Below are 58,959 nucleotides of genomic sequence, written 5' to 3'. Positions count from 1 at the left end.
ACACAGCAGATCTCACAGGTCTACACGGTCCTGCTAATCCCTTGTATAATGTGACATTTGTTCTGCACAATTCAATAATGGAGAAATAGTTTGAAGCGCCAGTCGTCTTTGTAAGGAGTCCATCATTATCTCACATTATGAACAGGCAGTATTTGCCGATTCTACCTCACAAAACTCTATTACTTTTAAAATTAAATCAAAAGTTTAAATTTTTTTTTTTTATTAAATCAAAAGCTTTAATTCACCTGTAGCCATTATTTTGTTGATTTGGATGTATGCTTGAGCTCACTGTGATGCTAAATTAAATCTTTTTGGTATTTTGCCTAAACAGACATCACAATTTTATCTGAAGAACAATTATCCCATAAAGTTTACCACCGTGATGTTCTTTGGGGTTAATGCTCTTTTGGCAATTTTCTATGTTGCTTTTGTGTCAAATTGGCATTTTAGGATTTTGACCCCAGGAGCGTAAAAAAATTCATATACTTGTGCATCTCAGAAATTCAAATTTTGCATAAAAGTGCAACATTTCTTGCTAGTCAAGTCAGAAGGTGAAATGGTCATTTTATAGAGCTTCGTCACAAGCAGAGCACATCCTGACAGTCTCTAATATTTTCAGGTCTAAAGTTCAAATAAAATCATTAAAGATTTTTATTTTTCCACCAGCTGCATATCTATGAGGAAGTATAAATCCTCAGCCCTTGAGCAATTGCGAAAGAAACCCCCCCCCCCAAACAAAACACTGATAATTCAGCTGTAGGAAAGTGTAAAATAAACAAGTTAACACTTGACAAAGCAACTAAACAGGACTGTGAAAAGATCAAATGTAAATGTGAAATCAAACTGGGTTGATCTTGTCTGTAACTGATGGTAAATCTATGTTTGTGAAAAGGTTGAAGTGAATTGAAAATGTCAAAGTGAGTGGGCATATTGCTGCAAGTTTTTGTTGAGTAAAACATTTAAACTCATTAAAATGACGGGTTGAAAACACAACAAAAGTCTGCATGAGAAGAAAACGCTGCGAAACAAAAATGCATCTGTTTACATATTTGCATCTGTTGAGTGTGAGGAGTTCTGCAACGGGGATTTGTCAACCTTGAAATTGAAACCCTAAATGGCGTCGGCTTGTCTCGTTAGCGTTGACCTGGGCACGTCCAAAAACAGAAACCCAAAGTGAGCAGAAAACAAAGTGATAATGATAACGGGTCACATGAACGCGGAGCCCTGACGCGATTAATCCAAGTGTTTATGTGGAGACACATTAACAGTGACAGCAGCAGGCTGCTGTTTGGACTCAGCTGTGATGGAGGGACAAAGCTGTGGCCCGTGGTTCATTGGCTGAGACATTACTGGGCCATTTCTGTCTGAGGCAGCGTGATGCCTCGTCACCTGACACTAGGCTGCTTTGACGTCTGAAGCACCTCAGCTGAGGAGTTCTGAAGACCTCACGCCTACATGCCATCAGTTTCCTTTACAGATGGGTTTTTGAGGACTTCTCGCCATCGCTGTGCTGTTGCACCTTCATATGAGCTAGAAGTTATTAAGCCCTAAATATTAGATTCATACAGATTTATATATAAAAAAAAAAGCTTTCAGGGAGTTTTGTGAATGAATGATCCAGTGTACCTAAAGTGCGGCACGTCTGAGGAGATTTTGTTAACGTGCCTCTTCTGTGTGGTGATAAACAAGTAATAATAAGTGTTCACGCTGCATTAGATTGAAGGATATCACCAGATGCTTCTGTAATTTGCCCCGCAGTGAGAAAAATACTACATGATGCGGTCATACGTTACATGATCAATAATAACGTTATTGTGCACATACCTTGTGGCCACAACTCGCATATGAAGCCTCAGACTTGAGTCTCTTGCTGTTGTTTCAGGTAAAGTGGAAAAAAGTAGGAGGAGGGTGTTCAAATTCCTTTGCTTTATAATCCTATTTTACCTTACCTACCTTTACTTTTAAACCTTAGAGGCCTTAAAACATTTAATGGGTAATTTTTTGGTTTCTTGTGCTAAATAAAAAATAAAAAAAAACACACACACACAAAAAACAAGCTTAACTATTACAACAAATTGAGCATATTTTAGAAGACATCCCTGCATTCCAAAAAATACTGAAAAACGAATGAAAACCTCTTTAAATGTATTTCTGTCATTTTACAGTATCTAACTTATAATCTGCAGATCATTCCCTCACTAAATCATCTTCTTTTTTGCAGATTGAAAGACGGCTGAGTTGAAAACAATCCTGATCATTTGTACATGGTCAGAACAACAGAACAACATAAAAGGTCAGAAAAAAAGGACTTTGGGGACAGCTGGCGATGTTCTTAATATTGATTAACTGCAGTGGACCACTGGGAGAAACTGCAAATGACTAAAGTGGGCTGTAAGGCTCTTTAAGTGGTGTGTTTGCTTTAAACATCAACCTGTAACTGTCTGCAGCGTGCCTGTCGCTTGGTGCTTCCAGGTATTGTACGTCTGTTTCCTTTCCTAATGAATCATAAATCACAGGATCTATTGTTCTGTTTTATGAGACCATGAATTATCTTCGTGTTGTTGTGCGCCGCGGCGCAGCATGACCATCGTCCTGTGCTTCGACATGTGTCTATAAACACAATGCAATGTCCAGAAAGTCTCAGGAGGAATCAGTTTCATGTCTCCTCCTCTTCTTCCTCCTCCGACCCCGAGGAATGAAAGACGTTTCTTGTGAGAACAAACCTTTAATTGTCTGGCCTGTCGACGTTTAAGGGAAGTGATGCGTTATATTATATCATCACTCTCCCCAGCGTCCCCTGACTGACCCCAGAATCAAGGATTCAGCTAAATACACCTATTGTTGCCCACATTTTAATCTTAACCTTTCATTCATCTGATGAAATATGTGTTTGACTCCTCACTCACTGCCTGTGTGGGACGTCACTGATCTGGACTGACGCGTGCCCCCAGCACTCGTCCGTTTTTAAAGACTCTGGAAAATGAAGTTCATCCACTGAGCTGTGTAAACTGTACCCAGGTCCTGCTGCTCTGTCTCCTTTGTTTTTACCTCTTTGCATCAGCACAGGAGGGTGAGGCTGAAGGGAGACTGCAACGGTGACAGCACTGACTAAATTACCCTTCACCCCATCAGGGTGCAGGTTTGGGTCACTTGATATCGACAGGCCTTTGCTGAGCTCTTGAGTAGCTGGAGGAAAGAGGCAACATCTTGTCTTTTTTTTTTTTGTGATGATGTTATTGATCTAAATGCTTTACATGCATCTGCAATTTATGCAAAAGTATTCACATCCCTCGAATATTTCTGTGCTTTGTCATGTCACAGCCATGAAATATTAAATGTATTTTATTGAGATTTTATGTGACAGTCCAACACAAAATGGAGTTAGGAAAATTATAGAAGTGACATATTAAATATGTTCCACTTTCACGTGAAATCTATTTAATAATAATCAAGGACATTTTTTCCTCTCTTTTTTAACGCAGAATATAAATTCAAGTATCTTTCAAAGCTTAACTTATAGTCAACCTTTATTCAAACGAGATTTAATTAAGTTCAAGCTTGATTCGAACATGATTCAAACTTAAAGCGAGGTTACAGTTACTACAAAACTCTGTAAGGCTTTCTACAGATGCTTATAAAACTAAAATTTAATGTAATCCCCCCTCCCCCCCAAAAAAAATAAGAATTCACCATCCAATGTCTGTAAGTGCCTTCTAACTAATGCTTTTGGTATTTATTTTTTTGCCCAGAAGCTGTGCTTCTTTTGCAATTAGCCAAAGAAAATAAAAGTTCACAATTCTGTACATTTCAAAGCTCCAGGGAGGGAAAGCGCGCAATCTTAGACAAGCGACTGTTTGGTGGACCTTATTGATTCAGAGGCAGAGGCAGAGATCAATGAAAAGAAACAGACTGAGACAAAGAGTGGCATTTAAGGGTGGAAAGAGCTGACATTTTCTCCATCACTGTCACAGCAGCAGCCATAAAGCAGCCACGAGTATTAAAACATTTCTCATCTGCGCGGGAGTATTGGCAGCAGAAATTGTTTTCTCCGCGGTGTGATACTCGGGCTGAACTCCCAGTAGAGTCCCTGGGGACTGCAGATTGGTGCCTGTGACATATCGGCACCAGCATTTACACACACCTGCCACTCATTCCCAAACAGCCCAGGAGCAGGGCTGCGGAGGGCAGATAGCAGGCGAGGGGGCCGTCGCTTGGACTGCCGTCAAGGTGGGTAGGTGTGGTGGAATTCATCACTGATAAAACGCTAATGTTCGCAGGCCACAAAGAGTGCTTCTATTAGTCAGCAATGCCCTCCGTGCTTCATGCTGGGCTGTGCATACTTAATGAGCCTGAGTGCATATGTGTGACTGATGTGTCTTATCTGTGTCCATGCATGCTTATGTTTACCCAGCAACATTAGCGTTGAGCACAGGCATGTGTATGAAATATAATGCATGTTTGTGCACTAACCAGATTGTGTGTCTTGTCCTTCGAGTGCACTCCCAGAGTCTTGAACTCTGAGTGACACGGGTACAGCAGGGTCATATGTCTATTTGTGGGATAAATGATATTATGCTACACTAAGGGAATTACACAGAGGATGTCCCTTGGAGTCACCAGGCACTGCAATCAGTCATAGTTACTTTGTGCGTCTCTTAAGCCCTTCTATCTGTACACATCCGCTGGTCTGGAACGGGTGTTAAATGGATCCTAGACCACATCCCATCATTATGAGCTTATAATTTCAGCCTTATGAGTGGGGAAGAGGGAGGGAGAAAATCAAAAGGAAGGAACCACTAAAAGAGTACATTTATTTTCTTTCTCATCCTGGCAAAATCTCACAACTCCCTTTTCATTCTTATTTTTTTCCTTTTGTCCTACCTGTTTTCACCCCTCTCGTGCATTTTCTTCCTAAAACCTGCGCCGTCTCCCTGCTTTCCAGCTCTTTTTCAGCCCCCCTTCCTTCTCCCTTGTCGTTCTGCCTCCCCCCGCCCCCCGCCTCCCTCGATCTCCCTTGGTGGCATTCGAGAGCAGTAAAGCAGGAAGCGGGAGAGCAAACAGCAGGTGAACCCACTCTAATACTCAGCTGTGCCATCTGCTGCGGTCACATGACTGAGCTGCAAAACCCCGTTCTAACACCATGATTCCCCATCATACCTGACATATCCATCAATCATGACCAAAGAGCAGTGGAGAATGGAGAAAAGTAAGAATGAATGGAAATCAACAGAGAAACACTTTAGAACCAAAACATTTGTCATTTTTGATTTGCGCTTTTAATGTTTGATCTTTTTCAGCTTAATATGTAACGTCTTTAAGTCTGACTAATTTTATTAAAATCTAAAAAATTAAAGGTGTAGTTGGTAGCAATGAGACAGTAGTGGAATTGAATCTGAGCCTGGGGTCTTGTTTCCGTGGTTTCTCTCCAAAAACCTGACTGTTAGGCTAACTTGTCTCTTACTATGAGCCTATAAAACTAAGATGACTATTTTGAGCTTGACCCTTCATATTAATGTTACAGACTCTTATTTTGGAGGATGAAGGGAAGTAGTTTTTGAGTTGCCTTGTATTGACAACAACTAGCCCTGCTGGCCGGACAATGGGGCAGAAAGAACAGTTGAAATTACCATCATTTTTAAGTCATTTATGTGGCAGCATTTTAAGTACTTCACAGAATAAGATATGGAGAAAGACGGGACAGAAATAAAACCATAAGCACTGTGAGCAGTGGCGGTTTCTGATATCGGCGGCATCTAATCATGCTGAACTGAAAATTAAGAATAAAAAAAAAAAAATACTGAGTTCCTGCATACTGACGCATGTTTTTTCAGTTCCAAAAACATTTCCTCCATACTTCTACATGATCTCTACTATACTTTTATTTGTATCCACTATAAAAACGATGTATCAAACAAAAAAAAAAAAAAAAAAAACATCTAAAAAGGATACTCATCTCTTTTGTGTGATTTTTCCAGGAATAATTGCGCAGTTTTTATTCTTTTGATACAACATGTGCATATATGTGCAGTTGACAGTGCCTCAAGCCTCCCAGGTATTTTCTAACTCTTGCCCCCAGCGAGACTCCAGACAGGAGGTCCAGGTATCGGGCTCTGTCCTCCACTGCAATGCTGTTGTTTATACACAGTGGAGTTTTTTTTACGCAGAACACTTTATTTTACATTCCCATGTTTTACAATCAAAAACATAATGTACAAAAATGACCTTTCTGTATTGACATTTGAGATTATATGACTCACAGTAAGAGAGAGATTGGAAAATATCAACCTTTGCAGAGTGTGTCAAAGAAAAAAAACACAATTGCTCCTTGGCAAGAAAGAAATAAAAATGAGAATCATACAAATACAATTAAAAAAAATTAATCGCACAGATCCATTATTCATATGAGACAAATATGAAATTGTTCATCTCTGGTGAAACCCTACAGCTGCTGTCATTTCCTATTTTGTGGAGAGACCTGCAGTAGGAGATGAAATGACAACTGTCCCTTCAGCTATGAGAGACAAAGAGGAAGAAACTGCATGAGCAGAAATGCAAATTCTGTGTAAGGAAACAGTCCATCTAATTCAGTAAGATATTCTTTTTCTGCTCTCTGAAACGGACTGTTCCAGCGGGTTAGCTGCAATAGCATTTCCCCTTTTCGTTCCCTTCTTAGATTAGGAGGGAAATTAGACATGCACACACACCTAAAAACAAGGACAATTTCAGAGAGACCAGGTAACATAGTCTTTTTTTGCACTGTGGGAGGAATCTGGACTGTTCTATAGAGAACGCATGCATGCAGAGGGAGAACATGCAAACTCCATACAGAAAGATGGCAGGTGGGATTTGAACCCAGGACCTTCTTGCTCCAAGGAGACAATGCTGCCAATTGCACCACTGTGCAGACCCTCTTTCATATGGTTTGTAAAACATAATAAGTAGGACAAAAAGTATATTTTCTCGCAATAAAGTGAAGCTGAAATACAAATCCTTCTATGCTTAAGTGATCTGACTTCTTGCCTTTCAACACTGAGACATCAGCAACAAACATTTTGACAAGGAGAGTCCTTAATTCACCAAACAAAAGAACTAATTAAAGGAAAAACCAACAAACGTCCTCTGATTCAATCCAAAAGTCTTGATTGGCTGTGAAGAACACATTCAATTACAGCAACAACGGCCACAGGAAATGATTTCAGTCAAAGCTGTCCCTACCACAATTAGGCTGTGTTAATTATGTATTTCATTAAGTAAGTGGATTAGAAGCAGTGCTGATGAAATCATAACAGGGTTTGCTGGAGGCCAAACTGCAGAGAACTGCCAGGAAACGACTGATATCTTTCCTTCTGACTTCCACTTTTCGGTTATACCCTGAAATAACCCTATAAATACTTAACACCTTTACCGGCCTATCTAGGTTGTCTTCATAGGCACACAGTCACTGAGTCACCCTATCTGCATACCATTTCTGTGCATGATTATATTGTGTAATTGTGCCATAGATACTGTTGACATCTGCATGGTGTTTGTAAGTCCTCCGGAAACGATGAGGTCTCTCGGTTTCGTCTGAGCCAGTTCATTACCATTCAGGTGCAAAAAGGAGATAAAGCAAAATGCAGATTGTTCTGTCTGTCTCTCCCTCTTCTACACTCACGCTCTCTCTCGCTCACTCTCGTGCTCTCTTTCATTCGGTCTCTCTCCCGTTTTCTGTGTTCTCTGATGTTTTATTTGATATCCCACAATAAAGCCTCTCTTTGAACTGCCATCAATTGTGTATGGATTTTTCCTCTGAGGAGAAACAGAGAGCTGTCTGAAAGGGCTCCAGTCCCGCAGGCTGCCTTCATATTGATGCAGAGGAGTATTGCCATCCTCATTGCTGGATCAATCACTCACGTCAATGCTGTTTTATGGCTGGGGCCACTTCACAGAGAGACGCCTGACAACATCACCACAGAGGTTTGCAAACCGATACAGCTCTGATAGTCAAGGAGAACGGGAGGGGGTGGCGGTGGAGGGATGTGAGCGGCATTTGGGGATGAATTTGGAATCTGTAGCTGTCACACACATGCACTCACACATATCTCTCCTCAACAGCTGTGGGAGCCTCTGGTTTATTGCATGGTGTGGCTAAGTCAAACAGAAAGCATTGAGAAGATCGTGGGATGCTGTCAAAAGCGTGATGAGATTTGGGTCACCTTGTGGATGCAAAGTCTCTGTTCTATCTCCCCGCGCTAACCTGTCATCCAGGTGTTTATGTTTTTTGGATGGAGCTGAGCTAGCTTGCTTCTTTGTACCCCATTACATTTGGTACGCTGAGTTAAGTGGTTATTCCTGTCTTTCTGACTGAAATGTTATGAATTTCAGATGTTAGGCAAACAAAACGTCCTGAAGTTCACAGTTTTGCCACATTGTCAAAGCTTTACTTAGCTGTTTGCTAGCAACGCAATAAGATTTGGTGGCATGTTCAAAACCCAGCTAACCAGTGGCACCGCTACTCAGAGGGTAAAAAGTTACCTTTACTCAGCTACATTTACTTGAGTAACTTTTTGGAAACAAGACAGAGTTTCACAAGTAAATTTACTGTGCCATGCTTTTTACTGCTACCGTAATTTACGGATTATTGAACGTAGCCGAATATATGTCACTCCATCTAACTCTGAAAAGAAATAAAACATACATATATATATAGGCTGCACTTGTCTGTAAGCTGCAGGTGTCCATGTCGTAACATGATATATTTACACATATTTTCAACTTTTAATGAAACATGTGCACAAAGAATATATCTAATTGTCAAATGGAAATATTTTACACTATTCTGACAAATATACATTATTTATATGTATTGATTTGTGATGAATAAAATATATTAGTTCCCTTTGCCTGGTTTTGCTATTTTTTATAATGTTACACACTTTTCTCTTAATCAAATTGAATGTCATGATCAGTTACTTGGAACTTACCAAATTCTTTTTTCCTTTTACTTGAGTAGCTTTCTGCAACTAAATGCCTTCATAAGTCAGCTAATTATTGAAAAAGTCTGGTCTTATTTTAATTTGAGATGTTTATGCGAGAACGTGCCAACACATGATCCTTCCTGTAAACTGACAGGCTTGGCAAGGAAAGCATTAATCAGAGAATCAGCCAAAAGCCCGTGGAAACTCTGGAGGAGCTGCAGAGGTTCACAGCGCAGGTGGAAGAAACTGTTGTCTGGACAGTTAAATATCAGGCATTGTACAACTCTAAGAGCTGCAGAGTTGTAAACTCTGAGAGGTAAGAAGAACACCACTGCTGTAAAAAATCCACTAGAAGTCTGCAAGCTGTTAAACAGACACGGCAAACATATGGAAGGAAGCGTTATGGTCAGTAAAGACTGGAGTTTAAGTTTGTGACCTAAAGGAGGTGATGAGCAGTGAAATAAGAAGGTGGTCAGAGCTGAAGGTGAGGCAGATGAAGCCAAAATTAAGGCAAGGCTGGAAGAAAACTTGAGACCTTGGCAGAAGACTGTTTTCCAGCTGTTTACATTACAGCATATTAGTGTGTGAAGACGGTCTGTTCAAAGTGCAGACCACAATAAATAATAACAAAAATAAGAATTTAACATTGATCTTCACAGATGCTTGTAATCCAATCTGACAAAAATAATAATAATAATAATAATAATAATAATAATAATAATAATAATAATAATAATAATAATAAATAGCAAAGAAGGATGGGCAAAAAAATTAAAGTTTGTTCTCAAAGTCTTGATTCAGGAAAATAATACCACACATCTGAGATATTTATATATATACATAAAAAAAAGATTTCAAGGCCTTTTTTTTCCACTTCATAAATATAAATTATTCTGTAATCTGTCACTTCAAATCTGAGAAAACGGACCAAATTCGTAGTTATTACTTTGCAGAGTGTGGTAAAGTTGAAGTGGTAAACGGTTCTTTTTTTTCCTGTTGTCCAGTCAGATAAAGTGCTGGAGTCTGGGAGATGTAGATCCATTTAACAGGCATCTTCCTCTGCACTGTGACTGAAGTTTAGCTCTGGCTCCCGACGGTCCGATTCCAGCTTGACCTGCTCTGTTCTCAGCCACCGAAGCCGGGCCGTCGAGGTGGAGCAGAACACGCCAGCGTCCCTCCACAACCATCAGTCAGAGCTTTCACTCTGAACTCTGTATGACCTTCCCCTCAACTTTGAAAGAAATAGTTGGCTACATTTTAAAGAGACAGGAGCTGTTTTATTTATTTTTTCCTTCTGAATGAAGATAAGTAAAAGAGTTCCTCCTTCACTGCCTTAAAACTATTTGAACTGACAATTAGAAGCAGCAGGAGACGGGTGAGAGGGACTGTGTGGAAAAGAAGTGAAAATCTTTATGTTTGGTGAATGGCCCTTTAATTCGCTCTCCTGACAGAAGGCAACGGCAGCCTGGAGGAGGGTCAGGACACCAGTTGGCATGAATAGACACATTTTTGTCTCGTCTCCAACTTTCTCTGCTCTGTGCCTCCCTGACTGTAACATCTCATTTTTTTCCCCCCAAGCTGGAAGTCTCAACAGCCATTCTCTTGTCACTGGGAGGAGGCAGGCAGCTCTCCGTCTCCTCACTCACAGATGAATAGAAAACATTGTGCCAAAAGCTTCAAATTCGCCAAGCTGTTTTCGATTGCATATGAAACACAGAATCTGAGAACATGTTTGAGAATGACAGACTGATTGGCTGTGGTCATTTCAGGCTGTGTGGGCCTCATTTTTCCCCCGTGTTTCATCAGTGGGTGCATTCATCCATTCAGGATAGATTGAAGCAGTAGCCTTTAATAAAGTCACTAGGCTTGAAAATATATGAATAAAATGACATCCACTGCCTTGGATGGATCAAATTGACTTATCCTGGTAATAGCCCAAGGATAATGTGTGCGTGTACGCGAGCAGGAGGGTGTGTGTCTGAGTGGAAAGACAGGAGAAGGAGAAAACAGCAGAACCAGAGATGGATATAGTGGTGGGACACACGGGCAAGAAAGAATATCAGAGAAATAAAACAAACGCGACCTGAGGGGACAAAATTAAATGAAAACCTGCAGCTGGACACATGACTTTGAATCTTATTTGTATTGGTAAAACTGACCCTTTTGTTGTTATAAACCGCTATAAGGGATGCCAGGAAGAAGAAAAACAAAGCCATTAAAGTGGATAAAACGGAAGACAGAGAGTGACAAACTTGATCCTAACAAAATTAAAGGGTTAGTCAACACAAAACATGAAAATTATGAGTCCTATTTCTCCAATTCTGCAGCAATTTGATCGCACTGAGCCACAGAGGGCTCCCAAATCCAATGATGTAGCTGAGGAGGCGTAAAGAGCTGAACAAAAGGAGCCATGATGACAAAGACAGTTTCACATTTCAGTCAATTACAAGAAATAAACACTCTCAATCTCCTTTCTTGGCCCTTATATTTTTCCATCCACCATTTTACTTGTTTTCTTTTCTACAAATGGGTGTCTGTCGATGGCTCGGACAGAATGGTCATGAGCCATAATAATGACAATCACAAGCGAAGGCTGTACAAGGAGACACACGTCTGTTCTTTGCTCTTCAAACGTCCGGCTTAAACTCCTGCTATGTGTGAATAAAGACGACAGGAAGTGGCAGTTTGGCAGCTCCAACCAGGAGTGTCACTCTCAATTGCGTCCCCTGCCAGCTTCAGACACATCGCACAGCCAAAGAGGTCACGGGTTCGACTCCTCTTTCTCCCTCTCTTTCCTTTTCTACCCACTTTCGTCATTGTTTTTGCAGGACTTTCCATTTCAATGCCACCTATATGCAAAGCTCAACCGTCAAGGAGAAGACAGCACGACGTACGGAAAGTGCGAGCGAGAGTGACGGTGGCACATTTTTTGAACGCTCCAATAAAACATGAGGCTTGTCTTGTCAGATTATCCTGACAACCTGTGTCAGAATCTCTGCCATGTCTTCTTGAAACAGAGTAGCAGATGTCCTGAGCTTGCCTTCTTCCTGTGGACAGATCTGTCAAGATCTGCTCATGAAGGGCACTAAAGACAGAACAGATGGAAAATCGAGGAGTCTGAGTTTTAGCCTTTTCACCGATCGGAATGCGAACTGTAATGACATGGGGGAAAAGTAACTTCTAACTTTGAATTGAAATTCAAATTGAAGCAATGAAGAAAATAGCTAAACTTCTTGTTTTTTTTTTAAATATCAGGTTGTGCCTAGAGGATGTCCAAAACATCTGTTTTGGGAATACTCTCCCAGCTTCTCCTAGCTCTCCACACTTGGTCATATTATATCCACAGATTTGTGTATCTACTGAGATTTTATGTAATAGACCAAGATAAAATAGTGCGATATTGTCTAGTGAAAAGGAAAAGTGGAATCCATGACATAAACATCCGTGGAAATGATCCCAGTTAGTAAAGACATGGTTTCATTGAATCCCTGGGTTATGTTAAAACTATAGCCAAACCATCTGAGCAAAAGGAAAAGAAACTTGTGTCTCACCCCATGTGGACTCTGTGTGAATGACAGCAAACACACCTGGGCACCTTATTAATATATTGCTGCAACCCATCGACCTCAGATTGCAAAAATGCAATAAAATTTGTTCAGTCATAACTATCAAACAAATAAGTTTTGTTTTCGACATGGTGTGGATTCCCTTTATAATACCGCCGCCGCCGCTCTGGACAGCTGCCCACATTAAAAAGCGTCACTGGTCAGAGACACGATATTGTACCTCTGGGCTGCATATTTAGTAACATCGTCCTGGTGCAAGGTGAACTCCCACTCTAGTTTTAAGTGTTGAATAACCTTAAATATGCTTTCTTCCAGGATTCTTAACTGTGTTTAGACATGCTGGGTTTGTTCTCTGACTTTCTAGTGTTTTCTCAGTTTTGCGCCTCTTCTTGCCACTTTTCAGTAAAGACCAGGTTCGTGGAGTGCATGAATAATTTGGCAGATGCACAGCGGTCACGTGAGCCGTGGATCTCTTCAGCTCCTCCAGAGTTATCATGGTGTTCTTGACCACTTTTTTTGATTCATGCTCTCCTTTGCCCTCATTTTGGCAGGTTTTCCATCGTGCAATCGTTCCATTTTTGTGACTGATCAGAGCTCTGTGAGATTCAAAACTTACTGTAGTTTAATGATCTAAATGGCGAAATGAGCACTGAAGCTGTCTTTTCTAACTAGATGAACACTGGAAGCAATCGGTTGCATTTAGGAGAGTCAGTGTAAAGGCAGCTGAAAACAAATGTACATTACACTTTTCATTTTTTAGTTGTAATTTTTATTCAAAACTCTGTTTCTTTATGATTTCACTTCCCAGTTATGTACTATTTAATGTTGGTCTACCACATAAAATCCCAGTAAAATACATTGAAATTCATGGCTGAATGGGTAAATCTCAGTAAACTGTGAAATGCATTCCAATGAAGCTTGTTTAAAAGTCCCTTTTAAAAACAACAACTTTTAAACAGGCATCAAACATAGTTTTCACTAAGCTAATATCTCTGTGATCATTTTTTTTTTATTTTCTTTTTTGGTCTGATGTTATATTCTAATCTCCTGAGTGTGATTTTATTAGTTTTCAGTGGAAAATCATAATAATTGACAGAAGGGATATCTGAGAAACATCAGTTTCTGTGTAGTTAATGTATATGACGTGCATGAATGAACCAAGTTGTTAAAATAAATGAACTTTTCAACGACATTCTAACTTACTGAAATAAACCTGCATAGTGAGAAAACTGTGAAAAAGTTCAACAAATCAAATAACTGCCTTGATTTAAATGCTCTCGAGGAAGCGTACGATGCCAACAGAATCATGCATTTTATTTGTAAAAGATATTAAAAACTCCAGTCAAGCAATGAGCCTATTCCCCTTTTGTTATTTCTTATTTTGATCAAAATCACAAGTTAAAAAAACTATTCAGTTGTATCAAATCTTTGCTTGAAAAGACACTGTTACCCACTCCCTCTGCACACAAGTGCTGCTCCTGCTTCTTGCTCCAATATTCTTAGATTTGCCTGCAGAAAGGGCCCAACTGATTGAATTGACTCAAAAGTGTCGGAGTGGTATCGTCAGAAAGATGTATGTTTAATATTTTTAAGTAGCGAACAAAAGAGTTTCATTAGCTCTTTTTTAATCTCCTTTAGCAGAAGACTTGATAGCGTTTTAAAAACAGAAACTGTATTTGCGGCTGCCTCTTTCAGTGTGACACTCAGTAATCCCCCTAATTACAAACCGCGTACGTAAGCATGAAGCTCATGTTATCAAAACAAGCAGCCTGTGAGAATCTGTCTGTATTTGATTGTCTTTTTTCCCCGGTTTTTCTAAAATTACCAAGCGCTGTGTTCCAGTCAGATTCGCCAGACAAAGTTATTAGGTTCATTAATAATAAGATGTTTGAAAAGTGTAAGAAGAATCTATTGATCTAAGTACTCAATGTGCTTTTTCTTGATTTATTTTCTTTCCCTAGGGAGAGTGTGATGAAGCAGAGTATGTTGCATTAAAAATTATCCGACATGCTGGAATTTTCAACTTGACTAAGAGCAAACGGGAAAATCCCAAAATGAGTCAATTTTACAAGTCAACATCGGATCAACTCCAAATCAAACATGCTCACTTTGTATACAAGGTGTATTTACGTAATTGGCATAAACTGCTAAGGCATAGACTGTTTGCTAGCCTCTCATTAAGTTAAATATGAGGAATTTCTGATAACCACTAATGAAACACATTTAAAAAAATAAGAGGCCAAAGAAAAAAAATAATAATGCAGAAAAGTGAACTTAACAAAAAAAATTATATTTAATACCTGTCCAAATTTTACTTCAAAAAATGCTTATAATCTGGCAAACTCATCAGAATGCACGTTCTAATTTATTAAACACGACTCTTTATTATATCGCCTTCCTAAAAATAGTTATTTAATTAGCATTTCATAAGATATGGTGAGAAACATTTTCGATCCGTAGAGAAATGATTCGGATTTTGACTCGGGTTCAAATTGTCCAGTAGCTTCCCACTAATTTAACGTGATCAGAGCTCTCTCAAACATGAGCTCTGTGAAACGACAATGGGGATTAATTTTGTCAGGCTTGTAATCGCGCCTTATTGATGTGTTTCCTGTAAAATGGCACATTGGAAAGAGCAGTTTCAGCCACGGGGCAACTCTGTTTCATATGGAAGTTGCAGATGGACATTTGATGTTAACCTCCTGATCACACTCTTTCATATCATCAGGCAAGTAGGCACACACACACACACACACACACACACACACACACATGCATACTTGCACAGGTGAAGCTCCTTATGCTGATTTATTGAAGGTTAATTTAATCACTCTTGTAATACCTGACCGGAGGGTGTTTTTACCCGTGAAAACCCCAAGTTGCAGGTAAATTTAAAAAAAAAAGAAGAAGAAGAAGGAAGGGAGATCATGACAACAAATCAAAAAGTGATTTTATGAAGGTGGCATCAGAAACAGGCCAATCCATCAGAAGGGTGGCAGACTGTGGACGTGTTGCCACGCGTGGTGCCAGGCGAGGTGCCAGGCGGTCCAAGGCTCATCGTCCATGCCAGAGCCCTGAGGCTGTGTGTCCCCGTCACAAGGACAGAGAGGTCGTTAGGACCAACTGCACTAAATCACATACCTCCTCCCACCCACTGCCACAGCCAACAAAGCAGGTTGATGCAGAAATTCTGGGGGAGGCAAAGCCGCTACTGGTGGAATCCACTGGTTTGTTGCAAGTAATGCAAATCTTACCCTTTTATTCCAATTGATGCAATGATCTATGATGTTGTTATGACACTTCCACTGCTTTAGCTAGCGCCCCATTGTCAACAAGGCTTTACACAGAGTGAATGATTCCCCCTAAATGCATTTTAGAGTTTTGCACAAATACATTTTCAGTGCTAAGTAAACAATGCGGCCCATTATCTAGATATATTGGTTATGCATTTTTGTGCTTGGTGGCATGGATGTGCAAGAGAGTGAAGGAGAGATGGAAAGACAAAGAAGCAGAGAGAGAGAGAGGGAGAGAGAGAGAGAGAGAGAGAGAGTGGAGCACTCCTTCCCCAAAAGACATCAGTTCTGTAAACAGCGTTGGCACATTTTCCATTCTGTCAGCATTTTTCTTTAAGTGCCGAACAGATAGCTAAAGGTACCACTTAATGTGATGGGAGACAGGATCTAATGGATTGATACACAGGTTTTGACATGCTATTTGAGCATGGAGCTCGCTATAATTGGTCGTGTCATTGTGCATTAAACTAACAATATATAGAATACTGCCCTGAGACGAGTGTCTTTAGCAAATCTGTCAGATATCACACCAAAATACCTCTGACAGTCAGCTCAGGAAGCTGCAGAACGCCGCAGCACAGAACTATGAGAACGTGCACCCATGGAGAGATTTCACATCAACTAAAACCTCTTTGTCTTTTTACTTTGCAGTCTCTCTCTTCACCTTCTACACTCCAAAAACTACGCCGGTGTTCTTGACAATAAAAAATGTTTTCTGGTTTTTGTATGAAACTATATTTTCCGTGACACTAAAAAAAACAACTCTTGCAACATTTTTCCACAGGTCAGTAACCGTTGTAGTTTTTTGAAAGATGGATGCAGCTCCTGCCAAACATCAGCTGTAGAGGTCAGTGGTACAAGGTGAAGCTAACTTGGCTCAAACGAGGAAGTCTGACGACTTGTCAGAAGATACAAAGTCACTTCTGGGGGCGACTTCAGTAGTCATCTCTTGTTTTGTCTAAAATATTGCCACAAAACGTTATGAATTAGACACAAAGCTCTTTTTTAAGCAATAATTTGGGTCTTTATCAGATATGATGACGTTAAACCCCAGGAAGGAAAATTGAATTTAAAATTATTACATTTTGATTCATTGTAGCTTCATTGTAGCTTCCTAGCTTCTTATTACCTTTTGCTTTCCACAAAAGGAATACTTATATATTTGTATTGTGTCTTTATAATGCATTATATTTTCTTGTTCAAAATCCTAAAAGAAGAAATAAAAAAGTTGTTTAAGGCAAACAACATGTGCTACATTAAAAACTAGATATGACCGCAAACTAGAATAGTTTATATCAAAACATACTCATGTTCAAAATGGTCCAGAAACAATCAAGGCATACATCCGGTTCCGAATCTCCAGCAAGGCTTAAATATTGACTGAACTGTTTTGCAAAGAAGATTGGTCAAAACCTTTGTTCACTGGATTTGCAAAGCTTGAACAGGCCCCAAGAGACTTACAGCAAATAGAGGCTCTACTAAAAAGAGTAAAAATATAGAAAAGACACTTTTTTCAGACTTTTATTACTCAAGCATTTTGTTAACTATGTATGCTTTGCTGTTCACTTCACGACAGCAGGCGACCTTGTGATGATCTGTCAGACAAAATGTCACTAAAATGTGTGGAAGTTTGTGGCGCTAATGTGGCCTAGAGTGAAAGAAATACATTTGCAGGGCCCTCTAAAAGCAGGAAAAAGGCCTCTGGGAATCTGACCTTTTGTAGACACTTGTTTGTTACACGGTGATCTAAAGCCGTGTACACAAGCACACCAAGACAGAAGAGATATATGTCAACCTGCTCTAAAAAGAATCCACCACTATTTTGGCAGCCATTTTGTTTTCCTAAGTAGATCGTCGCTCCTCCTCGGTTGTCTGTCTGTCGGCGCTGTCATCCGCTGCCTTGTGATTGGTCTGATGGGCTTGATGCTCATCACTCTGTCAGCCTAGGCTTGCCTTTCATTAGTCTGGGCCCCCTCTATCCGCCACACTCGCACAAATCACATTGACATCCAAACTCCTCAGATCCACAGAGCAATTTAACCGATATTCATTAGAGAGATGACAAGAGCTGATGGGAGATGTGTGGAATGGAGGAGTGGGGGACTCATTGTCCTCCTATCCTATCCCTGTCCTGTCCGCCTCCTTTCATCCCCTCTCACTGCTTACTTTGTTTTGGGAGCATTGAGGCGAATCAGCGTTTATGACTATCCACCCTTCAAGGATAGTCAAGACAAAAGAACAACCGATAACAGATCTAATATCCCCTTTATTATCACTGGAAAATACAGTTGAGAGGAGGTTTGTGGGGTTTTTTTTTTTTTCATGCTAAATAATTGGCTACAGCACATTTGCAGCTTCTGCATTGCTCTCCAGCAGCCACTATAATGCTCATTCAAGCAGAAGTCCAATCATTTAGCCTTCTCCCTCCAGCCCCTCATTAACCCCCAAAGTGTCAACTATCTCATTAATGCCTCCAACTATCCTCACCCCAAGTCCATCACTAAGCCTAAAGCATTATCAACACACAGAGTGTTGAAAAAGAAAAAAAATTGATCAGTCTGCGAGATAATTTTCCATTTGCAAGAAGTCTGTAAGCACTGGAAACTCACAAGATATTCAATAAGGCTGCTCAGCCTTTTTCATTTGCATTATCAATGGCTACCGGCTTGAATCTCATCTTTCAATTAGCATCCTTTGTTAAAGGCTTTATTCTGCTTGTCAGATGTGAGTCATCACTGGGTTCTCCCACAACGTTTCACCAATGTATCCTAAACGTCGGAGGGCCGGGAGCAAGTCTGAGGCGGTAATGAGTTTGTGTGAGAAGACGGGGTCAGGACACAGTGTGTGTGTGTTAATTAATCTGTTCCCGGGTGGGAGGAACTGAAGCGAGATGATGAGATTTAAGAGAGTAAATGGGTGTGCTGCACTCGAGCTGTCCTCCGTTGAGTGAGTGAGCGGGGTTAGAGGCTGGGCAAATGGCCGTCACCATAGTAACCAGATAACTTCCCCGGCCTCAAGTCGCTCAGTCAGTCAGTCATGACAAGCGGAGCCTGGGAAGATCAAACAGAAAGAACATGGTGTCCCCAGGCGTCTTCAAATGAGACAGAGGTGGATGGTCACAGATTCAAGATGCAGATGTGCGTGCGCCCGCGCGCGTTTGTTTGTCCCTTCTTCGCGCCTTCTGAAAAACTGTTTTAAAACTCCTCATTACATGGCACCGAGCCTGAATTGTGACTACTCTGATGGCATCAACACCTGCCAGTAATGTCGTTAGATCCAAAAGCCTGCATTGAGGGAATAGCACCTGTCTTTGCATCCTGCACCACTGTCAGCTCGTCTCAGCGCGCATATATAGGATCCACTTTATTTTTTCCAAGGGACAGTCGTGGAGTCCAGGTGTGTGCCAGATCTGCTGTCTGTGCCCAGGGCTCCTGATGGCTTCCAAGCCCCCGTGGTAATCAGCCCACTCTGCCTGCTGTTGGAGCCCGCCTGCCTCCTCCTCCTCCTCCAGTGGCTCGTTTCAGAAACATCTGGTGGTTTACATGCAGCACACACCACCTGCCAGACGCCTTGCAGGCAGTGGCACCACTTGCACCTCTAGAGTCTGCCCCGCTATAACGACAACACAGATATCACCAGGAATACGGAAAGGACTGTGGCTCTACGCGCTGTGGCGTATTTTTGAGCTCCTTCACTGCACATCTGCAGATGTAACCTTGGGATGCAAAAGGTCATCTAAATCCCATCGTGGCTTTGTGTGGCAATGAAGAAAAATTAGATTCATTTTGAATACAAGGCCTTGCAAACGCATTCCCACCACTTACAACCACAAACCTCAACGTGTTATATTGAGATGTGAACGGGTCAAAACAAAGTAGGACTGCATTGTGAACTGGAAGTAAACTGTGCATGGTTTTCAAAGAAAAAGTAAAAGGTTTTCTACCTCAACTGTGATCAGCTTAAATGAACTCGCTAAAAGAAGAAGAAGAAAAAAAAAAGAGAAACAGCATGATGCAGCCACCGCCATGTTTTGCTGCACTCATGGTGTGTTCAGTTTGATGTGTGGTGTTAAATTTTCTGCAAAACATTTCTTGAGTGGAGGTTGTTTAGACATGAGATGTGACTACTGAAGGCGACTTATTGCACTGGGTTTTATGTGAGGGAACCAGACTGGCAAAAAAAAAAAAAATGCAAGCCACATTTTTAATTTTTTATTTGTAAAAATGCTGAAGGATTGATTATGTATTTCCCTTTCATAATCATGCACTATTTGAGTTTCTCTATCACATCCCAATAAAACAAATTGAAGTTTATGGCTGTAACATGAAATAAATGTGGATAATCTTTATTCTTTTGATAGGCACTGCAATGCATCGTATTTTCATAACTAGGTTGCAACTGTTAATAATTGCACTGCTCTAAAACTTGAATTGTTAATTAAAAGTAGTATGCAATTTAACCTGGTTAATAAGCATGAAACAAACATTTTTTTCAGCAGTTAATTCAGTTTAATAATAGAAGCACAAGGCATCAACATATCTGTATTGTGTCTTTTTATATCAAATAACATTTATAAAACTATTGTGCAAAACAGTGTCCTTTTAATCTTCAAAGGCTCTGCACCAGTGGATAGTCATAGTCCTCTTAAATTAGGAAATATAACAAGTATGCATAATTTAAACAGCAAATTGTAAGCTTACACAATATATGTACATTTTTACACAGACCTGGATTTTAAGTGCTCCCTACTCAGTAATGATGAATAAGGCAGATTTTACAATCAGCAAATATAATTGATAACAATACAAAAGTGATGATTCTGCTGTTTGGCAGATCCTTTTAAGGAGCTTAACCCAGGAATTTGGCTGCTTTAAGGTGTTAAAAATGCTTAATCTGAAAGGGAACTTTTAACTTTTGACAAGACAGGACTGTACAAATGTAACAGTAAAACATGCAGTCTACCACCAGGTCAAATTCTTACTTCCAAAATACAAAATAAATACATTATGTTTTATAGGTTTCAAGTCAACTGCTTTTCTTTTTGTTGCGTTCTTACACATTTATGAAGGTGAACGCAGACAGAGGAAGCCATATATCTTTGAGCTACAGTATACTTTGATGTGAAATAAATGTCTTGAAATATAAAGAAATGTTTGTAGGCCAAACTAAGGTAAACACATTGTGCTAACCTTTTTAAACACTAGTTAATGGTGTCTTCATGTGTTATCCAACATTTTGGAGATTCTTTTTAAGTGTTTTGTTTTTAGCAGTCTTTTTACATACATTTTCCAGTATGTCTAGTGCTACAAGTAATTTAGTGTTTCTCTAGTTCACAAACATATAGCAGATGGTCCTCTGGAGACTTTCCATGGCTCTTGCTGAGGTGAAGCTTGATGGCGTGCTTAGTGGCGAACTTACGGACACAGAGCTGGCAGCTGAACACAGCTCCATTACTGCTGCAGTCATCGGGAGATTGTGGCAAAAGGAAGGAATCCAGGGGCGCTACTTTCTCAGTGAGAGTGTTTGTGTCCCTTGCAGTCTGTTTGGGAGATAGCTTGGCCAGATCCCTGACTCTGAAGCCCAGATGGGCTTCCAGGTGGCCCACGTACGCTGTTGGGGTCCGGATCTGAGAGGCACAGTCACTACAAAAGAATATCGGCTGACCAGAGTCAAGGTTCTTGAGGAACTTGGTTCTGCCCGTTCTCCTCAGTTGGTACTTGACGTTAGCCAACCAGTGACTGATGGTGGTCATTGAGAGACCTGTGAAGCGAGATATGTGCATTCTTTCCTGCGGGTTGAGATCATTGATTATATACTTCCCCTCTGAAGTCTGCCTCAGGCTGGAGGCAAACTGGGCCTGCAGGAGAAGGAGGTGCTGCGGGTTCCAGTTGGAGTGACGACCCTTACGTTTGTGGCCATGCAGAGACGCATCGTCCTCATCTTGTGTAGTGCCTACGACCTCGATTTTTTCGGTTGCACGGGACCGCGAAGGAGGCTTTGTGACAGGGTGAGATTGCGTCAGGTTTCTAAGCATGTCTGAGATATCTGACAATGCATTCTCGTGCAGAGGGCTGCTGGACGTGTAGGGAGACACAACTGTTAGCTTCGCAGGAGTAACAAGCGAGATGGGGGAGACAGAGGAGCCGGTAGAGGAGGGTGTTAAGGGGCCTGATCCCAGAGAACCTCCTTTATCATTTTTACCTTTAGTGAGGTCAATAGGCTGGTCATCACTGGGCTGGCAAAAACTATTATCGACAACACTTTCTGGTTTTTTGGTCTGCAACGGGGAAGCAGCCACTGCGGCCTTCTCAGTCATGCTCTGGCTGAGCCTGGAAAGCAGGCTAAGGGGATCTTGATTTGGCAAAGAGGGTTTGGCTGCTTTCCCCAAATGAATGTTCATTACGGACTGAAGAGCACTTAGTGGGTTGACAAAGGGCTGTTCGGGAGGAGTGTGACCGGTGATAATGGCGGTGCTGCATCTTAGTGTGGAAGCAAGGGGAGATTTAATTGCTGAGTCCCTCTTGGGTTCTGTTGCTGGGGATGCCCTGTCACTATGGCTCCCCCTGTCACTATTGGCTGGAGTAACTTCCCTCCATTCTCGAGGTGAGTCAGCCTCTCCTCCCTTGTGTGATTCTCCAGCCTCGCTGCTACAAGGGGACAGCTGGTTCTCCCTCTTTGGAGACAACTGCTTCACCCTTTGCTCCACCTTTGCTACTTTTTCTGTCACCTTTTTCACTAAATCTTCCATTGCTTGAAAGTTGTTGGTGGGAAAGGGGGAAGAGTGACTTAGTGGAGGGGAAATAAGAGGCTGGTTTTTAGCATAAGATGACAAAGCCCCATCCCCTCCGTTGAACAAGAACTTCATCTGTGAATTCTTTTCTATGTTGCCCTGCTGAAGCTTAAGGGCACTGGGGAACTGGTAGGCTGCATGTATGCTAGGGTAGCCACCCCAGCTTGGATTCCCGCTCTGTGCCTTATTGATCGCTGAAGTCACAGTGTTTTCCAGTGATTTTAGGATATCGATACCTCCTTTAGGGCTCTCCTTCAGATCATCCTCTGTAAGATAATTATACTTTGAAATGCCATATTTTTCCTCTCCCTCAGTGTCTTCCTCTTTCCCAACAGTAGCCATGACTTGCTTTTCATTTATATCAGTCTCTGGTTTGGTGCACTCCTCCTCAACCTCCTCTTTCTTGATCTCTTTCAGAGGAGGGGAGGTGGCTGGAGTTGTGTTGGTTGGAACAGGTGGAGGAGAGAAGGTGGAGGGTGCAAGTGGAACGGACTGGACCTTTTGATCAGTAGGTGTGGTGACCCGCCCAGGACTAGGGGAGGTGGCCTCAGGAACTGCTTTAATTCTCTTACCGACCGAGCTGGACACCCTCAGGTAATGTCCAGTCACCATCATGTGAGTCCTCAGCTCTTGGAGTGTGTTATAAGAGCTGCCACACTCCATGCATTTGAGGATCTGGAGTTTATTAGACTCAAACTGCCAAGAATAGCTGGCACCGTTCTGGTGGCTGTATCGGTGGTTAGAATTAGCATAAGGGCTGGAGGACGGTTTCTGTGAGGGTTCACTCTGATCTGCTTTGGCTTTGGGGGTTCCTTCTCTCGATCGTGAAGAGGTGAGGTCCAAACCCACAAGTCCCCTTTTCTTAGAGGACATGATTTTGGCTGCCACTGGGGCCACTGGCTCCTTCAGAGGCACTTTCTGGTAGTGTTTGGTCTTAATCATATGGACACTGAGATCTTGGAGTGATTCAAAGGAATGGCCGCAATACATACATTTCAAAACCTTCTGGGCATCCTCTTTTCCTTCCATCTCCAGCAGGGACCTCTTACGGGGTTTGGACCAGCGCTTTGAACCGCTCCCTGTTTTGTCCTGGTTGTCGTCTCGGTAGTGGCCTGTGTCGTTCATGTGAACGGTCAGCTCCACCAAAGTGTCATAAGCTGCACTACAGCCCTTACAGCGAAACTTGCTAGCCCCAGTGAAGATGGAGCCAAACAGCTTTGGATTTTGCCTGTGAAGCTGGACTGTACTAAAGAGGCTCGGCTCAGAAGGAGCAGGGTGACGGCTCTGAGGAGGGTGTTGTTGTAGGGTCTTTGCTACTGCAGACTGATGCCAGTCAAAGCTGCTGCTGCTGCAGCTGCTGCTGCTGCTAGTGCTGTTGCTGCGGGCTGGCTTCTCTGTCGAAGCCACGGACTGTGTCTGAAGTTGTGTGGAGTTCAAGTTCAGTGGTGACCACAAAGGGCTGGTCAGGAAACTTGAGTAGATAGCCTTCATTTGTTCTAATGTATCCATGCCTATGGGAGGCGTTTTGGCATTGGGGTTCAAAGATGCTGGGACCAAGTTGGATTCTGCTTTTCTGGATGGACTCTCAAAGTCTGAGAGGCGATCACTGGCTTCACTTGCATGTGACTCACTGTCCATCTCTTGTCCTGAGAGCTCTGTGGCCTCAGCTGATTCCTGGTCACATGCCTGCTCCTTGGCAGTCCCTACACTTTGCTCCACAAATTCCTCTTTCATGGGAAGGTCATCATCCTGCGGTACTGACGGCTGTTCTCCTGCTTCGGCTTCCTCCACAATCTGCTCTGCCAGCTCCTCGGGAGAGTAAGCTGCAAGGAGAATGGAGACAAAGGGAGAAGGAATAAGATGAGTTAAATTGCAGGGAGAGTACATGCTATGTTAGAATAACTGGAGAAAAAGTTTCCCTGCAATGTGTGCCCGAGGACTCCCAGGGATAAATGAGCCATCTGTGTGGGAGCCTTTAAAGCTGAGCTGAGAAATTACAGTCATCCCATTTCACCTCATCAACCGTTGAGGTGTTATTTTCCTCTAGGCGAGCCTGTATTTATATACTACCCCAGCCACATGGAACTTATGCCTCCCCTCTTTACACTCCTTCTATTGGAGGAAAACAAAAAAAGAAATATCTTGGCAAAAACATAATGCACCATTTTATTTATCTCAGGGCACAACAGCTTGAAATGAAAACTAAATCTGAAATTAATGAAGCCCAATCTCACTGTGGCATTCTCCTCTGGGGTAATAAATGAGTTGGATCAACCTCCATCTGTCAGTTAATATGTCTGACGCCTCTTCATCTGCCTTCTCTCTGATTACACACAAATGCAGACTGACGCCCGCATGAACACAGTCAAAAAGGATTTTTCTAAAAAAAAAAAAGTCGAAGCGAGAGGGATGTCAAAATTTTTGTCGATTACATTTTGATAGGTTAACTAGATAACCCACTGTGTTAAGCGGACTGAAGTCATACAGTACAGGTTTTTTAAAATAAAAGGATGAAATTTGAAAAATGAAAAAATAAATTTAGATTTCAAGCAAGAAGTCAGCAGGCCTGGTACTTTGATGTTTTAAAAAGTTACGATTTCAAAAAGAGTAAGATTTTCCACCATAGAGTTCACATGACTTAAAGTCCTTTTTAATTAGGTGCCATAAATATGTAGCTTTGCATCTACTCAAAGTCACAATAATACATTTTTAGAGTGCTATCATTATAACTGTAAGAACACAATATTTTGTAACAGTATGAAAACTTGAGGGTTTTCATAAAATTAGACCATTTTATTGTCTGTTTTAGGATTTTAGATAGATACCAGGTTAAAGAGAAATGCTAATATAGTTTTTTTCATACCGTGAAGATATTACACAGGAGTTGAGAAAAAGGATTGTTGACCTGAAAATAAGCGGCTTGTCAGTTTGCATGTCAATGACCAGTGCGCTCACGAGGAGAGATAAGTGTGCGCATGTGTCCGCAAATAAGCGCACCTCATACAAACAAACACGCACAGATTCCCGTGTTTCCCGTGGCGACAGGTCTACGCGTCTAACGCCAACTCAGCCACTACTCGCCCCCGAGGCCCCTCTACCTCATTTCCTGACAGTCTCACTCAGAAAACCGCTCAAGTTGGGAAAAAAAAACAAATAATCTGAAAATAGTGGATGGCCTGTGGACAGGTCTGAGGCCGTTTGGACAATATTGTAAACTAAGACAAATGCTAGGGAGGGGGAAAAAAAAACCCTGGATATGGACTCAGATGGTTTGATCAGCTACACAGTTGAGCTTAAACAGGCGCACACACACACAAACACAAATACACTATGTGACTAAATCTTTCATGCCCTCCCCTCCACCCCCACACACATTTCCAGTCTAAACAAAAATGTCATAGCTGAAATAACTCTCATTTCCAGTGCTAACAGCCAATCTCAAGGCAGCCATGCGGCTGGCGCTGGTCTGATTTGGACCCCGGGGGCACAGTCAGCAGGCAGCCCCACCGTGAGGCCAGCCTAATGGAGACCTGGCAGGTGCGACCCACTCTCCGTCCTCCCGGAGATTTGGTTTGTCACTGGGTATCCATTACCTGCCATTCTCCGCTGATAGGCCCCGACAGCCCTGATCAAAAGATGTCGTCGGGCCCCAGTCCGCTTGGCAGTCAGTGGCATGTCGTTTGTAAAAAGGGCCAAGCAGGGTGTAAATAAAATGACATGATCACTTCCCCGGCCCCTCATGTTCTGGACACAATTATGATAATGCGGACGTGGAGAGAAGGGGAAGAAGGGGAGGGGTGGAAGAACGGAGAAGGGGTGAAGAGGTAAACTGCTCGCGCTCAGAGAAACGTACAAGGGATATGTCTCCCTGCAAATAGAGTTCAGCTGCCGCCCTCATTGCTCTCACTTTACTTTTCCTTCTAATGTTTATAAAAACAAAATTGAGGAAGGTTGGGTTGTTGTGTCCTCAAAAGCTGGTCACAAATGTCAGCTAGCATTAAAATAGCTTGGTATATTGCTAGACATTTGATTTATTTGAACAAAAGTTGAAAAGAAACTTTTTTTTTTTTTTACTGGAATCTTTTTGACCCAAGAAAGGCGCATTATATAAACCTTCAATCCCAACTGCAATATTAGTGAATGCAATATCACAATCTCAATGGACGACTTGGAATATTTGGTAAGTTATTAAACAGAAATTGTCATGGATTCACAATCTGTATATCTGGTTAGTTGGGTGGACTTAAACAACTCTTAATTCCCACACCTGATGTATATTTTTAGACACTAAAGCTCATGTAGTGGAGTAGGGATCTTGTGCAAGGATAGATTGTAAACAGCATCATAGCCGTTTTCAGCAATAATATCACAATCATAAACTTTTCTAACATACTTGATCATGACCACTAACTAGCTAGTCAGAAACTCAGTTCCAGGTCTGTGTAAATGGCATATACAAGTGCCAAATGGTCATGTTGAAAACACCCTTTGGTGTGGATATTGTTACATAGTGAAGAGCTCACAAACTGACCTATTTACAGTTTCAGTGAGGTTGTTAAAACCAACGAGTTTTAAGGAGAGGAAGCACTAAGATGTTAGAAACTATTTTAAACAAAAATCTTTTTTTTTCCTACAAAATGCATGTAGCCCACTGAAATGTGAGGAACAAGAGAGCGAGAAAAAACTAGACCAGATTACAGGTTCATCTGAGCAGAATTCAGCAAAGTTGGCCTGCATTGTCTTTTTAAGCTTTCAATCTTTGTCTGCTTTGAAACACGGTGGATCTGAATAATGTGAAAATTTTCTTGAAAACTCAGCACTGGAGCAAGAGTCTATCGTTTTGAGGGAACACACTCTGAAACTGCCGTTTTGCTAATGCTAATAGTGCTAAACACAGCTTAAAATGTGTTTTTGTTTTAAAATAATAGAATTGTGTTTTAGGACCAGACAAAGCATTATACAAACCCCAGACTGAAAATACGCGCAAGGTTAAATCGTGATGAGTGCATTTCTGAATTTCATTATCATATTCCACGTGAAACCTTGTAGGCACATTCTGAAACCACTTTAACTTCCATCTTTGTGTGGAAATTGTTTTAAATTTAAAGACAATAGGGTTATTGAAGAGCGGGCAGCACTGAAGGTAGGGAGAGAGAGAAGTCCAAAAAGACCAGCAATAAAAACCTTTAGAGTCAAACCGTGCTCCCAGGCAATTTAAAATGCAAAACAAAAACCATTATGTCTGAGCACTATCTGTTAATTTAATCCCCAATGACTGATAATCCATCACACAGGGCGACAACCACATCCAATTATTCTCCCTGCCTTGACTGACAACAGAGGTGATTTATCAAGCTAATAAAAGGTGATGGGAATATAGAGGCTCTCTTAGAATAAATTATGAATATTCTGAATACAACAATACTCTTGGTTGCAGCCCATAAGTGATATCTAAGCATATGGGGCAAGCCGCTTTCAGAATCTTCCTGGTGGTTGTTTATATGTGTGGGTGTGAGAAAGGGAAAAAAAGAAAGCAAGAATGTGTGGCGGGTTCTTGTAATGATAAACTGAGCTGATGCCATGGTGGTGGGGGATAGGGGTGGGGTAGTGGTGGCAAGAATCATTAGGTTCACTGAATGATTCCTTTGGGGTGGGGTGGGGTAAGAATGGTAGGAGGTGCACTTTCATGCAATCAACATCTCCGTCGCCGCTCGCAGAAAAAAGAAAAGGCAACAACAAATTCACGCGAAACACAAAAGCTGCGGGAAAATGGAAGTCTCGTGTTCAGAGGCACACGGCTCAACCTCAAATACATGCCAAGTAATTATAAACAAAGTTAGTCAGTTATATCACCCCCCGCCCCCACTTCCATACACATTCACACACAAACTCACTCGAACATGCACGTAGATGCAAGTGATGAGGAAAGACAGTGACATCTTGGCATGCAGGAAGCATTCCTGTGGAGTATCATTTTCATAAACATAAGGGCCGCAGACGAGGAGGGAGAGATCATCTGATAGAAATACTGCAGTGCTGCTCTGACGACCAGGAACAACAGAGAGGGCAGGGGGTGGGGGTGATTAGGCAGGAAGGTGCTGTGGCTGTCCCTGACATGGAGGCTTTCAGCGTCTGTCTCCTTCTCTCTGTCATATTGGGATTTCGCTTCAAGGGTTGCTGGAAGTCTTAAACTCTGCCGTTGCTGTGTCTTAAACCGGTCCTTGTGTGATTAAAGAAAATCCCACATGGCATCTTGGAGAAGAAATCTGCACACTTGTGATGCATCTCATCCTCGTAAAAGAAAAAAAAAATCCAAAACACACATCTGCAAACTTTTAACTTTCCAAAACAAATTAATACTATATTTACCACACCATCACTAAATATCCTTTTTTCCCTTTATTTTTTGAAAATCGTCTTGATGACCAAGAGGAATGTTCCACAGCTGGGGAAACAGTCTGGGGAGGCAGATCACACCCTACAGAAGCAGGGTAAACAGGATGTGTCCATAAGAAACTGTACCTGCATCTGACCCTCGTAGCTAAATGATTGCTTGGTCAAAAACACAACCTTGCCTGAGGCAACATAAATAACAAAAAGGGTTGTCCTTTGTGCGATAGATACAATCTTTCATTTTTACAGCTTTTTCCTCCCTAAGAAAGGTTTGGCTGGTTCGAGCAACATATTTATTAAAAAAAAAAAAAAAAGTGCTTAAAATAGCTGTACTACATATAAAAGCAGCACTTGTTATGAATATACCAATGTCTTTAAAAAAAAAACATAAAATAATATTTTCAATTAATAAACTGATGAGGTACACAGAGAAATCAGCTAAGTGCAGAACCTGTTGGTTTAAAATGTAATCAGACCTGACGATGACAACTCAAAAAAAGTGATACTTTCTGAATCGGTGAACACACCACATGAAGGACGTACCATCTCATAATAATAACACTTTTCAGTCTGTGTGTATGTGTGTGCTACTATTGTGAAAAAATGGCTCACGCATTGCTTTCTTTTGTTATCAACGAGAAGATTAAAAGTTAAGTCAAAGAAAGCATTAAAGTGCGAGAAGCAATTGAAAAGGAAACTGCATTCTGATTAATTTAATTCAGGCAGCGAGAAAGTAAGAGGGAACAAGACTTTTAGCAGATAACAGGATAACAGGAAGGCTGAATACAGTACAATACAGCTGCTCTGTTTAATTTTTTAGTGCTTATGAAACCTGCTGCGAATACATTTATGAAGATATAGACATGAAGACTACTGTTTTAGCCACACTACCATTTCTAGAATGGACATTTTTAACATCTTAAGGGACAGCACTAAGATGTTAAAAATGTCCATTCCATCATCCCTTGATCTATGTCTTAAAAAATGTGTGAACTTTGTGTTGCCTCTGCTTCTTTAAGTAATGACCAATAATGGAAAGAGATAAAGAATAACAATATTTTGGAGCAACCTTAGTTTCTAAAAGCAATTGGAATTGGCTGAAATTAGTATTCCTGGGTCGAAGCTTTAGAAACATTGGCGATCAGAAATGAGTCTTAGAAAGTACAAAAGTACTATTTTTACAAACAGAGCACAATGTTACTGTACAAGTAATGTCAGTCGGTTGCATAAGTGTACGTTTCTGGAGTCTAGACAGAAAACTGGGAGTAGTCCCACTAGGTGTTCCCTTTGAGCTGACATTAGAAGAACAGCAGCAACAATAAAACCAAACACCTAGCAAGAAAAAAATAACACGTCTTCTGGATGATGTGAAGCTATTTTAAAGGGGATATGGTTTATTATTGCTTGTCATCAAAAGAAAAGAAGAAATTAGCTTCTTTTGGGATATTTATTCATTTGTCGATCAGTACTCTCAAAAGACTAACTCTGAAAGAAGTACCATAACTAAAACTACCACAGCATGACATATCTGTCTTGACATGCGTACAATATTTCAGCTGGACGTTGAATGCCTTGAACCAACACCAGTCCTCTGTGGGGGGCCCTTACTGGCAGGAAATGGCTCAGGAACATTACAGGACAGGAAGCCACCTCACTCTCAATCAAATGAAAAACAAAAAGAAATCTGCTTTGTAGTTTCTTCTCAAGTTTCTTAGCTGTCTAAAACTCTTTAAATAGATTAGAAAAATTTAGTCTAAAACAACCCCATTCTGTCAAAACAGGAGCAGATCAGTAACATACCTAAAATGCCTTTCCCTTGTACACATGTGTCAAAGTAACACACTCAATCAAACTTAGGTCTCTCCTTCTTTTCCCTTTGATCCCTTCAAGCTGGCTTTAAGTCCCACGAGAAAAACTGTAACAGGTGATCTGTGGCCACTTTAAAAATTAATATGTTCTGACATAAGTCGCTTTTTTAGAGATGACCAGGAGAACGGCGCCCCTCTCCTTTTTATAGGTTCTCAGCTCATAACTCTGCGACAGTATTCAGCTTTTACATGCAGTGTTGTTCCAGGCAATCATGGATGTCTTTGTCGGGTTTTATTTGTGTGCATTCCCTACCCCCTGATGGCACTGTGAATACATTGTGTCCGCCAATTGTAGTGCAGGATGTGTGATATGGGAGATGGGAAAAACAGAGAGATCATTCTGGCCCCAGGCGAAGCTTAGGGCTGAACCTTGTCAGTGCGCATAGTGAGAAGAGAGAGAGAGAGAGAGCGAACAAGCGAATGGATTCAACCCTCAGCTGGTTGTTGTGTTATGGCTGGACCTCAAAGCTGCCAGCTGCACACACAGACCCCCACGACCTGAAAATGTATCCAGTTTATCTGACAGGAGACAAGTCACGAACACATATAGGCCTCCTGGTACTTACTCCAACACAGAGGAGGAGGAGGTCACGGAACGCATCCGGCCCCAGTTTGAAGCAGCCACAATAAGTGATAAAATATAATGGAAACAAACACAAAATCTGCACAACCTTCTTCCACAGGTGCACAAACAAGGCCATCGATATAGCGACTAAAAGAGAAGGCAACATATTGCTGTGATACTCTATCTTTGACAAAAATGTGTTCCGTCTTGCCGCCTCTCTCTTTGTGCGCTTTTCCCAAGCATTTCTAGGTCAAATCTCTGTGAGGTTTCAAACCGGTATGCATTTTTATTTAATTTTTATAATGTAGCTTATTAGAAATGATAACTGACAAAAAAATCTGATCTGATATAAACAGAGAGAGTTAAGACTATTTCATAAAGATATATAGAGAAAGAGATTTAGATAGATCTTAGCCATCTCTTTTCAAATACACAAACTATCTTAAAACACCCGCAATCACTGGAAAACAAATCATTCCGAGTTTGATCAGTTTATATATATTTCAGTATTCACACTTGACCCAATCTAAGGTGATTGGATTGCATTGTTTAAATGCACACCACAGGGGCGATACATGTTTCAATAACTACCCAAGAAAATGAGCAGTCCAAGTGCACCAGCACTTCTAGCTGTGATGTGTAAAATTTGTAGAAAAGTAAGGAGGAGATTCCTAAGTAAGAGCATACCAGGTAAGCTTTGATGAGTACCACAGGACCTGCATGATTTTTTGGGATTTTTATTTAATGCATGTACAAGATTCCTGCCTCGGGCAAATGATTCAGAGTGCAACCTGAACCAGGATGCGGACACTAATGGTAAAAATCCTAACAAATTGTAAAGCATTAACGTAAACACCTTGAAAAATTAAGCTGGCAAACTTGAATGTTTCCTTGTAGCTCAAATTACACTGCATGCAATGAAAAGGCTGTGGGAAAAGTAAAGCCTGTGGGTTTGCTCCATCAGCAGTTGTGATGTTTAGCTTGTTTTGCCACCAACAGTGTTTTATCGTTTAAACTAGGCTTGTTTAAAACCGGCCTGATCTCCTCCTGCCTGTGCTCTAAGCCGAGAGCAGGAAGTTGTAAAACTGTCTGAAGCAAAACTGTTACAACAGGACACACAGGAATCAGACTCACATTACCGTTGTTCTGATATGGAGTCAGACAAGACGCACAAAGAAAATATCTATGACTACAATTTAAACTAACAAGGGAAAAAAAAAATCTTTTCCCGTCCTGCCAGACGTCCAATAGAGCTTATTGGAAGAAATTAAAGAGACCTCTATAAGTCAGTTGTTGTTCATCGTGTAAAGTGTCTAAGACATTGTCAAACTTTAATACTTGTACAATAAAAGAATCTCAGTTAAATTGTTCAAGGAAAACTAAACGAATTCCAAAAACAACAGATTTCTAAACACATCAAAATTAAGAAAAGAAAAAAAACAGGCTAGGCTTTTAAAAACATTAATTAAAAAGGTTAAAACTGGATATGAAATCATGGTCTATAGTCTATAGCTGATGAGTTTCTGCAAGTGTCCAAATCCAAAAAGGTTCTGAGGGGAGTTCGGCTTTGCAGATGACCGGCTTCTTCTGCTAAAAAAAAAATAAAAAAACCTGGAAGTTAAATGAGCGCTACGTTCAAAGCTGGATCTTGGGCCAACAAAAGGTCGTGAGAGGAGAGAATAAACTTGGGTTGAGGAGCAGGACAACTAAATCCCTCCTACAACACACAGCTGCTGCCATGATCGCCTAGCAACGAGGAGGTGATGGACGCAAGCTGAAGATGGATGGTCACCATAAATCACTGTAGTGTGTGGGAGGAGGACAACGTAGAAGGCAGAGAAAGGGAACAAGGAGAGGACAAAAAACAAAACATTCTTTTCCTTCACTTTTCTTTCAGAACAGCGGAGCTAACCTTGCCTTGACCTTTTAACTGTACTTTCAAATCAAATATCTTTCTGAATCGGACGGTTCTTGGGATTTTTCTAGAAAAAACTACATGGAAACGTACAGATAATTGTGTCACTTCCACTGGATGTTTATAAAAATGTACACCTGCAAAAATACCCTTTACTTCTCCATTAGACACAACAATGGATCATGTGCCGGTTATCAAGGTATCCTAAGATTTAAAAAAAAAGTTTAATAATCACTAGATATTAATTTTATTGAGATGCTGACGCAAAGAGAATTTTTTTTTGCCGTTGTGCAGAGTGTAGAGTAATGCTGGGTAATGTACCACCATCCCTAACCTATTGATGTGCACTGCTTTATTAGTACAACGTAATTCATTTTGAATCAGCTTAGTCATTTTAAGTTCTTTTAGTTTTAGACTAATTTCAGTCTAAAACCAAAGTTTATCAATCGGCTACAGATATCTGGGTTAAAATTGATATATGGCCTAAAAGTGATTTTGAACACTGTTTTTACATGTTTATTAAAAGTGTAAACATATACCTGTTTTAACCAAGAATGACATGGCCTCTGATTTACTGACATCTGTACTCGTAGACCTAGACCAGCATACTTCATGATGCGTCGAACTTGAATTTTCTCTTCGTTTTGAGCAGTCTGGTGTCATTGCTGTCATATTCCTTCGTCAATCCGAGTCAAACAAAGCCCTCTTACAGTTCTGGGTTATGGTTACTGGGTTTATTCTAGACCAAATAAAAAGGTCTACACCAGTCAGACTTAACATTGACTCTTGTCTAAATCAGGTCCTTTTTGTAGCCTCAAGACTGAAAGAAGGTCTAGTCCTCGGTGTGACTGTAATAATCAATTGTTCAACAACAGCAGGAATGATTGTTGTTTATCAACCCACGAGAATCCAATACCAGCCAACGCCAGATTTGACCAACTTTTTAAAAGATGATTATAATGACCGCCTATCTTTCATAAAGCAACCCCTCAGGCAAAGCAATCTGGGTAGTGTAGTTGCGGGATAAACATCCCTGGGCTATCTGATTATGGCTTACTGCTGCGGCACTGGTGTCTAGTAACACTCAGAGAGCGCTCAGCCATCCATCACACAGTGAGTGTCTGTCTCAGGCTTTCCACCCTGCTTCTTCTCGTCCTGGCTCTCCAGTTACAGCCATACACGGCCGGCCTAAATAATATTCTTCATGATAAATGGCGCTATAAGCCTGGTATCCATCATTAATCTGATTTTTAAAGAAGCATCCATCTTGGAGAGAGCCTGTTAGGGCCACGGGAGAGCAGAGCAGCCCGGGTTCATTTAAAGGCCAGGCTGCTGCATGAGTGATACCTGTCAGCCCTATTCATCAGGGAGCAGTGCACACACATTAAACATTGACGCCATATGGCCTCATGTGCGCACACACACACGCACACACACACACGCGCACACACACGCATATCTGCGGTACTTCTCTCCGTGTGTGTCTTTTGTACATATATTATGAGTAAACAACACTTTCACATTTGTCGGACTTGTACACCGACAAAACATATTTCTCCCCTTTATTGAGACATCTTGTGACGTGTCATGGAAGAACATTCTGTCACTCATCAAGACGCAGCTCAGTGTAACTCAATCCTTCCTGTCATCTGAAAAAAATCTCCCCCTCCCAAACACTCCTCCTCGAGGGTTTCAGGAGAACTCACTCTTTCCTGGAAAATCACTCACGCGCATACAAACAAAAGTTTATCTCTCACTTTCCCAACTCTACACCTCACTCTCCGTTCCTTAACTTTTAGGACTGTTTTTTGTTTTTTTTTTGGTTTCTTTCAGTCCAATCCCTGTCTTGTTTTTCCTCTTTCTTTCTCTCCCTCCTTGCCCCCTATCCACCTCCATTCTGTGTGTATCTGGTAAAGCCTGTTTGATAAATGACACACGTCACCGTGTCAGAAGCGAAGGGTGGGTCAGTGATAAATGACTCTGTTGAAAAGGAAATCGGCTCTCTGGCATGGCCGGCCTATTCTCCTCGTGGATTGGGTTTCAGGACCCCTAAAGAACGGAGCAGCTCAGGTTCCCCGAAAAAAAAAAAAAAAGCACACATCCCACCAGCTCTCTCACTTCTTAGAGGAAAAAGGTGGGTGGGTGGGTTGGTGGGGCTGTGGGGATCCAGCCTGTCCCAATTGTCGCCACAGTGCAGCTGCATCCATCACAAGAGCGGTGGGACTATTTTTACAAAGCCTCCGAGTCGGTGCCAAGACAGCAGTCTCTGCTGAAAACCTCAGCTGAAAGCACACTGAAAGCTGAAAGGGAAGAGCGACTGGCTAACAGTTTTCTATTTGTGACACTACTACACCACTTACACTCCTCTCTGAGAGCCCAACCCTACGGCTTGACATCTGCCAAGTGTGTGTTAAAAAGGAGAGAAGGCCCATTTTACCGCCCCCACTCCCCCACCACCACTGCCTCCTCCTCTTCCTCTTCCCCCTCCCCCCCTCGTGCCCTTCTTCTTTTTTTCTGCTAAAGTCTCTCTTTCAGTCACTTGCTGGCAGGGTGGCACTGTTATCATTACACAGGCAGGATTTATGGAGTAGAGGCCCGCAGTTAAAAACAAAAAAAGGCATCTGTCAATACCTGTGGGAAACACTTCGTCAGCCATCCTCCTCCTTTCACTGGTGCTCACAGCCTCATTAGGTATGCACTTATCAGACACATAGATCACAGACGTGACTTAACTTCAACGGAATCCGTCTGCAGGACCTTTCATTAGCAACAAGGCCTGCAAGGCCAAACCACTTGCCTCGCTCTAACACCTGCAAACAAGCAGAGGCAAATTGTTGTTGGAGTTCTCAGACGGTACTGGTGCAACATGTCAACCAGCAATTATGTCCAAACTGTGGCTCCCCTGCTGCTTCCGTAAGGACACGCTTTTCACACTTAAGCAGGAAGGCAGACACATATGAAAGAGGAATAACAGTTTTCACCTGCTTTGTGACCCAGACACAACATGTATGCAGGCATCTGTAACACGGGTTGTAAAGGTTTGCATCATCACTAGTGCCAGATATGTGCGAGCCGGTTAGCGGTTCTAATGAAGTTTTGAAAAGTTCCCGTCTCCAGAAAAAGCAGAAATAGAGTAACGCAGGGTTGCCCCACTCCCACCTATTACTCAGCTGGTTGATAGAAGATTCTTGCTTTGATAGAAGGCGAATTTAGCTGTGCATAAACATGTTCCAGTTATGGAAAAAAAAAAAAAAACACACAAAATCATGATGTGTAAACTAACTGTAAGAATGCCAGACATCACTCTTTAATTAGTCAGCACTGTTTTAACATTTCAACTTGAAAGACATGAGTGGTATGTCTGGTACATGCTCATCCAATAAACAGGATAATCTGAGCTTGGGTTTATTTTATGAAGAACTTGAAAAGCTACATTTTCTGGAAAAAACCCCCCCAAAAAAACCCACTTGAACTATAGTAACATTAGTGGTGATTATTTTATGTATTTGTTAAAGTTTATGAATCAAAACATATTTTTTTTACAAATTACATTGTTGCATCATTTTAAATAATTAATGCTACATTATTGTAGCCACTGTAGGAATATGACTGCTTATAAACCACAAAATACAATTTTATGTTATTTTTAAAAGAATATGTTTTTGGCTCTAGTTGCCTTTATTGTACACTTAATGCAGCAAACGGCCCAAAAGCAGGACACATGGTGTGTGCACTCAACCAACTGAGCCATCCATCGCCCTACTTTACATGTAACGGTAAATGTAGGTTATTGTATCATTTAGCGTTAACGTGAAAAAGAATGACATTAATACATTTTACTAAAAAATAATTAATAGTGTTTGTGACTCCTACTTTTGCTGCTTGAGAAAAAAATAGACTGTTGGCTACATGAGTTACCGTAAATGCTGATAGATTTGAAAACATGACTGAATGCCGGCCGCATGGTGAAACAGTCTGTTGCACACTTGGTTTGCAGCAAGAAGGTCCTGGATTCAAAACCCGACCGAGGGTCTTCCTGCATGCAACTGGTTGACGATTCATTGGAACAACACAAGTTCTCCACGCGTGTGTGTGGGTTCGCTGTATTCTGTCTTCCTCTCAGTGTCTGTTAGGTTAATTTACAGTCAATCTGCCATAGGTGTGTCACTTAGGTGTGACTGTATTTGTGCTTGGTTGTTGGGTGCTGTGTTGCCCTGTGATGGACCGGCGACTTGCCCAAGGTATACTTCTTGCCCAATGACAACTACAGATAGACCCCATCCTCTATGACCCTACACAGACAAGCTGGAATAGAAAATGGATGGCTGGATAATTGAACACAATTATTGTGGGCAGCTAAGTGGTGCCGTTATACTAATTGAAGTAACAAATGTACTAAAGCCACACATTTTACAGTAGGCAGGTCTTGGTTTTAGAGCAGTACCTGCATTTGTGAGGCTCTGACGGTGTCAAGTGATATTACTTTAATAGTCGTTGCATAAAACACAGCAATGTCTCATAATAACATTTTAATACTACATATCACATCCCTTCCATAAAATTGTAGTATTCTTACCTAGGATTATAAAATTGTAAGGATGTCATAAGTGCCCATGCCTGGTGTTAACACTGCATATCAGGCTGTCACAAACTAACCGGGCATGTGCTGTTCTTATGTTGCACTAGTGACGCGCTAAGACAAACAGATGGAGTGACAGAAAACTTAAAGCCCACAGGTTTCACAGGATTAAGGCCAGACTCCAACAGATACACTACAGTCATGATGCCTTTCATGGATAGAACCAAATCACACACACACACATGCACACACCTACACACACACGAACACAGACCCCCGCGAAATGAGTATAAGTGCCAATTTAGATGCACACTCACATCTACAGCTATAAAGGACGGGTGCCAATCTGCCCGCTGCATCCCTGACCATGAAGAAACAGGAAACTGTTGTGGGATGTTAACAATTTTCAAAATCACAGAAACAAAGCTTTTGAAGCTTCTGATAGAAAATGAGGCGGGTTATAATACAGAGCTATTTGTAAACATACCCAGTTAAGACAGTGTGTAAAGAACATTAACAAACTATCTGGCAGTTTCCACTTAAATTCAAAGTGAGTTGCAGAAAAGTGTTTCAGCGTAGAAATATACATTTTTTTCTGCATGGTAGGTTTTTATCACAACCAAGCCTCACACTTTAAACATTAGCATGAATAAACCATTTTTATAGCTGTAAGTATGAATGGACTAAAAGTTACAAGTTTAAAACGTCATGACATCATAACCTCTATGATCCACTATCGTACTGCAGCTATTGTGTAACGTCATTTTAATGTCATATCAGAGAAATTGGCTGTAGTTTTCTCTGACTATCTGAAGCATAAAGTAAAGCATTGTTGTGCCTCTTCACCTGTTGCTGGGCACTGGCAGTCAGCTGGCTGGAAAAACAGCCTAACACTTTTCCCTCCCCTTCAAAAATGATTGATTTAGTGCCCAAATATTCACAGGAAAAAAAGAAACTTAACTCATAAGGCACTGTGTAAAAATCACAACAGACACTATACAAGCAGCCTGACTACTTATGCAGCAAATGTTAACGTGTCACATTTGTGTTACTCTAGAGAGCAGGAAAAACTCCTTAATTTAAATGCTATTTGTAGTCTTTGCATTAAAATTACAAAAAAAATGAATGTTATAAATTCTGATGGTATTTTCTCAGTCATATACATATATACACACACACACACACACACACGGTTTATTAAACTAAATCATCCGAAAGGGAGAGAAGATTTATAACTTTTAATTTTAACTATATATATATAAACATCTTCAACGTGCTTCTGACAAATGAGGACTTCATTTTTTGCAGTATGTGTTCAGTATGTCAAAACAAATTGCATTAACCTATGTTGGCAGGTTCCTATATATATATATATATATATATATATATATATATATATATATATATATATATATATATATATATATATATATATATATATATATATATATAAGAAAACTGAAGACGAGTACCAATTGGATTGAATGATTTGCATTTAGATACTGTATCTTAGCAAGCAATGCAGTCTTCCATCTGTCACAACATACCCCGTCTATTGGTTGAGGTTTAACTTTAACCTGTGGCTCCTTTCAGTGATGTAAAAAAATATCAAACACATGCTAAAATACATGAAGTCCTCATTTGTCGCAAGCACGTTAAAGGTGCTAAAAATAAATATTTGAAATAAAAAGTTTTAGTTCACATCCCGTTCTTCGCTACGTCTCGGGCGGTTTAGTTGAATATCCAAGTCTTTGCCTACTTGTCATAAAGCTGCTGCTGCTGCTGGCTTCCTGTTAAGTCAACAGAGTAATGCTTTAGCTGATTCAACGGCTTCAGGCCCTGAACTCGAGGTAAAGCTGATCGCCCGCCACAAAGGAAGGCGTCCTGCGTTTCTACAGTCGGGAAAAACTCTCCCCCTCCCATGTTCTCTCGGCTGTTTACGTGGCCAGCCGCCCTCGGTTGTTAAGAGCACTCAGACCTGACCCAGGTACGCAGGCCCATTTGTCACCTGCAGCAGAAAATTGAGTTACAGCACAACCAAAGGCGAGCAGCTCTGTGTAATATCAAGTTGATTACATCAAAGTGGTGGCAAACCTCATTGGGCTGGGCACCCCGAGCTTGTCATCTCCAATCACAGGGCCTGTCAGGACTCCATCAGCCTCACGGCTAATTGGACCAACGCTAATGAAGCAGGCAAAACAAGTTTTCTACTGTGGAGGGAGAAGCCCTCTCAGACAGGAAAGAGAAAGAGGGAGAAGCTGTGTGTTTGCGTGCGTGCGTGTGAGTGTGTGTGTGTGTTTGAGAGACAATGAGCGAGCAAAGCTGAATGTGTGTGTATGTGTTGTTGGGGCGTGTGTAGATTTTTCATGCAAGTCTCAAGGTTGCAGTGGGCTGACTCTCCCCCTAAGTCCCTAATCAAGGCCCATCATCTGTCATCCTTTTCTTTGCTCTCTCTATCACCATCCTCTGTGCTGCAATCAATTCATCATCACCCTTTGTGTGCCACTGAACAGTTGACAACTTTATAACTTGCAGCTGCACGGGCTGACTGACAGGGGTGGAAGGGGAGCATGAAAAAATGAAGAAATGAATAGATGAATGAATGAACAAAGAAGCGTGGTTGCAGGGAGAAAAAGTTGTTTTCTAAAAACACAAAACGATCTATATTACAGCCTTTTATTCTCTTTCGTCAACAGAGAAACAGCAGCAGTGCGGAGGGGAGGAGAGAGTGGAGAGCAGAGGAGGACATGATGAAGAAGAAGAAGAAGAAGAAGAAGAAGAAGAAGAAGAAGAAGAAGAAGAAGAAGAAGAAGAAGAAGAAGAAGAAGAAGAAGAAAGAAAAAAAAAACATCCTTCTCACTGATCTGAAATCAGAAAGCTTTCAGTCATTCTTTATGTGCTCCCCGCGGCCACTCTGAGCCAGTGAGCATGTACATTAGGGCTGGGGCATTTTGATGAAATAAAAGCCCAGGCCAGCTTATGGCTAAACAGAATGGGAGCACTCACTCAGCCTGTCTCTGATTGACCATTAAAGCCATTGATGAATGGGCCTGTCAGGGGAGAGACAATTAAATCAAACATGAAACAAAGCCGTTGTGACGGCCCAGTCTGACAGAGCAAACCCATTCCTCCCCTCCATTACATAGCACACGGCTCCTTTTACAACCCCTAACCCACTCCTCCCGCCTCCTCTACCCACTGTATGCCTGTTACTGTGAGTGTTCAAAGTGAACAAGTGAGTGTGATGTGCACTTTTTTTTTTTTGAAGCGTGTGTATGATTTCTTACTATGAAATCACTTTGCCCTCCCCCTACCCCCACCCCCCGCCCCACTTCCCTCCCATTCTTCCACTTTTCATGAGTCACTTCATCATCATTGATACAAACTGAGCATGCTTGTATTTGTTACATTGTTAGAACCTTCGCTGCTTATAATACCTTCTCGGGACAAGTTACCATGGAGCCCCAAATATTCAGCGGCTCATCATTTTTTTTTAGAGTCAAACTGTGGATTGTGTTTGGGGATGGTGCTGCGACTAGGTGCAAATGAGGTTACGAAAATGACAGGAATTCAATGGGAAGTTCCAATAAGGACAAAAACACGAACCGGTGTGCGTGCGTGTCACCGTGAGTAAGTAAAAAGTACACAGGCCCTTTCAAAGTGGTCTAAACGTGACGTCACGGGCCCGCAGCACATGGTTGGAAGTGATTTTCTGATGCAAATCGGGAAGGATCAGATCAAAGCCGCATGACAGCCAATCAATCAACCGTCAAATCAGACATGGCAACTGTCGATTGTGGCTCCTTCCAGCCCACGAAACTCCCATTGTCCGCACGCGGATTGTTTATCTTTTCCCAAAATGAGGGAGAGAGAGAGAGAGAGAGAGTGAGAGAGAGAGAGAGAAAAAACCCTTTGAGGTACATTTTCCTCATCTTCTCTCACCGCATGAAAGAAGTTATGCACTTCCACCAAAATGCGCACGAAGCTCCATGCTCCGCTTTATGACACGCCTCAAACAATCACCATCAAACATAACGCTCTTACCGAATATAAATGCATAGTTCTGAGTTGTAAATAGGTGGCGAAACTTTCCGGCAGCATATCTATCCGAGTTGCAGCACAGAAACGCATAACGCTATGCTTAAAACTGTTTATCCGCTTTGAGGAAAAAGGTCGGTGACAGCCTTTATGAGCTTTCACAACAGTGGCCAAAAGTGCCAGGGCGCATCGTCAGACAGAGCAAAAGCCATAAAGTGGAAACGGAAATGCAGTGACTGTTAAGTGAGCCTTACAAAACATCGTAGACCTGGTATTAGGCGCTTTTATATAGTTGGATCCACATACCTGCTGCGCGCTTCGGCGCTTCTTGTTTCCTCCGTGGCATTTTTTGGGTGGCGATTTCCTCCAAAAGTCTTCTTTTTCGGTTATTTTTCTTATTCTTTCATACAGCTACCTCCTCGCCGTATCCGGGAAGATCCACCTCTAATCAGAAAAAGATTTATGCCTTCGTGTTGTAGACTGCACAACATCGGAGAGTCCGACAGGAAGGGAAACTAAAAATCATCGCAGCCAGAAGGAAGGGAATGTAAAACGAGGGGAATAAATACACCTGGAAGCGGATCATAGGTGTTTGTTTGTTGTTGTTGTTGTTGTGATCATTCGGAGCGAACGCGATCAGAATGTCAGCGGTGATAGCCAGCGTCCACCTCGGCTGCCTGGTCTGGCAACAGACAAAGTTGAGGGATAAGAGAGATGATCGCGTCACTCACAGCGGGAGAATGGGCAAACCCACCGCTCCGTTAACTCTTTACTTCTCAGAGAGGGGCGGACACCTCGCACAGGCGTCCACCTACCTCTGACTTCATGCGATCAGCAGCTCAAACTGTTAGTTTAAGACGCACAGCAGAAGGAGTGCTGCAAAAACACCAACTATCTAGACCATTTTATTTTCTGCATGGACTCAGTAAAAATGCAGTTGCAGGTCACATTTGTTAGGTTATTTTTAAGTTGCATTGCCATGCGGGAAGACGCTGCAGATTTAAAAAAAATATATATGTATAAATATATTTTTTTTTATTTTCTATATTTTTTATATCCTAGAAAAATTTATATATATATATATATATATATATATATATATATATATATATATATATATATATATATATATATATGCTAAAAAAAATATAATAATAAAAAAAATTGAAATTATTTAAACAGATTTTCCCAATACCCATGATATCCAAAGAGGACTTATTTAGGGTGCTCATCTGGTTTTGCAGACATGGGTTACAATGTATTTAGTCCAGATGTATTGCCAAGAAAACCAGGGGGGGAATCTACATGGGCCTACATGAACAATAGCTTGAAACTGACCACAGTGACCCCCTAGAAAGGTCAACCTGTAAAAGGCTTAGTAGGTGCAGATATTAGAGTTTCTAAGACAGTATAAGGCAAGCAAAACAAAACAAAACAAAACAACAAAAAATGATGGTGGAATCCAACAGAATACAAACGAATTACATGATAATGGACATTGAAGCATGAACACTTTCTAAAGGTGCTTTTTTTTCCTGAGTTTTGATGCATTTAATGAATAATACGAACAGGAAGAGTAGTACCTGCTGGTCGCTAATTGGAGCTCGTTTCTCAAACCTTAACTTTACGGGGTCATTTATTGCACATGCTGATCCCTTTTCCATAATTCATATTTGAAAACAAAACGCTTCACCTTTAATATATGTCAGGTTTTCAGTCATTCCCATGCACCTTAATGCAATTAGCCTTTTATTTCCATTCTTTCATTCCTAATAATGCTAATTACTCCTTTGTTTTGTTGCTGTTTTGTTCTGGCATTAGCATATCATTGATGAAAGCAAAATTAATGTTTCTGCTGGATTAAAAAAAATGATTAACAACACAACCGCTGAGAAATTGCGTATCATTACATTCATGGAGTACAAAAGCTTCACTTTAAGATCAATGAAACATAGTTTATTCAAACACTTAAACCTAATAGTTGATAGGAATTGTGGGGGAAAAATATTTCATGAACTCTGTTAAGAAATCCAGTTGAAAAATCGTTGATGTTCCACCCTTTAGTAGCAAAACGTAGAAGGCAAGAAATAAAAAATAGAAGCTATGTATAATCTGAGGTGGTCCAACGGTTGTACATTACTGTATTGTTGTAATAAACTGTAACATGCTCCAAAACACAAACCACATCTTTAAAATGGGAAGCTAAATGTCCGAGCCAGATCTCAAGAAACTCATCCATGCATTCATATTTCGTCAAATGAATTACTGCAGAAATCTCTTCATGTGTCTCCTTAAAAAGTCAGTCAGAGGTGCAGCTGATTCAGAACGCTGCTGCTCACATTCTCACTCAAAGTTGAAAAATTGAGTACGGGGTGTGCTGTGGTGGTGCAGGCGTTAAGCACACAACCCATGAACGGCCGTCGCAGGTTCGATTCCTGGCCTTTGCTGCATGTCTTTCCCCATCTCTCATTACCAACTTTCCTGTCAATTAATTATCAAATAAAAAAGGCCACTAGAGCCAATAAAAAAAATTGAGCACAACACCCAAGTTGTAAAGTCCCTACAATAGCTCCCTTTCAAAGAGTTTTTTGTTGTTGTTTATAAATCATTAAATGCTTTTGCACCAAATTACATTAAAGATGTGTTGTCAGTGTACCAGCCTTCCAGACCACTCATTTGTTGAAGAGTACTCTGCATCATCATCAGAATCAGAGCCAAGCATGGAGAAGTAGCATTCGTTTTTTATGCACCACAAGTATTGAATGGACTTCCTGAACGCAGCAGAACTCCTAAAACACTGAGTTCCTATAAATCAAGGCTAAAACTCTGTTCGTTTGAAGTTGCGTTTGGTTGACATTAACAACATTAATTTTAGTTTGCATTCAGACTTTTCTTTTCTTTCCCATTTTCTTCATGTCACTGCGACGTCTTGACTTTCCTCGCCTAACTGTTAGATTTTTACACCCTTACTAAATTAACCAGTTTTCTCAGATGTTGACGTTAGCGATCAAAGCAGTTCAAGGAAGCTGTGCTAAGTCTTGGTAATGACCACGTTAATGAGTTTTCACCACTCGCTGACTGGATGACCTCCTGTCCCTCTGATGTGCTCTACCTCTGCCTTCATTTTTCAGAACCAAAACATGTTGCACGTAAATCCCGGTATATAAACTATTTAGGACACACGGATTTGCAGCGGAGTGTGACACGACTCTGCGCACTCTTCTTGCTAATGCTGCCTCAACGCATGTGCATGCTAAAGCAGAGATTGAGAATTAAAAGCCTCACTCTGAACACGATTTGCTCCTTTCTCTCCTCATCTCTGTAAGAGTACGGCGGCTCGGTCCCTGTCACTTTAACAACATGAAATTACAGCCCAAATGGGATGTCAGGGGTTAGCAGTGTCTCTAACAGAACTATGCGAATATATTTCCTCCTATGGACTTGCCCCCACTCTGACCTCCCCCAGGAACAAGAAGTAACATTGTGATTGGCGTTTTTACAGCCAAATTAAACCGTCCTGCAGCCTGCTGAAGGCAGCGGGAGAAAGCAGCCTTTCCAAAATTAGTGAGCCATCATCATGACAGAAAGTAGTGGGGACATGGTGTCATCCAGCCACTGTATCGATTAACCCATAAATAGTATATGGCCCCTTACACTGTGGCTCTCCCAGGCTTACACTGTAAATGGAAGTTATCTCAGCTGTGCATCTGTCTTGCTTTGCTCTATGCGTTAAAAACCTGACATCTAAAGACTGCAACCTGGCTGCAGCTTGGTGCACTGTAAAACAGAGGACATTATGCATCAGATTAGTGTAATGCAACGGCTGCCCAGACATTTATTGGGTGTGATTGACAGAAAATTGGGTATTCTGTTCAAGAACAAACTGGAACAAATCCGTTTTAGATTGGAGTACTCCATTACTTCAGGAAATTCATTTTTAGACCTTTTTTGCATATTTAAAAATGAGATTCAAATCCTCTTTCAAGTAATATATGTGATTCTCTCTAATGTTAGGTAGACCTGCTGCATTATTCTCCTCCTCTCTGCACTCGGCACCAGGATTATCATTAAAGAGGATCATCTGTCAAGCCCGCATTGATTTGCACACAAGTTCGCCCAATCAATCTTAAAGTTGCGATTAAAAAGCGCGAGCTGCTTCTATTTTTCCATAGAAATCTTTTTTGGCAAAAAACAGAGAGAGGCCTTTCAATTTCATAGCCTCCAGAACACTCAAGTATTCATTGCGCTCCACTTTTTGCTTTCAACCTCTCTGCGGGAGGCAGGACTCATGACATCTATGTATGCCGCTCCTATTCACAATGCTATACAGCCTTCAGATTTGTGCAGCAAGTGATCCCTCAATACCATCAAATTGCTCTTATTGGACTCTGCTCCGTTATACGGGGCCTGTCCAGAAAAGCGGGAGAATTGCAAAGCCAAAATTCTAAACAGACAGTTCACGCCTCAGAAGAACGGCCGTCCAGCATCGTTTCATCCAAACTGTACGAGCAAGGCTTCTGTGCAGAGGCAGAGCCTGGTTGCTTTTCTAAACAAATTTTTAAAGAGAGAAGAAAAACAAAAACAGAATCTACCAAGTCTTCATTTGTTTACCAAGTTTGTCCATGTGTGCGCATCTTTGCCTTATCTGTGTATTCATGTTGCTGCATTCACGTGCGCCTGTGGGTGCATAATGCATGGCCCTGTTGAGAAGAGTGATTGCTTTATTCCTGCCTTGTAGGTGCTATGGGGGCCAGGGACGTGTCTTTGGGCAGCTGTATGGATGGCTTGAGGAGGTCTCCATCATTCATAAAGCACACTCCTACATGTAGAATTGATCTTGCAAAGAAACGGGGTGGCAATAGCAGTTCATCAGTCTTCCCTAACCACAAATCACTCTGAGGTGTACCCCCACGGGGGGAAAGATGTGACACCATTGTCTGTGGAGAGGTCCCAGAAACTCTTGCTCACACGGTGGCCTCCAAGTATGTGAAGAAACACGGAGGACGATGATCGCGTTAATGCACAGGAGATGAAACTTTAAGTGCTAAGTAGGATTTTAAAAATTATTCGTACTCCTGTCCTACCTCCAGCTTTGTGTTTGTAAAATAAGAAAAGTGGAACAGTTACTGCTGCGTGACTGCTTTTGCAAAGCACTCTGACTGATTCCACTCATTGTCTAAATGCCCATTGTCTTTACTGCAGTGTTACTATAACTAATGTGGAGGGAAGACATTTATTTAACACAGCTGATGGTTGAAAGTAAAATGAGGCCCAACTGCTCTATTAGCTAATTTGTCAGGGATCTGATTAAGTTTGATAATGCACCTTCGCGGTGGGAGCTGAAGTCAAACAGGTTTTATAAAGAATGCATAATTAAAGCTACCTTTTCTCACACTGTTTAATATATGGACCTCTGCCTATTAATAACCAGGACCATTAATTTGTGTAAATCAGCTATGTATGGCACCAAGTAATTTCCACCCCTGTAAAGAGAATTGGTGAGATGAAGCTCTTGCCTTTGGCCTTGAGTTGCATGTTCAACTCGTCTTACATTAGCGCCAAAGCCTTCTCCCTCCGCTCCTCCTCCTCCTCCTTCTCATCCTCACAACGTTTGGACCTTGTCATTGATCTTCATTCTAAAATAATCTCTTACCATCCCTCATTGTGAGCCTGCAGAAAAACCTTCTTTAGGTCCCAATTCATTAGCTTCACTCTGAAAATAGAAAAGTTCAGGCAAAGGTGGACGTGTGATGATAGCTCAGAGCAAGCACCTTAATAACACGTCCGGCGATCTACCTTTAACACTCATGATCTCTCTGTATGAGTTTTTGACATGCGGCAAATTCCCGCCTGCGACCCAAAGCTTTGACTCTTTGCTTCCTTGAAGAATTTCTTCCCGGCTTGAATGTTATCTCTTACTCTTCCCCCCCGTTATTAAGCCGTATAGTTCAGTTTTCAGTTCATGTCTTCATTAAAGACCATTAACATTCACAGACTGAATTGGTCAGACATTGAAAAGGTCTGCTTAACATTTCTCCATGCTCCTCCCCAGACAGCCCCAGCAAGCAATTCTTTCTCAATCATTGTCCAGACAGGAAAGGCGAGGCGAGTGTGAGATGCGAGTAGATTTAATAATTTCGCCGTGAATTATTGGAAAAAATTACTAATTTGATGTGGTTCATCTTTTAGGAGAGTTAGATGAGTCTGTGCACCGTTTCAATTAGCACACTTCTGATTGTAGAGGCTGAACTCAGGCAATTGATCAAGTCTCTGTGTCATCCTCTCTTTCTGTGCCTCATTGCCCAAAAGACCCTTTTTAAATATTCAGGTAGATTATGAATGGTTACGAGCTTATCTATTTATATCTCCTTTATTGACAGTATTACATTTATATGAAGTCAAGGTGAGGGATTTAATTTAAGACTCCTCCAGAACTGCTGGGAATATTTAGAAAAGGATTGATTAAGGAGCTGCGATGTATGTGATTAACAGCTCTTCCTCTGTTAAGGACCTTAGCTTTTCTTTAGCGTTCGCAAATTCACAGAGTAAGTTTTTGATCTCGCAGAGTGACTCATAATTGTGGTGTTACCTTGTCACGGAAATTCAAATGAATGTCTGGCACATCTTTCTTCTGATATAATGTCAATCTGCTTAGAGCTGTCAGCTTGTGTTTGAGAGAGGGCTGACTTATCCCATTCCCCCTCTTCTGTTCTCAGGCGGGGAACATAAAAGGAAGGGTATGTTTATGATGGACGGGCAGCTTTTTAAAGTGAAGCATCACAGGGTGTTGGATGGGAGGCATCCGAATCAGGACGTCTGATGTGACAAGACAGACAGGAACATCCTTCTCCTCGTGTCGGGATGTCAGCCGGGGAGAGTCTCAGCAAAGCAGACAGTATCATTGCTTTCTGAAGAGAGGAGAGAATTCACCGGGGAGCAGGAGAGTGGCGGGACAGTGATGGAGAGCAGGTGAGTGACTTTTGTCTCGGCTTGAACCTAAACCGCGCTTTATAATGGTCTTCATTTTTCGTTATTTTTAAAATTTGAGCATTAATACTGTACGTTTTGGAAGAAGTTAAAACTGTTGCTCTTGACCTTGCCTTGTAAAAAAAAAAAAAAAAAAAAAAAAGTTAGATTATACAAAATATTATACAAAATTATACTAATACTACTATTATTACAACAATTACTACAACCACTCATAATGTTTCCAATAATAACAGTAGGGTTTAAGTTGTTGAGCAGCAATAGGGAGACATAATTTAACTCTAAAGTTAGAATTACCACCTCTAACAACTTTGGATTGATTAATAAACATATATTTATATAAATCCCAAAAGTCAGACATATGGAGTATTTCTGATAAATACTCCATATTCAGGAAGTCCTGTATCTCTTTCAGCCTCCGTGTCTAGTTTCAGTATTCTGCATGTGTTTTGAAGAAAGATTTAGTAATGTCACTGTTTTTCCATATTTTCTCCTTCTATGAATGACTCTCTTTATTATTTTTAGAGTAAATGTCCATAATAGCATGAAATGTGTTTTGTACTCTTCTCCTGACTGTTATAACACACAGTATGGCAACAATAATTTCTGGAAGATTGCAATTGTTTCTCAAGGTAAATCAGACTGACCGTATCTGTGAACTAAAAGGAGTGCTAAGTGCCAAAACTGAATCCAGAAGTGCTGCACTCAAATTTTAATTCAGGATGAACAAATGTTTGGGACCAGGTTATTGCAGATTTTAAAAGTGTTGCTCTAATTGTTTTGTTTGTCATGACCTCCTTGTACGTTGGTAAAAAAAAAAAATCTTTACAGTTTCTCATCCATATGTGAGACAAACCAAAGTCAAGCGATGAAAAACAAGCTTTAAAAATGTAGATGCTAATTGTGAGTGGCTTAAAATACAGCTGACAGACATTCCACTCAGAAATAATCTGCATAAATTTACACCTCTGAAAACTGTGAAGGTTCTGTCTTTCTCCTCCCCTGCCTCTTATCCTGTTTGGTAATTAGCCTCTGACCCCACTGGGCTCACACAGGCATCGGGATTGAAGGACAAGGATGGTTTAAGCAACGGATCTGTCATAAATATTTCTCATCAGTCTGAGATGTCGGGGGCACAGCTCCAATTTTATTACATTACAGAGCACATCTTTTAGCGCTGTCACAGAGGAAGGAGGCGCCGAGTAGAAGCTGGCTTCGACTGCCGTACCAGCTCCGTTTGCCTGGGTTCTGCGGCGTGCCCCTTGACTTTGCCATGTGTGGAGAAATCAGTCGATGCTGGTGATGGGCAGTAATTCCCTTGCCTATATGAGCCAGTGATCAGAATTCATATTAGCATCTTTACACGCTGATGGCAGCCTGTCACTCCAGGTGCCAAGTGGTCTCCTTGGACCACAGTCAGTCACTCACAGAGAGGAAGCTGCTTGCTTTTTTTTTTTTTTTTTTTTTATCCCGCCGGAGGGAAAACATGTTAAGCTCCATCTGGAAGATAAAAACAGATACCAAGTTAACTCACAGCAGAATTTTAGCATAAGCAGATTTTTTTTTTTTTTTTTTTTGCAACACGCCGTTTGATGTTGCATACAAGCAACAACAGGACGATCGTTGCTTAAGTGTGCATTCAAACATTTTTAAAGGCGCATTCTCTATTAGCAGCCGCTGATTCTGTTGTATTGGTTTCTCGGTGTGTAATTTCTTGAGATTAATGACACTGTCAGACACTTGTGAAGCATCCTTAACTAAGATTCAGCGGCGTAATGTCCACTCCATCTTTGTTTCATTTTTTTTCTTTTTTTTTTTTTTTTTTTGTTCATTTAAAAGGAATTCCAATCAGCTTTAGGCCATCTTGAATCCCTCCTCGTTCTAGCGACTGCACACTGACGGTGCCAGTGTTGGTGGGAGAGTGTTTTTGCCAAACAGATGGAAAAGCCTCACAGTGTTGCACTCACACACGCACACACACGCATACACACTCGCACACTTCCCTCTTGGTGATTTCATGGCCTGTGCTGACATTCAGTCATTCATTACAAAGTGAATTAATGTGCCAGAGTTGCAGTTTTTCCTTAAAAAACAGATGTCGCTGGAACATCTAATTAAGCAACACACCAAATCATTACCACGCAGTCATCTCCAACCTTTTCACATGAGTCTTAGAGAAAGTGCCTCTTAAAAGTGCACAAAGTAAAGTAGTATCTCATCTGGATGTCCTCCTATAGGTGGTTGATGTGGCTGTGACCTCAGCGCCCAATAATCTAAATCACTGTTTAAATTATTCACACAATAACGACACCGGAGCACTCCATTATGAACATTATTGCTGAGAAATGGGCCCAGCTGAGGTGAAGGATGAGTCTTATCTTTCGCTGTCAGTTGGGGCATTAGTCATTGTAACGGGTCCCTCAGACCTGTGTTCAGGCTTTTCATTGAGCTTTACATCGCAGATTTATCACGCATCACTGGTGGATGTCAACATCCTAACAGTGAGATAAGACGAGCGTCAGAAAATGTTTGGCTTCTGTTTGTAATTTAGGCTACAGTCGTTACAATAAGAGGCTATTTGCATGATTTCTGCAGTAGCTTTTTTTTTTTTTTTTTTTTTTAACATCCCAATACCCATTATAACTTCATTTTCAGTAGTTGCACAAGCTTTCGGTTGTGAGCCTAAATAATGAGAAAGGGTGATAAAAGAATATACTTCAGCCCTAAAATCTGTCTACAAAATACAAACAACACCAAAATAAATATGACAAGAGATGACACACGACCCGGGTTACATCATCATCTACTCTGCAGTGCTTTTCACACTTGCTGGAAACACTGCTACAAGTATGTAAAGTTTTAAGAAACATTCGTCTTTTACACAGTTGTAAAATCCCTTAGCTATTTTGCCAACAGGACAGCACTTAGTTTTCTCCTTCCGCCTGTTTACAAGGCGGAGAGCGTAGCAAGAGAAATGTTTTTCATATGTTCTTCTCTTTGCACATTCTTCACATCGTCCACAATGCCGATTCCTCTCTTATTCTCTTTTTTTTTTTAACACCTCATTTTATCTCTGTTGGATTTATGCTACACATTGAGATGGTCATTCTGTGTCTTTTTGTCTGGTGAATAATGTCGTGGCATTCTGGCCCTGCGGCTTTGATTCATATCCTGCTGAAAGTTACTGTGAAAATTAAACGACAGTATGTGACCACACCAATTTGACAATGACATCTTCATTATTTGTGGGCCAAGGGTAAAACAAATTCAAAAACAGGGAAAAAGTTTCCATTTGAACTAAACAAAATAGTAGAGCAGAAAGTGTTTTTTCTGTCATTGCTCCTTTTTTTTTTTTCTTTCTGTCCAGACGCCAAACTCAATTTATGTCAAACAAGGTTTAAAGGACCTTGGGATTAAAGCCATAAACTGGCTGCTGTCAGACCTGAAGCCCTGCTAACAATTTAGTGCCAAACCAGCGTTGTTCAATATCATTTCATATTATATCATGTCACGACAAAGTGACAGCTACACATCAGCCCAGTCACAGCTGGTTTGCCCTGAAGAACTCCTCCGATGTCGGCTCCAATCGAAGCCGACTCCACTTTCGTCTGATCTGAAATGGGAAATCCATCTGAAGTACTCTGCTGGGAGCGGCTGCAGCTGTCATGAAGTGTGTGGTTGGTGGTGAGGAGAGAACGCTGAGACCCAGGTTATGGTGATGATGATGAATTTAATGGTGAAAAGTAAGCTCCACAGTCCATACAGGCAGCACGGCAGAGACTAGCACACAGCTAAGTACCGGTAGCAACTGATTAACAGGAACATACGGGAGCTAGCACTAACCAGGACTTATCAGTTCTACTGGCGAGTGCCGACAACGTACAATAGACAAACACAACCAGGACTTAACAGTTCTACTGGCGTGACGAACTACGACATAGACAAACTTAGACAGACAACGACAAGGACCCGACGAGGAACACAGACAACAGGTGGGTTTAAATACAGACGGGGTAATCAAGGGAATACGACAAACCTGGGGAGCAATCAACAGGGAGGACAGAGACTCACAGGGAACAGGACTACACAGGGAAAACAGGACTGAACACAGAAGAACTCCAAAATAAACACACAGAAACCCAGGGATCATGACAGTACCCCCCCCTCAAGGGCGGATACCAGACGCCCACAAAAACAGAAAAGTCCAAAAACCAAAAACAACCCAGCAGGGTGGGCGGAGGGGCGACGGCAGGAGGGCCAGAGTCCAGAAAACAGTCCAAGACACAAAACAAAACTACCCATCAGGGTGGGCGAGGAAGCGAGGAGGCGGGTCCGGCGGTCTCTTCCGCCGGCGCAGGAAACGGAGACGTAGAGGCGGGTCCGGCGGGCGGCGTCTCCGGCGCAGAAACCGGAGTCGTAGAGGCGGGTCCGGCGGGCGTCGCCGGCGCAGGAACCAGAGACGTGGAGGCGGGTCCGGCGGTCTCTTCCGCCGGCGCAGGAAGCAGAGACGTGGAGGCGGGTCCGGCGGGCGGCGTCTCCGGCGCAGAAAGCCGAGACGTGGAGGCGGATCCGGCGGGCGGCGTCTCCGGCGCAGAAAGCCGAGACGTGGAGGCGGGTCCGCCGGGCCGGCAGGAAGGCCGGCTGGGATCTCGGGCGGAGCAGACTCAGGAATCTCGGGCGGAGCAGACTCAGGAAACTCGGGCGGAGCAGACTCAGGAAACTCGGGCGGAGCAGACTCAGGAAACTCGGGCGGAGCAGACTCAGGAAACTCGGGCGGAGCAGACTCAGGAAACTCGGGCGGAGCAGACTCAGGAAACTCGGGCGGAGCAGACTCAGGAAACTCGGGCGGAGCAGACTCAGGAAACTCGGGCGGAGCAGACTCAGGAAACTCGGGCGGAGCAGACTCAGGAAACTCGGGCGGAGCAGACTCAGGAAACTCGGGCGGAGCAGACTCAGGAAACTCGGGCGGAGCAGACTCAGGAAACTCGGGCGGAGCAGACTCAGGAAACTCGGGCGGAGCAGACTCAGGAAACTCGGGCGGAGCAGACTCAGGAAACTCGGGCGGAGCAGACTCAGGAAACTCGGGCGGAGCAGACTCAGGAAACTCGGGCGGAGCAGACTCAGGAAGCTCTGGCTCGGGGGAAGGCTGCGCTCCGGCAGCAGACTCGGGAAGCTCTGGCTCGGGGGAAGGCTGCGCTCCGGCAGCAGACTCGGGAAGCTCTGGCTCGGGGGAAGGCTGCGCTCCGGCAGCAGACTCGGGAAGCTCTGGCTCGGGGGAAGGCTGCGCTCCGGCAGCAGGCTCGGGAAGCTCGGGCGGCTGCGCTCCGGCAGCAGACTCGGGAAGCTCGGGCGGCTGCGCTCCGGCAGCAGACTCGGGAAGCTCGGGCGGCTGCGCTCCGGCAGCAGACTCGGGAAGCCACAGAGCAGGCCACGCCACTAGCCGCGCCGCTTGCCGCCCAGGCGAGAGCCTGGCTGCCTGAAACCCCAGCACCACGGGGACGGTGGCGACTGGAGACGGGCGGACGGCGGTGGCTGGTGAGGAGGCAGGAACTGGTGGAGGTGTCGGGCAGAATGCGGCAGCTGGAGTGGATGCTGGGACTGGCGGAGGAAACGAGGTAACGGTGGCGGCTGGAGGTTTGGCTGGTGCAGGAGACAACGGAGAGGCTGGAGAGATCGGAGCTGGAACAGGTGAGGTGAACCTTTGTTTATGCTGGAATTCCTCGTAGAGTTCTTCCACTATTTCCAACATAAACGGGTCTCCTTGAAACATCTTGAAAAAAAATTGAAAATCCTCCTCAAACTCAAGATTGTAGATGTCCTTGGATTTAAGGAAAGGGTATGAAGCTGTGGCGGTGGTTGCTGGGTCCATGATGTTCCTCACCTCGGTCTGGTCGGGTCCTTCTGTCATGAAGTGTGTGGTTGGTGGTGAGGAGAGAACGCTGAGACCCAGGTTATGGTGATGATGATGAATTTAATGGTGAAAAGTAAGCTCCACAGTCCATACAGGCAGCACGGCAGAGACTAGCACACAGCTAAGTACCGGTAGCAACTGATTAACAGGAACATACGGGAGCTAGCACTAACCAGGACTTATCAGTTCTACTGGCGAGTGCCGACAACGTACAATAGACAAACACAACCAGGACTTAACAGTTCTACTGGCGTGACGAACTACGACATAGACAAACTTAGACAGACAACGACAAGGACCCGACGAGGAACACAGACAACAGGTGGGTTTAAATACAGACGGGGTAATCAAGGGAATACGACAAACCTGGGGAGCAATCAACAGGGAGGACAGAGACTCACAGGGAACAGGACTACACAGGGAAAACAGGACTGAACACAGAAGAACTCCAAAATAAACACACAGAAACCCAGGGATCATGACAGCAGCTTTTGGTAACGAACGCTAACAGGTCAATCAGGTAATGAGACGAGATATTTGAAGGGTGGGTGAAGCAGAATGGGGCTGGTGGGGCGCTGTAAAGAGCATGCCAAAAGCTTTTACTGGCCCCTTAATAACGGCTCGAGACCATGCTAATGGAATGCACACCTATACACAGACAGAAAACAGCAGCGGGGAAATGAGCAGCATTTAGAAATAATGTTCCTTTGATGCTTTTTTTTTTTTTTCAGTTGCAAGTGATGACATTTTGGCTTTGTAAATCTCATTGGCATTAGAGGGCAGACACACACACACATGCACGGGCGCAGGCACGCAAATACGCACATACCCATATGCCATGTGATTAAATTAGTGGAATACTTTTATGTAACTACAAGCAAACATGTTGTAGTTACATACAATTTAATTTCCCTATGTAATTGTGAGAAAACTGAAGTGGAGGGATGTTGGTTGCACAGAAATAAGATTAAAGAAAAAACACGAAATGTCATATTTTGTGACTGTGCAACAAATGACTTTTGATCACAAGCAGATATTTTCTTGCCTAATACTAGACATCTTTATTTTTTACTGTTAGCTGAACTAATGATTGCTTTTATCCTGGTGACTGGAGATTTTAGTTGTACATTTTTACAACATGTATCAAGTCAGCATTGTACTTACATTGTGCTGACCAGATGTGCTTTGCTTCTACAGCAACATATTACATTTTGTTGCTGTATTGTTTTTACAAAATGAAAAAAATACAGCAGAACTAGAAGAAAGTATTCAACAGACGGAGTTTCATTCTTGATAAAAAAAAAAAAAAAAAAAAGAAACTGTCAGCTAATGTAAAATGATAACCATCCAGAGACAGGAGATGAAGATCATTGTAGCGTTGACTCATTCAGAGAGTGCGGCTGAAGATAACAACGATGCTGCATTTTTAAGCCTCAAATTATATTTGTTGTGATGTAACAAACACCAAATCTTAGACCATGTTTCTGGAGCCCAAGTTTCTGGGAGGCTGTAAGGAAACTCTCTTTTGATGGTTTACGTCTTGCGAAGCCAAACTTCCGCCACAGCAGCACCTTGCTTGTATGCTGTCCATGTTTGATCATTTTTGTATTCTACATTTGGCACAAATTGTAAAGCTATAGCAATCAAATCTTTCTTGACATAAACTCACTTCATGTAAGTAAAAAGCTCTGATTGTGTCGTCATTTTTATCCTTCAACTTCTTCGTGAGCTCAGACGCGAGCTCAGACAATCGGATTAAAGTTAAAATATTATTGCTATTATATATCCTAATATACATTGCACAGGAAAGCAAGGGGTTTAGTCTTAAGTGTGACAGTCAATGAAAAAAGAAAATTTTCTGCCAAGGTACAGGAAAAAGAGCAATACTAAAATAAGAATAAAAAAAACAGCAATGTTGTCATAGGTAGTTGGTAATAAGAAAAGCACAAATCTTGGTTTAACGTTGACATGTTTATATGTGTACACATGTTGATATCTATTGGTGCCTTTCTGTTGAAAACCCCTGAGCTGAGAGCGACAGAGGAGACTTACAGGAGCAGAAGGACGATGGGACAATTTGTACGATGGTTCGGACAAGGCTGAGAAGGAGAGTGACAGTGGGAGGATGGAAACTCCTTGTGTTTGATGGTGATTGGAGACATCACTTACACAAACAATGAGGCGGTGGATGACAACATCTTCTGCCTGATGAGTGTGGGTGTGTGTGTGTGTGTGTGTGTGAAGGCTGTACTCACACAACCAAATGGCACTTTGAATCATCCTCAAGTCCCTGAAGTGCTCGGACAACAACACACAAACACCCAAACAAACATGGTGATTTCGCTCCGTATTTTCCCGCTTTACGTCAAATAAAATCTGAAACTCTGAGTCGGAGTCTGACGCGAGGTCACTTTGTGAGGAGAACTATTTGCCCCGTTTGTCAGTCACTGTACGAGATCCTAGAGATGAGGTCTGAATGCAACTGCTGGGAACCTCTAACCCAGGATTGTTTGTTTGGAAAGAGCCCTGTTCATTTCTCTTCTCTCCATCTTCCCTCGTCCTCTCTGTCTTTGTTACCCTGAATGTAAATGGCTTTGACAACTCACTGGTCTATGGCCATTCCGCGGCGCTTTCCTTTCATCCCCTTCCTCTTTGGGGTAATGTGATTTTACGCAGTGGAAGTGGAGGCTCTCACACATCCAGGAGTGTGTGTAAGTAGACTGAGCAGACAAGCTGACTCGCTCTACAAGTGTGATACATCTTTCAAGGCGCCTTTAGACAGAGCTCCTGCTAGAAGACTGGCAGAGACAAAGCTAAAATCAGAACACTTATTCTGATGAGAAGAACCAGGAAGTTTTCTGTTCTCTTTCCATTTTATCTTCCCCCCGACCCCTCCCCCCAAAAAAAGGTAACCACATCACACAACACAGAGGCCTTTGTCTGTCAACCACTCTTTAATGGTATCATAAACTATACCATCTAAGTCTTCGTACATCACAAAATGGCTGTCGGACCAAAGGTAATCTTCTAAACTTTTACACATATACAGTAAAACAACCAAACTTTGATACTGACCTAAATAATCTTGAAACACACAGTGGCGGATAAGACAGGAAAAAAATCTCTCTTTTTTTGTATCAGAAGAGTTTAAAAAAAAAAAAAAAGGTAGAGCATTTTTAAAGAATCTATTTTGGACATAAATCTGGAAGGTTTTAGAGATTTTTAGTACACAGTACAGAGAAATAGCCTTGCAAGAAGGTAGCAATTCAAAGGTGTTTTTTGTTCCTGCATATCTTCAAAACAGCCCTCAAACTTTGCACAACTGTTTATTTATTTTTATCACATAAACAGGTGTCTAGAGGACAAACCGACCACACCAAGAAATAAACTAACTTTACTTCTGTACATTGCTAAACATTTACAATCTAATATGCAACGTTTTGCTCCAAAACTGCTACGTCAAGTGACGATTTTAAGAGTCTTATGTTGAAATGTTTTTATCTTTCTTTTTTTTTCTTTTTTTTTTTAGCAGTGCAATTTCTGTTGTCCCTGATTGTAACATTGCAATATTCCCTGCATCAGTAGAGAGTTCAAATACGTTTAATGACTTGAGAAAAGCTCCGCCTCCTTTGACTGGGAGGTCAGAGTGCAGCCACAGGCACAACAGCACCACTGGAGATGATCATTTTTCAGCAATCAGCCGAGCAGATGATGCAAACGTGGGGAGTGAACAGTCTTTTAAATACAACTGTAGCACAGTGGGATGCCTGCTGATAAATGGATTGTGTTGTAAATCTAAAATTTCCCTTGCAGATGTCATCCGGCATGTCTCACACTCTTAGTCATCGCCACACAGTGCTGTGCTTCGACACACACGGTCTTCTGGATAACATGTTTCCTCCTAAGGTGCCGTCCTCCCAGTTACAGACCATCAGCTGTGCAATCCACCAGCTTCTGCTGCCAGGCTAATAAATGGCTTGTGTCAGAGGCAGTGTCAGTCTATTGGTTGCTCGTTTTGAGTTTGTCGAGGGGTCGGAGAGGAGCTTTGCATTCTCTGCCGCTCTGCTCACTGACTGGCAAAGTCCTGACTTTATTGA

The 58,959-nt window shown here is 41.9% G+C and overlaps 1 protein-coding gene across 1 annotated transcript; it reads right to left on the bottom strand.

Annotated features, from left to right (window-relative positions):
- Positions 1 to 20,301: 20,301 nt before the first annotated feature.
- tshz3a (teashirt zinc finger homeobox 3a) lies at positions 20,302 to 42,738 on the bottom strand. The gene is made up of 2 exons (XM_014988909.2): positions 42,271 to 42,738; positions 20,302 to 24,429 (listed from the first exon to the last, which is right to left on the bottom strand). Exons 1-2 carry the CDS (start codon positions 42,308 to 42,310, stop codon positions 21,131 to 21,133), a joined length of 3,339 nt encoding a protein of 1,112 aa, XP_014844395.2. The 5' UTR covers positions 42,311 to 42,738; the 3' UTR covers positions 20,302 to 21,130.
- Positions 42,739 to 58,959: the final 16,221 nt, after the last annotated feature.

Source organism: Poecilia mexicana, unplaced genomic scaffold, assembly GCF_051168715.1.
Source record: "Poecilia mexicana isolate PSO_F unplaced genomic scaffold, ASM5116871v1 scaffold_6, whole genome shotgun sequence".
NCBI classification, from domain to species: Eukaryota; Metazoa; Chordata; class Actinopteri; order Cyprinodontiformes; family Poeciliidae; genus Poecilia; species Poecilia mexicana.
The sequence above is the reverse complement of the archived record's forward strand: the minus strand, read 5'-3'. Positions and strand labels throughout refer to the sequence as shown.

Excerpts from the sequence above, each read along its gene's own strand:
- tshz3a (XM_014988909.2), bottom strand. The coding sequence starts at position 42,310 with ATGCCACGGAGGAAACAAGAAGCGCCGAAGCGCGCAGCAG. Across the intron at positions 24,430-42,270 it reads AGCGCCGAAGCGCGCAGCAG|CTTACTCTCCCGAGGAGCTG; the intron begins GTATGTGGATCC and ends TTCTCCTTGCAG.